The sequence below is a fragment of the Humulus lupulus genome, chromosome 2 (genome assembly GCF_963169125.1).
Source record: "Humulus lupulus chromosome 2, drHumLupu1.1, whole genome shotgun sequence".
NCBI classification, from domain to species: domain Eukaryota; kingdom Viridiplantae; phylum Streptophyta; class Magnoliopsida; order Rosales; family Cannabaceae; genus Humulus; species Humulus lupulus.
Window position 1 is genome coordinate 279998594 of NC_084794.1, and position 72089 is coordinate 280070682.

Here is a 72089-nt window from a genome sequence, read left to right on the forward strand (position 1 = left end):
CTGATTATCCCTTGCCGCGGCCAGGGGTGCTGACATCCAATTTTTTTTCTTCAGTTTTTTCCAATTTGAACGGTTCTAACATCCCAAGTAACTCCCAAATCTTCATTTTAATTCCATAAACATCTAATTAAATATTGGAATAGCCATGCGGGTTGGTGGAATTTGAAACTTAAATGTGTCTCAAACTCTATAAATAAGAGCTTAATGCTCACTTGTAAGATACATTATTTCTATCTACTAGAATACTTGGCTAAAAATACACAAAAATGCTTGATTATTCCATAGAGCTATTTCCAATATTGTGAGAATCCCTCAATGCTTAAGATATGGGAAATAATCTTTTAGACAAATGTTGTAAAACTTCTTCAAGTTAGTGATTCTCAATGCTCTTGACTTTGGTTGTGTGAGTGATAAAATGATTTCCTTTTTGTTCTTTTTCTTACATTGTTTCTTCTACTTCTTTGGTTTCTTTTCTTTATTTTCTCTTTACATATTTTCTTGTATCTTTTGTTTTAAAATTATAATATTTCTACATTTTTTTACTACTTGTAGTTTATTTGTATCTATTATTTAGAGTTGTATTTTCAATTATCCTCTTCATCTACATATTTTTATATTTATTTACATTTTTTGTTATTGAGTTGTAATCTTAATAATGGTAGATTTTCAATTTAAAAAAAATTATCACTTTACCATTACGTACACTCGATAAAATTAAGGGTTTATACCTTTTTGGACCCTGTGTTTTTTCCCATTACCTGTTTGGACCCTGTATTTTGAAAATTGACTTTTTGGACCCTATGTTTTGTAAAATAGTTAAAATAGAACCTTAAACTCAATTTTGATGAAGAAAAAATTGAATATAACAATACAGTTTTGAAGCATAATAAATTTATTTTTGTTCTGAATTGTTACTTTGGTAAATTATTTGAGATTTTAGTTGAGAAAACATTGACCAAAATCGGGTTTAGGGTTCTAGTTTAACCATTTTATAAAACATAGAGTTCAAAAAATAATTTATCAAAATACAGGGTCTAAACAGATAATAAAAAAAAATACATAGTCCAAACAAGTATGCATCCTAAAATTAAAAAAAAAAATCTTATTTAAGTCCATGTAATTATTGAAGATGGCATTATACGAAAGTTATCCTTTTACAAAGTTTGGATATAAAATGTGGGGCCCTTTTCGATATTTAATATTTTTTTGTTGGCCGATTTTTCTCGTAATATAAGTGTTACGTATAAAATTCCAATATCTGTTTCAGTGTCGTGTTCTGTTTATTTCTTCTAGTTGTAAAAATTTGTCCGCACTATATATAGTTTGAGCAAAATAACTCGAGCAAAGGAAAAAATGGCGAGCCGAACATCGGATCTAGTTGGGCGAGTCCATCCAAGTCTCGATTTCGATCATGACAAGTTGCTCCAATACGCCTCCGCCAACGTCCATGGCTTCCCTCATTCTCCCACTACTTTCACAGTCTCTCAGGTCCTTTGCAAAACCTTATCTATGACGATTTTCATTGACTTTCGTTTAGGATTTTGTTTTAATTGGGTTTGTTTTTTTGATTTTATAGTTTGGTCATGGTCAATCGAATCCTACTTATCTTATTAAAGTGGGTTCTGGGTCTTCGTTGAACCGATACGTTCTGAGGAAGAAGCCTCCTGGGAAGTTGCTGGAGTCTGCTCATGCCGTCGAGAGAGAGTTTCAGGTTAGTCTCTTTCCTCTCTGTAGCAACAGCTATTGAATTTTTCATGAAACAAAACAACTCGTTTGAAGTTTTATTTTGTAGCTTCAAAATGCTTAAATTTGATTGCTTTCCCCAATTTTATTGCTGTATTTAACAGGTTCTTCAGGCATTAGGAGCTCATACTCAAGTTCCGGTCCCTAAAGTTTTTTGTTTGTGTACTGATCCAAGTGTCATTGGAACTGCTTTTTACATCATGGAATATTTGGAGGGACGCATTTTTATTGACCCCAGGCTACCGGTAATGCTTTATCGTTTCTGCTATCTAGCTTAATAATTTGTGGTTTCTTGAGTTGAAATAGGCTATGCTTGGCCTGAGAAGATTGAATCAAGTTATTGAATTTTTCATCAGGGTGTAGCTCCTGAAAGTAGAAGGGAGTTATACAAAGCAACTGTGAAAGCTTTAGCTTCCCTGCATACTGCAGATGTTGATGCTATTGGTCTAGGAAAGTATGGGCGTCGAGACAATTATTGTAAACGACAGGTGAATGAATTTGTTTCCGTGTTTAGCTTATGCAATTCGTTATGTTTTTGTTCTAAGTTTAGAAAGAGAGAAAAATAAATAGTTTCAGCAGACATGCTTAACTATTCATATGTTTGTCAAGGTTGATAGGTGGGCTAGACAATATATTGCTTCAACTGGAAAGGGTAAGCCTGCAGGAAATCCTAAGATGTTCGAGCTGATAGATTGGTTACGGCAGCATATTCCTCTTGAAGATTCTTCAGGGGCCGCAGGAGGCTTAGTTCATGGAGATTTTCGCCTTGATAATCTTGTTTTCCATCCAATAGAGGTTTAACTTTTTCCAAACCTTCAATCAATGCAAATGCCAAAAGCCTTCTATTTGATAGGATTAGATCAATATCACTCCTAAAAAATAGTGTTTATCATCCTATTTTTTTTTATTTCTCCAAGCATTAAATTGATTTAAAGGCAAAACAATAAAATCATGTAAATACATATAAAAGTTGTGCGTGTGTATTTGAACTATTTTTGGATTTTTGGCCAAAGTCCAAGGCGTTCCAAAAATTGTGACTTTTTCAATTTCCTGAATCTGGTTTTCCAATCTCTGTCCGTATATTGGAATGAAGTTAGGATTCTCATTCTCATTTTCATATATATATATATATATATATATATATATATATTTGTCTTCTTTATTTGCATTAGCTGCACATCTGATGTGGTGCCTTTCTAGTGCAGAATCGAGTGATTGGCATTCTTGACTGGGAATTGTCTACTCTTGGAAACCAAATGTGTGACGTTGCATACAGCTCTATGGTACTTAAATTTCAACCTCCAGTTTTTGGAAACTAAAGATCTATAGTATTCTGTTATGTGTGAAGTGCACCTAATATTTTGTACTTTTTTAGCCTCTTATTATGTGCCCTTCAGTTTCTGAATTATTTGACTGCAAAAGAACCCCCTCCCTGCGTCTTTTTTTTTCCTTCAAAATTTCAAAAACCTGTTCTTGTACTGAAATTTGTATTCACATTGAGAGGAATTTCCTTATTGGTTGCTCATATCCTTCTTTTGCAGCATTATGTTATGGACCTTGCAGTTGACAAATCTCAAATTTCTGAAGGTATGGAACTTACTGGGATTCCAGAAGGAATTCCATCGCTGGCAGAATATTTGGCAGAGTACTGCTCTTTAACTGTAAGTCCCATGATAGTTATAATTAACTTTGTTATCTACCTGTTGCTCCCAACAGTTTCGGAGGAATCTTAGGTAATTAACCGACAATTAGTCTGTAATTTGCCACATAATGGAATGAAATGGTGATTGTCAAAGGCATAGAGGGACTAAGTTGTCAATGTGTTTAATTTGACTCTATATGATAAAGGTTTTGAGGTTTTCATTCTATGTCAATTAATTTGATTTGGTAGCAGTTTCATGTGAATTACAATTGTTTCCTATTATTTTTGTTGGGTGATGGACTTATGCTGGGACTGTTGTAATTGCAGCATAAACCATGGCCTGCAGCTGTGTGGAAGTTTTATATTGCCTTTTCTTTGTTTCGAGGAGCATCAATCTATGCAGGAATATATAGTAGATGGCTTCTGGTATTTTCTGAAGAGATTATTTCATATCACATTGTCATCGTGCATAAAATGTTTTGTTAAAACTATTTATGGTTTACTATTTGAATGTAGGGTAATGCTTCGGCAGGTGAGCGTGCCCAGCATTCTGGAGACAAAGCTAACGCTCTTATAGACTCGGCATGGGCATTTATTAACCGGGATTATGTGCTTCCGAATAGTCCTCCTTCAAGTAGCTATATCCTATTGCACTTTAGTTGGCTTTTGTTATATTTTCTGCATGTGATTAGTTAACTTTCGTTGTTTCAGTAATGCTGACTTCAGAGAGTATTCCTCTTGCCAGGTGCTTCTGTTCAAAAAAATATTTTGGACCCATCTGGAAATGCAAGTAGAGATCAGGCATATTCAGGAACGGGACGATTTGTTCCCAGCAAGAAGGTAACGGAATTGAGAAATAAACTGATTAAGTTTATGGAAGATCACATATACCCCATGGAAAATGAATTCTACAGACTAGCTCAGTCTGGTTCACGTTGGACAGTTCATCCAGAGGAAGAGAAGCTAAAGGAACTAGCAAAGAAAGCAGGACTTTGGAACTTATGGATACCTGTATGTGCTTCAATCCTGCTATTAAATCAAACAATTTCTTGTTTTCTTCTTCTTCTTCTATCTGATTAATACATTTATTTTCAGTTTGCTATCGTATCTTCTCGTGTGTATTGGAATGGCTGAATGATCTTTATACTCAAGGGTATATGTTGTCTGAGTCATTTTTTGTTGTGCAGTTTGACAGTGCAGAAAGAGCAAAAAAACTGATTTTTGATGGAAGCAATTATCATTCCTCTATTGATACATTCAATCAATTACTGGGGGAAGGCCTTTCAAACCTTGAATATGGATACCTTTGTGAGATCATGGGCCGTTCTGTTTGGGCACCTCAAATTTTCAATTGTGGAGCACCTGACACAGGAAATATGGAGGTTAGGTGAAAATTTAAGTTATTAACTAAATTGCTAGTTAACTAATCTGACAAGGCCATTTTCATGATCACAAAGAGCAATACTTTCATCTTCATATTCTGCTGTATATAACTAGTAATGTCTGATCATTTCAAGGAATGGGCTCTGAGTGGTTCAAGTTTTTGGATAGTTTTAATTGTAGTCAGTTTAATGTTTGGTGGAGAAATTTGTGTAATGTAGAATGTGATGATACATAATTAAGGTTTGAGATTCTCTTATCAAATAGATCGACTGTAAGTTATTATTATGTAATATAGACTAGAGATTAGGATTTTGAATTGTTAAACTATTTCCTAGTAGAGTTTGAATTGCCTCAATGAACTTGATTGTATGAGTTAAGACAATCTTTGATTGCCTCGTGTCTCCATTTTCTTTTCTTCCCCCCCATTCTCTACATTTCTATCTCTTTCGTCTTTCTTTTCTCTTCCTTTTAAGACAATCTTTGTGTTTTGGATGTTCATGAAGATAAGTTAAACTTTTATTTTATTATAAGAAAAACTTTATGGAAGTTCATTGACTTGATAACTTTAAGCTAACCTTCCATCTTAGGTATTATTGAGATACGCAAATAAAGAACAACAACTTGAATGGCTTATTCCTTTGCTTGAGGGGAAAATTCGATCAGGATTTGCAATGACAGAACCAAAAGTTGCGTCGTCTGATGCAACTAACATTGAGTGTTCTATAAAAAGGTGAGTTTACTCAGACCTTTGTAAAGGGAATTTCCACTTCTCATGCTGCTAACATGAGTTCTCTCATCATTAATGAGATCATTGGGTTCAGTAATAAAGACTTCCTTTTGTGAGATCGAGTTACTTTTCTAACTCTGAAACGCTTTTGCTTGCTTTCATTTCTATTACATAGTTTTCCTCATGGGTGTGACTATTGGCACACACTTTTTTTCTCCTTTCACACCTTTTCTAATTAAACCCCTCTTGAAATTTAAAAATAAAATAATTTCTTTTCACACCCCTCTTAAATTTTTAATAAGTACAATTTTATCCATAAAACTTTCTTCCCACACCCCTTTATATTATTATTACTAAATAATACAAATATTATTAAAACCACTATCTCCTAAAAAAAAACTAAAACTTAAATCATTGTCACTAACGTAAAATGCCCATGATGATCAATGACTTCATATCATGATCAATGTTATGTCTTTTACATCTCATTTTCGTGGCTTATTTACTTTTCTTTCCCCTTTATGTTTTTATTTAGTCTTTTTAATGATGTCAATCTTGAATGTCTATTTTTATTTGTTACCATGGTTTTCCTCCGCCAAAAGTGAGGGTTATCTATATATGTGAGAGGAGGTTGGTCTAAGACAAAGGCCTCTGTCTCTTTTTTTCAAAAAAAAAAAAAAAAAACTCATTAGAATTAAAATCTTTAGCATCTCCACATCCATATCCATATTCATATCTATATTTTGTTTGCCCGTTACCTTTATTTTAGAGTTTTGATTTTTTAAATTGATAATCTAACAATTTTTTTGAATGTTTATACCTAACATGCTGAGAGGGTGTGTGTTAAGAATTTTGGTTTATAATTATATAGTTTTTTGAGGATATTTTTGTCAATTTACACATGATTATGTTTCTAAATGACCATTTAATTACCCATTAATTATAAAAGGGTGAGGGGAGAAAAAAAGTGTGTGCCAATAGTCACACTGTTTCCTCTTTTTTCTGTAGAGGTAGGTCACTAAAAGATAGCTGTATGTTTCATAAAATAGAACAGCATTATTATGTATCTCTATTTTTACATGGAATTCAGTGGATATCCACGATCATTGTATGTAGCATATGTTGTTTCCTTGGAGTTTATGCTAGTCGTTTTATTGCTGCTGTGAGCATGTGCAGACAAGGAGATTCATATGTCATCAATGGGACTAAATGGTGGACAAGTGGTGCCATGGATCCAAGGTGCAGACTTCTTATAGTTATGGTTAGTTCTTCTGGTGTAGCATGGGACTATATTTCTATTTTGCATAATGTATTCTTAGTATGTTGTATGTGATGGGATGAGAGCAATATTTCTATTTGGCATGGTATTATCCAACTACTTTGCAGGGAAAGACGGACTTCAATGCAGCCAAACATAAGCAACAATCTATGATCTTGGTTGATATTCAGACTCCCGGTGTGCATGTAAAGAGACCACTGATGGTTTTTGGCTTTGATGATGCACCGCATGGACATGCAGAAGTATCATTTGAGAATGTACTTGTCCCAGCAAAAAATATTTTACTGGGAGAAGGGCGTGGATTTGAAATTGCCCAGGTATAATTCATTGTCTTTCTATGAAAATCCTAGATCTTCATTCAGTATTTGGCTGATTTTAAATCACATCAAAGTTTTGTGTTGTAATTATCAATCTTGCAGGGTAGGCTGGGCCCTGGAAGGTTGCATCATTGCATGAGGCTGATAGGTTCTGCTGAGCGTGGCATGCAACTGATGGCTCAAAGAGCTCTTAGTAGAACTGTCTTTGGGAAGTTGATTGCCGAGCAAGGTTCTTTTCTTTCAGATTTGGCGAAGGTATGTTGCTTTAGTACCCTGTGTAGTAGGTAGTAGCCGAAATGGGATTTTTTGTTCTTACATTGACTAAATCAGTGAAGTGCAACAACCCTGATACCCTCATTTATATTGTGTTCTTTCCTTGTACACTTACAATAGAGACCAACCGTGCAATCTTCAAATATAATAAACAATCATTATAATGAGCTGTACCTAAGGCTATTTGATTTAAATCTTCTGTCACGTTCATCATCAGCTTAAGTTTAGATTGCAGATTGCCTATTTGTTAAATAGTGATGATATTCTTTTTACTTATTCTGTCATCCAGTGTCGTATAGAGCTGGAGAAAGCTAGACTATTGGTTTTCGAAGCAGCTGACCAGCTTGATATACTTGGAAATAAGAGAGCACGAGGGACCATAGCAATGGCCAAGGTAAATTATTTTTTCTGGATGCTCCATGATTTCGGTTGCATAGATTATGTACCGGGATTGGATTTTTGTTTATTTGGGGTTACATGGTTTGTTTTGCAGGTAGCAGCCCCAAACATGGCACTCAAGGTGCTTGACATGGCAATGCAAGTACATGGTGCTGCCGGGTTATCTTCAGACACTGTTCTGTCTCATCTTTGGGCCACGGCCAGAACGCTGCGTATTGCAGATGGTCCGGATGAAGTTCATTTGGGTACAATTGCCAAGTTAGAGCTGAGGAAGGCTAAGCTTTGAGATCTTTGTATTGACCATTTCAATAAAAAGGCCTTTCCTTTTTGTTATGAACAGAAGAGGAATAATCTTAGTATAATATTTATGTAACATGTAAGGGGGAAAATAACTAAAAGAATAGAAGATACGAGGGAGAAGAAAATAAAGTGTACTTTGAACTTTTGCTGGTATACTATGGCATACTTACTGAGAATAGATATAGTGCTTAAATATTTTTAATAAGATTAAATATAGTGCGGAATATTTTTTTTCCTTCTTTTAAACAAACAAATTTTGAAAAAATTGATTAAGACAATAAATATAATAAAGAAAATAATTTCAATATATAATATGATATGGATAATGTTTATATGTATTTATATATATGGATAAGAGTTAAATAAAATAAAAATAATATTTACAATAAATAAGAAAGTTTTCTGTTTAGAATACAATAAATGCAAAAATTGTTGATAATTTAATAAAAATTATTAATACAACAAGTGTAATAAATTAAAAAAATATTTTTCATTTACTTATAAATAAATGATTTAGAAATAATAATAAAAATTAAATAAATTAAAATATCTAGAAAAAAAGTAGCATAAGCATTACCACTTTACTTTATATAAATTTTTATGTATAAATAATGTGTATTGTTTTACTGAGTTTTTTTTTTTCAATGAATTCTAAATATATAAAATTTCGACAACAGAGTTTATTTCAGTATCTTTTTACTATTTCATTTATGCATCAAATTGTGACTGCTTTTGTTTATATACTTATATACATTATGTATATATATATATTAATATATTATACATATATATACATATTTTAATCCTGCTCTGCCCATAAAAAATTTGCTTGAAAAAGTGATATGTGTAAAGAAAATGGAACCAGAGGAATGAAGGGCACCTGTGTAATTTGTTTTGTGGTCCACACTATTTGGACAGGTTGTAAATTGTACAATCATGAGAGAATCATTTTTCTTTTAGGAATTGGTTATTCTTTTTGTACCATTGTATACACGTATGTACTATCCAGAATATTCTGTACACAGACTATATAATACAACTTTCTCTCCTCAGCTTCCTTGAGCTGAGCATTTTCACACTTTGTGCATTTCTATCTTTTTCTATATTCTGTCTTGGTATCAGAGCGGGTTTTGCAGACATTGTTTCATGGCTGCCTCTGGAGAAAGAACACCGCAGGCCTCTTTTGAAGGTGATGATGGAGGCCAGAAGGAAGCGACATCTACTGTACAACAAATGGTGTCAAATACAGTGACTGCCAACAGTCAAGCTCAGACTCAAAACACAATCGTGCCTCATTTTGGGAGCACACTAAACCAGCCCTTTGCCCTGAAATTGGATCGCAACAACTTTACGTTATGGAGAACCATGGTGTCGGCAATAGTCCGTGGGCATCGACTTGATGGATATCTCAAAGGTACCGTTCCTAGACCACAAGAGTTCATTTACACTAACGTTGATGGAAATGAAATGTCCACAGGTGAAGTTAACCCTAGTTTTGAGCAATGGATCGTCAACGACCAATTACTCCTCGAATGGCTCTATGGCTCCATGACAGAAGGAATTGCCTCAGAAGTCATGGGGTGTGACTCTGCTGCGGCCTTGTGGACTGCATTGGAAGCGTTGTACGGAGCTCACTCTAAATCTAAGATGGACGAATATCGAACCAAAATACAGACAGCAAGGAAGGGATCTCTCAGTATGCCTGAATACCTTCGACAAAAAAGACAGTGGGCCGATGCTCTCGCACTCGCAGGAGACCCATACCCGGAAAAGCATCTTGTTGGAAACATTTTGTCTGGCCTAGACATCGATTACCTTCCCATGGTAATCCTCATTGAATCGAGACCTTCCACAACCTGGCAAGAGCTCCAAGACATGTTGCTTAGTTTTGACAATAAGATGGAAAGGCTCACTGCCTTCTCTAATACCAGCAAGCTCGGAAGTAACTCAAGAGGAAACCCATCGGCAAATATGGCAAACAGAGGCAACCATAATGGTGGAGGAGGAGGCAGAAGCACATCTCACTTCAATCGTGGAAATAGTGGGTCATTTTCGTTCAATCGTGGAGGTAGCAGTGGTCGATTCAGAGGCAGAGGAGGAAGAAACAACAGTGGATCTAAGCCCACTTGCCAAGTTTGCGGCAAGTATGGTCATTCGGCTGCCTATTGCTATAATAGGTATGACGAAACTTACATGGGAAATGCACCTGGTAGCAGTTCGAATATGAACAAAGGTTTACAGGGAGCCCAGGCGTTTGTTGCTGCTCCGGACACTCTTGATCATGAAGCGTGGTTTGCTGACAGTGGAGCAACCAGTCACATAACAGCTGACTCTTCAAAAATGCAGCAGAAAGAGGAATATAATGGTAAGGAGACTCTTATGATTGGTGATGGTAGCCAACTAGCAATCAAACATGTTGGGATCGCTACACTACCCACTTATATTGATTCAAACTTGTCTCTGCATGAGCTTTTACATGTGCCGAATATAACAAAAAATTTGATTAGCATTTCAAAATTGACTACTGACAATAATGTGTTTGTGGAATTCTTTTCTGATCTGTGTTATGTTAAGGACAAGGTGACAAGGCAGGTGTTGCTCCAAGGGAGACTTAAAGATGGCCTGTATCAATTTGAAGTACCCACCAAAACTCAGCTCAGTCGAAGTCACTCCTCACACGTCAAGTCTAGCCTTTTTTCTGGTCTATCTGTAGGTTCTAAACAAAGTGTACACCAGCCAAAAACTGGTTCTAGTTTTAATTCAATCAAAGATGTGTGGCATAATCGTTTGGGCCACCCATCATCTCGAATTTTAAATTCTGTTTTAGAACAATTAAATGTAAACCATGCCAAGATGAATAAAAGTTTTTGTGATGCTTGTCAATTCGGAAAGTCTCATTATCTTCCTTTTAAAACAAATCATTTTCATGCCAAAAAACCTCTTGAAATGGTGCATTATGATATTTGGGGTCCTGCTCCAATCATGTCTAATACTAATTTTAGATTTTATATTCACTTTATAGATGACTACAGTCGCTATACTTGGATATACCCACTTAGAACCAAATCCGAAGCCCTTCAAGCATTTATTCAGTTCAAAACTCTAGCAGAAAACTTGTTTGAGAAAAATATCAAAACTCTTCACACGGATGGAGGTGGAGAATACCAAGCCTTTACTAGGTTCGTCACAGATAATGGTATTGCATTTGACCATTCATGTCCACATACCTCAGCCCAAAATGGTCGGGCAGAGCGTAAGCATAGACACATTGTGGAAATGGGTCTTACGTTGCTTGCACAAGCTGGCGTTCCTCAAAAATATTGGTGGGATGCTTTTCAAACTGCTGTCTACCTCATCAATAGGCTGCCTACACCAGTCTTAGCAAATCAGACCCCCTTTGAACGTGTTTACTCCAAGAAACCAGATTACAAGTTCTTAAAAGTCTTTGGTTCAGCTTGTTTTCCGTGTCTTAGACCATACCAAACTCATAAGTTTCAGTATCATTCCACCAAATGCGTCAATCTTGGCTATAGTGACAGCCACAAAGGATACAAGTGTCTTAGTAGCACAGGCCGATTGTATATCTCTAGACACGTTATCTTTAATGAGCATGAGTTTCCATTCAAACATGGCTTCTTAAACACCCATCAACCTGAGTCTACTGTGTCCGTATTTGTTCCTATGTGGTTCACTCCATTTCATCAGTCAGTGTCTTCATCCACACCTTCTGAAAACGCCTCTGCTGAAAGTCACCAGAAAAGAACATCATCTTCGCCCTCTTCCAATGCCATTTGCTCTGAAGATCCTGCTTGTGACCCTGTCTTGTCATTTGCGTCTTCCTCCAGTCGTAACACAGATCAGGTAAGTGACCATGAACATGTTATTGACTTGTTTGAAATGCCTAGTCTGCCTGCTGAATCTTCAATTAGCCTAGATCAAGAGTCTGAAGTTGGGTTCACTCAATCAGCATTCGATCCATCTATCTCAGAGACTATTACTACAACTGATGAGAAACACATTCAACCTTCACATCCCATGATAACTCGGGCTAAAGCATGTATTTTCAAGCCTAAAACATACATGAGCAAAGCAGAATGGAAACCGATTAGTGAGGAACCACAGACATTAGAAGAAGCTCTTATTCATGAAGGATGGAGAACAGCGATGAATGATGAACTTACTGCACTAATACAGAACGTCACATACAAATTGGTTCCTCGCACACCAGCCATGAACGTGATTGATAATAGATGGGTCTATAAAGTAAAGAGGAATGCAGATGGTTCGTTTCAGAGATTCAAGGCTCGTTTGGTGGCAAAGGGATTCACTCAAAGGCCGGGTGTTGATTTTGGAGAGACGTTTAGTCCCGTCATAAAAGCTTCCACAGTTTGTATTATTCTAACTATAGCAGTGGCAAAATCATGGGAGGTAAGACAACTAGACATCAATAATGCGTTCTTGAACGGTCATCTCGAGGAAGAATTATTTATGGCTCAACCGAAAGGTTTTGAAGACAAGAAGCACCCTGAGTATGTTTGCAAATTGAGTAAATCTCTATATGGCCTGCGACAGGCACCAAGAGCCTGGTTTGATAGGCTGAAGTCCACTCTTCTTAGCTGGAATTTCAAGAACTCAAGAGCAGATTCCTCACTGTTCTTCTATCGGTCAGCATCCCTTGTCATATTAGTCCTAATCTATGTGGATGATATGATTATTACAGGAAACAATACATAAAAACTTAAGCAGTTCATCACCAAATTGCACCAGATTTTCTCTCTCAAGGATCTTGGCTCTCTACACTACTTCTTAGGAATTGAAGTACATAGAGATGAAACTGGGATGTTTTTAAGTCAGCCCAAATATATTGAAGGATTACTCAAAAAGGCCAAGATGTTACACTTAAAACCGTGCCCAACGCCAATGGCTACTGGTAAGATGCTGTCTATTAATGACGGAACACTTTTGCCGAACCCAACAGAGTACAGAAGTCTTATAGGAGGATTACAATATTTGACGTATACCAGGCCAGACATTAGTTATGCTACAAACAAGTTGAGCCAGTTTCTTAAAGCCCCAACAGATGTCCATCTTAGTGCGACTAAACGGGTGTTGAGGTATATTATGGGAACACCATATCATGGGCTACATATTCCTCATAGTGACAGGCTTGTTCTAACTGGTTTCTCCGACGCCAATTGGGCTTGCTGCCCGGATGACCGTAAGTCAGTAGCTGGGTATTGTGTGTATCTTGGAGATGCTTTGGTTTCATGGTCGTCAAAGAAAAAATCAGTGGTGTCACGGTCAAGCACGGAGTCGGAGTATCGAGCCCTTGCGAGTGTTGCAGCTGAAATCTCATGGATTCAAGCCTTGTTACACGAACTACAATTCTCTCTAAGTGCTACTCCAGTTACATGGTGTGACAACATGGGTGCTAGTGCATTAGCAGCCAATCCTGTTTACCACGCGAGATCGAAACACATCGAACTGGATATACATTTTGTTAGAGATAAGGTTCTAGCTAAGGCGTTGGAGGTCAGATATATCCCATCAATGGAGCAGGTTGCTGATTGTCTTACAAAGATTCTGTCACACAGCTAGTTTCGTTCTTTGATTGCCAAACTTGGTGTGGTTCACACCCCACAAAGTTTGAGAGGGGATGTAAAGAAAATGGAACCAGAGGAATGAAGGGCACCTGTGTAATTTGTTTTGTGGTCCACACTATTTGGACAGGTTGTAAATTGTACAATCATGAGAGAATCATTTTTCTGTTAGGAATTGGTTATTCTTTTTGTACCATTGTATACACGTATGTACTATCCAGAATATTCTGTACACAGACTATATAATACAACTTTCTCTCCTCAGCTTCCTTGAGCTGAGCATTTTCACACTTTGTGCATTTCTATCTTTTTCTATATTCTGTCTATATGATTATGAAATATATAATGTAAGTAATTAATTCAAGTATTCTTTTCACTTAATTCAAGTATTTTTTGAGAGAGTCATACATTCTTTAATATAAAATGCATATTACATTATTTTCGATATATAATATCAATTAAGCGTGAATTGTTTGAAATTTTCTACTTTTTATTATATTTTCTGGATTAAAAAATTGATAAAGAATATAGAAAGATAAACAAATAAATAAATTAAAATTTCACCATTTTTTTTTATAAAAAAGTTAAATTATTGTAAATTTTATTTTACACTACCATATTTAAAAATGACTACACCATTATTCATTTAAAAATTATTGAAAAATAAACAAATAAGAGGTTTGATATATCAATTGATAACATTTTCATTAAAAAAATGATACCATTTTTTAAATTTAACCCGATAATTCAATATGGCTTTATTTTTATTAAAATTATATATTATATAATTTTCGTTCAGTTTTATTTTTCCATAAAAGAGGTTTTCTGTATATATATATATATATATATAATTAATAGATTAATTTTTTTTTTTGCTTCAGTTTTTTTTGCCCATTAATGATTGTTTTTATTTTAAAAAAGTATTCACAATAATTATATTAGTATAGATAAAAGGATACGCGTAGATTAATTTTCTTGTACAGGTTTTGTTTTTTCCGTAGAAGATGCTAAATTTTTCACAGAAACAAAATTTTCTCCAAACAAACAGTCTTAAAGCAATTTAAAGCTAATGACAAGAGTCATGTAATTATATACTAGACATGGAACAAGACAGGGATTTAGACGCAGAGGATCTCGTTCCAATAGCATATATTTATATATGATATGGCAAAAACCCATTTTTTTTATTGTGTCACGAAGGAAGGCATTAATTGCAGTTGAAATCTAACAATTGTGTCCTTTAAGTAAATACCTAATCTGAAACTAAATCCAATAAACAAATGCTTATTATAATTAAGAAAAATAATAAAAAAAAACCCAAAAAATTTAAGGCACTACTTCTAAATATAAACATCATAGTTATATATGAAGGGGTATATATTAGAGGAGACCAATGGTGTAGAATGAGAGACCTATTTGCTAGCATAACACAACTAGTTTAGCTTAAAAGCTTTTCAAACTTGGAAAAGTCTAACAACCTTTTGTTTTGCTGTGATTCTACAACCCCACATTTTTTTAACAGAAAACAAACTGTTTTCTAAAACACATTCTGTTTTTGGAACATGGGTTTATATATCATTCCTCTATTAAATCAAATCATTCATTAAGAGCCCAAGGGGCATCAAAAGCCAAAGAGTAAGAAAGCCCCCAAGCTCTATAATTATTTCACCAAAAAAACAGATATATTAGTTTTCATTATATCTCTATGTAAAACAAAACATAAAAAAAAAAGTTAAACAAATTCTTTTTGGTTCATCATAGTGTGTAGTTATTATAAAATCAAGAATATTATCAAGATGTCATTTGGGTCAAGTAGTAACAATGGGAATGATAGGAAGAAGAAGATTGCCATCATTGGTACATCTGCTTTGATCTTGGTGGCCATGGTGGTGGCGGTGGCTGTCGGATTCAACCGCGGCGAAACCGACTACCAAACGGCCGCCAGCCCTCCGCCGGCCGGTAGCGTGTCGACCACGTCAAAAGCCATTCAGGCTATTTGTCAGCCCACGGATTACAGACAAACTTGTGAGAATACCCTCACCACCGCCGCGGGCAACACCACCGATCCTAAAGAGCTCGTCAAGGTCGCATTCAACGTCGCCATTAGCTACATAACCCAGGCCATAAAGAACTCCTCCACGTTGAAGGAGCTCGCCAAAGACTCCAGGACCAACCAGGCTTTGGCTAATTGTGACGAGTTGCTCAAGTACGCCATTGACGATCTTCAGGACTCGTTCCATAGGATTGGACCTTTTGACATGACGAAGCTAGATGAATACATTGATGATTTGAAGATATGGCTCAGCGCCGCGGTCACATACGAGCAGACATGCCTCGACGGTTTCGAAAACACGACAGGGGACGCCGGGGAGCGAATGAAATCGCTGCTCAAGACATCTCAGGAGCTTACTAGCAATGGTCTTGCAATGGTGACCGAAATCTCCACCATTTTGTCAAGTTACAACATTCCCATGAACATAAGTCGCCGCCTTTTATCAACCGATTATTATAAGCACGAGAGTAGCTCTGAGACCCCTAAGTGGGTGAACGAGGGGCAAAGGAGGCTTCTGGCGGTGAAGGGATCGAAAATCAAGGCGGACGTGGTGGTGGCCAAGGACGGGAGTGGAAAGTACAAGACGATCAATGAGGCTTTGAAGGATATACCAAAGAAGAACACTAAGACATTTGTGATTTATATTAAACAAGGAGTGTATGCCGAGAAAGTTATGCTTGATAAGCATATGACTCATGTTATGATGATTGGTGATGGCCCTACCAAGACCAGAATCACTGGAAGTGATAACTTCATTGATGGAACCCAAACTTTCAAGACCGCCACAGTCTGTAAGTTTATATATATATGAATACCCTTTGATTCAAATTACGATATATGTATATGCATGGGCTAATGTATACATATTAATATTTGCAGCCATTGTTGGAAACAACTTCATCGCAAAAGACATTGGATTCGAGAACACAGCCGGACCAACCAAGCACCAAGCCGTAGCACTCCGGGCCAATTCCGACATGTCAATCTTTTACAACTGCCACATGGACGGTTACCAAGACACCCTCTACACCCACGCCCACCGTCAATTCTACCGTGACTGCACCATCTCCGGCACCATCGACTTTATCTTCGGTGATGCCGCTGCCGTATTCCAAAACTGCAAAATGGTGGTCCGAAAGCCCCTAGAAAACCAGTTCTGCATCGTCACTGCTCAAGGCCGAACCGACAAACGCGAGGCCACGGGACTGGTCCTCCAGAACTGCACCATCACCGGTGACCCGCTTTATCTCCCAAACAAGGCCAAGAACAAGGCCTACTTGGGAAGGCCATGGAAGGAGTTTTCAAGGACCATTATCATGAATTCACACATCGATGATATGATCGCCCCCGAGGGTTGGTTACCTTGGGCCGGGACCTTTGCTATCAACACTTGCTTCTATACCGAGATATCGAACCGGGGCCCCGGCGCCAACAAGGCCAGAAGGGTCAAGTGGCGCGGAGTCAAGAATGTTCCTCCGTCTAGAGCCACCCAATATACTGCCTCGAGGTTTATTCGGGGTGATGCTTGGATTAAGGCCACCGGAGTTCCGTACACTTCTGGCCTCATAAATGTATAGAGAGATACTTAATTATATATACATATACGTACTTGTATATGCATGCATGCACTCACCATATTAATTATAAGTAGTTATGTATGGTTTTTATTAGCCGAGAAAAAAGAAAAGAAAAAGAAAGAATGCATGCGCGTAAAGAATAATTAGTGGAGCTTCAATGTGAAGAGATCAATTTATGTATATTTGAAGAGTTATGAACTGATTTTAATATGATGTTGTTATGTAACGAGACATATATGTTATGAATTCCGTCTATATATATGGTTTTTAATGTGTATGTAATTAAAAAAAACTATATATATATTAATATTTGAGTGACGAAAAAAAATTGTAATAAGCTTGTTATGTACCCTGGCTAACCAATCAAATTCAGCCATATCTTGTTGTCTTCCCTCTTTTCCCATCTGTTATCATTAGTATTGTAATAGATCACTATTTGTATTATTTTTTATTTTGTTTTGGCTAAAATGGTTTCAGTCATAATGATTTTGTCTCTATTTTCAGCCATCTTTTCGTGTTTTGGAATGATCTCTTACTAAAAAATATATTCTACATGTACCTCTGCAATTGTGTTTTATGTTTTTTTAAAAAAAATTCTTTAATCCACAAAATTAAGCTTAAAGAAAACAACTATTTACTACAACAAATTACTGAATCGTACATACATTAATTTTAAAAAATAAATTAAAATTGGAAGAGTTGAAAATCGAAGCATATCAAACAAAGCATAAATAATTTTCTTTTTTTTTTTAAAAAAAAAAAAGTATAAATTCACGTTTCAATCAATTAAAAAAAACATAAATAACAAAAAAACAGATACGATTAATTATATATCCGAAACACTACAAAACACTTCATACAATAAATATCTATAAAATAGAACCAACATTCTATCATATATATACAATATATAACCAATTAATAGTTGAAAAGTACCTTTGCCCGGAAAGAAATCACACCAACCCATCAAGCTAATAAAATTAAGAATCAACTACGCCAAAAACCACCTACAGCGTCGCTTGTTAGCGTCGGTGAACCGACACAATTGATAATCCATGATCAACAACGTCAATTTATAACCGACTCAATCATTAACTAACAACGTTAGTATATGAGGTCAATACAGTCAGTTCACCACAGCGTTGGGTTCCATTTTAAGTCAGGTTAGCATCAATTTAAAACCAACAGTCCATTAGTCAGTTGCATAGGTTTAGAACCAATGCCCAGCTTTATATAGGTCAAAATTTCAACCATTGTTTGTCATTTCCCTCTTGATTCTCTTAGACGAAAGTTGCAGAGACGACTGAAACCACCCAGCCGATGGAAACCCCAAACCTAGGCCCTCTCAAGCCTTCTTGACCTCGAACCTCCGTCGTTCCACCCCTCCCTTACTCCGAGAGCCCCTCCCCCACAGGTTTCCGCCCCTCCCATTCCCGATTACTCCCCCATGGGTCTCCCCCGTTCTCAGCATGGCTCCGCCCCTCCCATTCAGAGGTTGGTAAGGTTTTTTTAAATTTTTTTTTTTTCATATATGTATGTGTATATACATAAATTTATAGATATATAATTATATGTTGATTTTTGTGTTAGAAACAGATTGTAGAATTAAGATTAGGATTGTAGAATTAGGTTTGTAAATTTTATTGTATAGGGAATAGACATAAGATAAAATGTAGTTTAGTTTAAGTTTAAATTAAAAATATTTTTAATTAGGTTAAATGAATTTAAGATTAATTGAAAGTTTTTGTTATGATTTATTTCAATAATTTTAATTAGTTTTGTAATATAATTATATAATTAGTTTTAATTGTTAACTATAAATGCTTAATTGTGGTTAGGTTTGACACTTTTTGTTGTGGTTGGTTGGATTTGGTGGTGGTCTCATTTGTGGATAGCTTCGAGTCTCTGTCCCTCGCCACCTCCACAGAGGTGAGGTTAATTGTTTTTATTTTTTAATATAGTTAAGTTAATTTTAATAATTTGATTTAAATTTGATAATATTGCAATTGTGGTTATGTTTAGCTTTTTTTTTGTGGTTGATTGGATTTGGTAGTGATCCCATTTTACGGCTAAGCATTTATCTTGGACGAGGTAATTTACTGAAACTTTAATAGTGTATACATATATATATATTGAAAGATATAGTTATATTAAATTTAGTGGAATTTAAGATTAAAAGTTAGTGAAGATAGGTTCTGGGACTGTATACTGTGGTGATATAAGGTTGGAATTATGTATGTTGATTTATTATTTACTATTTGTGTATTATATGTTGTGTATCGGTACTTTTGAAATTTAGAAATATTGTAGAAATAGGGGAAATACTGTCCAATTATTTTCACGATAATAACATTGATAGTTATGCATGTTTGATATTGATTGATACTTATGCATTTTGATCGGTTGTTTGATTTTTGTATATTATGTGATGTTTATATGTACTATATGAATTTTAGATATGCTATAAAAATAGAGGAGATGCTGCCCAATTATTTTTTAATATAGTAAATCTAGTGTAATGTCCCGAAATGACCTAATAAGGCTTATGGCCTTGATTAGGGGGCCGAGATGGCAATATGTGAAAATATGTGTTTAATTGCTATGTTAATTGTAATTATGTGAATTGTGTGATAATATGACTAGAAGTGCATATTCAGGGGTATTAGATATGCATGCGGGCACGCTTCTTATTAGAAGGGTGATTTGGTAATTTGGCCCGTCGCAGGCATAAATGTGTATTTATATGCATATATGTGATATATGTGAGAGACCACATTATCATGTGGGTTTATTTGGGTAACTCGGGACGAGGCGATCTTAGGGAGCAAGTTAGCAGGAAAGTCACAACAGGACCCAATACCTGACTCGGGTGAGTCAAGGGGTATTTTGGGTATTGGATAATTAATCGGGTTATCGTGTTATGAAAATAAATAATTGCAGATATATCTGGAGTTAGAGAGTCTAGGAGGGAATGTTGGGAAAAATGACAATTTTGCTATCGGGGACGTTTTTGGTACCCCGAGCCTTGGGATTAACTTAAGTGACTTAAGTTAGAAACAAAAGACAAAAACAGAGAACTCTGCCTAAACCGACCCTTTCTTCTCTCTCTCACTCTTGTTTCCTCTAGACACTTCTCCAAGGGAAAAGCTTTGAAGCTAAGTGGGATTGTTGGGCTAGAAGTGTCACAACCTGAGCCTTAGGCTATGGCAGAATTGTAATATCCATAACTTGGGTGGTCAAATGTCAAACTTTGACCCTCGGTGGAAAATAGTCTTTATAAATGATCATTTAATTTATATTAAATATTACTATAATTATAAGTCAAAACAATGGAATAACTCCTATAGTTATATATGAAAATATTAAGGATAAAAGTAGGATCATTTATCTTAATACATAGAACAGTAATATCCCCATAGTTATGTAGTCACCAAACAGTTAAATTTAATAAGTTATAAAACACCAAAATAATACTTAGCATCCACCATTCCTCATTTCTAACTATTACATAGCTACCTTAGATATACAGACCGATAGGTTCCAAATTAAATACATAATGTTCAAAAGATAGGACTATGGCGCTAAACACATTAGCTTCAGCGATAATTCACCTTATCCACAATTTGCGTCACTAGGATCCTGGAATGGGAGAGATATAGGGGGTGAGCTTATAAAGGCCAGTAGGAAAGCAACTAATAACATAGGACTCAAAAGTTCAATAAAAACCCCTGCATGGTTAGCTTTTTAAAACAAAACATACATCATCATGTATAAACCAAAATAGAGAGAAACCACAATTAATCATAAGAGCATAGCTACAAGGGCACATCACACCATCCACTAGATCCCTAGTTTTCATTACCCACCATAGAAAAACCGACATTCTAAATCAGGTAGCTGGACCTGATAACCACCACAAGGGGGAGGCTCAGAACACTTCCTGTATACAGATGCTAGGTCTTTACACCTACAGGTGAGTGGACACTTGATCTACCTATGATGATACAGAGACTAGGTCGTGAAACAACAACATGCACAAATCATGATTACTATGGCTCTCATCGGTATAACCAAATGCAGGTAAATATGAAAAGAAAGAAACATATTCCCTTTTTATTTTAGAAAATTGGGCAGCATAACAGCTGTATTTGGATAAAACCCAAAAATCATAACCTACATAATTAAGTGAGCAAAAGAATATATTTGGTACTCAGTGCCCTCAGAACAGACCAGAAAACATACAGATTAAGTTTTTCATTTTTCAAACATGTTATAAATATCAAAATTGGAATATGTTTAATGCAATTCAATACGAGTAAAACAAGTCCAATAGTCAAGTTGAGTCCCTACCTCTTAAGAATTTTCAATTCGAGCCCAAAGCGACACTCCCAAGCTTAACGATTATCCTAGAGTGATTTAAATTGGATCTATATATCACGATTTTCCTACGAGCATCAAATGAGCAAACAATTATCATTATTAAATTCCTTATTCAAAATCATGTCCAACGACATATAATATGGCCATATTTAAAATTTCAAGTTCCGAAACCTCACCCAAGCGGTGCACACTAGTAGTTGATAGCGGTACCAGAAACGTCGACAAATATATGCATGGCATATATCAAAACGATCCTCTCGAGTAGTGCATCACAGAAGTATAGCCCCTTTGCCCAACTGACCTCCGGTGTCGCCGGAAAATGCTTCCAAAGGGGCGGAGATACCCAAAATTTCACCGGAGAAAAATGGTGAGTTAACTGAAATGACTTAGTGGGCGATGATCCTCCCTTCACGCCGGTTCCGACGGTGCCACCCACTCACCGAATGGAGGTCTGGGTTCGCTGGAAAGTGCGGTCAAAGTTTTGACGACGAAACTTTGACTGCTCCGTTCGTGTGCGTCTTAAGTCCGATGGCCCTGAGATTTTGGGGATGGGGTTGTCGCCGGCCACTGGTGATCCAGCTTCAGTGCATGGCAGCAAAAGGGAACTCCAGCAACGACTTTGTGGTACCCCGACGTGGGTTGTTGCAGAGAGAAAAAAAAATAGAAGAAGAAGAAGAAGAAGTGCTTGGGCAGAAAAAGGAAAAGGAAAGAAAAAGAAAAGAAAAGAAATCTGACTTATTTAAAAACAAGTGGGTCCCAACACTTAAAATAAAACTTAAATAATATATATATAATTTTGATTCTTTTCTGAGTCTTCACAAGAAGTCACAAATTGGAGCTCTAGACTTGAAGATTAGCTCAATATTAGCTTGTGAATTCAAACAGAAATTGAGGTAAGCTTTGAATTATGATTTTAGGCATTATATTATGTATTCTTGCTTGAGTTTTAGTGTTCTTGAGTCTTTGAAGTTAAAGATTGAATTGGAGTTTTTATGAGGTTTTAAGCCAGCTTTTTGTTGGGTTTTGTTGTTGGGAACATATTGGAACTATTGTGATAGTTAAATTGTGTTGTTGGATTGATTTTGGGTTAAGTTGGTTGAGATTTGGCTGCTGAAATGGAGGATTTTTCTAGGTTCGAAGGGGTCGGGCCGCATCTCTATTCTTGGTGTGCCGCGGCCATCTAGATCAGATGGGAGCCAAGGAGGAGGGCGGGCCACAACGCCACTACGGCTGGGCCGCGGCACGTGTTTGTTGGTTGAGGAGGCGGACCGCGGCATAGGGGCAGGTTTTTGGACCCCTAGAAGGTTTTGAGTGTGGGAACTTAACCTTAGGGGCTCGAGATTGTTTCCACTACCCGGTTTGGTGGAACCTGAGGTTCCAGAGGCTAGGACATGGTCCAAAAGCCTTTGATCGCTCGATATTAATAGAATCCTATTTTATGGTTGTGACTTAGGGTATCGCTAAGGGCTTGGCACCAGGATCATGCTCGAGGGTCGTTCTTGTTTACGCTTGCTTGGACCTAAGGTAAGAAAACTGCGCCCAGAACGTGTTGTATGTGATTAGGGCTTGGGCCCCGGGATTGGTTATGTTAGGCTATTGTTCTAAATGCTTGTTGATAAATGCTTAAGTGCTTATACTCATTACATGAATTCTATGATTAGGTGTAGAGTCCCAGAATGTTTACTTAGTTAGCTAGTTAGTAGTAGTTGTAGTATTTTAGATTTCGTGGATTTTGGATCAAACCGGGACTTAGCTGGAAACTCCTAGCAATAGTTATGGATTTTATAAGTTTAACCTATAGTTTAAGAATATTAAATATAACATAAGGTTTGATAAATAATGCTGGTCCTAAATATATTTCTTATTATAACCTAAGGTTTTGATGGAGCCAATAAGAATACGACACTTGCATGAGCATGATTACTAAGAATTAGTATTTTAATGATAAAATAAGGAAAATAAAAGCTTTAATCTTCACCAGAAACTGTTAGGGTCGTAGTTTGACTTAGTCAAAGCAGTTATCCAACCTTAATTATGCTGAAAAAGTGCAATTACGTGTTTAAAATATTATCACGTATACCGATATATCGCAGCTGGGTGCCGATATATCGCCTGACGAAGAATACAGAAAACACGTTGACGTTGTACGATCGTACGAATGGAGGCTCGGGATTAGGGCAGAGCCGATATATTGCCACATAGGGGCGATATATCGCCATTAGCATATTTTTTTTTTATTTTTTATTTTAATTTTTTAAAATAAGCTTTGACTCTTTAGACCTACCTCTGAATAGTTTTGACCAAGTCTTCAACCTCTGATTGACGAATATTCAAATATTTTCAACTATCATTCATTATTTTATTCAAGCCAAAAAGAAGATATTTTGTTCGTAGAACTCTATAAATAGGACTTAGTACCCAGCCCTTCCACACACTCTTCAAGCTGTGATCAGAGACTCCAAGGTGCTAGTGATTCCATAGAGTGATAAACACTTGGGTTGGGAAAAAGCTTTGCCATTCTTAAGCTTTATAAAATACTTGAGAAGTGATGATTAGTTTATTTTGGTATTGAAGTTAGACCAATCCATAAGGTCAACTAAGGTACTCTTATTCTTTGAATTCAATCCTTTAAAACACTTTAGTTTTTCTTTAGTTCCTTTTATTCAGATCCTAACTTTTGATATTGGTTTTTGATTAGGTTCTTGAAACTTAAAGATCTTCCTTGGTAAGTTTTGTTTTGAAGGTTTAGTTTCCACAATTATTCTTTACCCTTTAGAAATACTCACCATTTTTATTGCTGGTTTTAGGAGTGTTCCAAGTCCCGCAATTTTTCTCAATTATCCCGGTGTTGGTAAGGAAAATAGGATATTATTATATGCTTATATGTTATGTTATGATATTTTATTATGTGTTATGATATATATGTTTTGGGTCTTATAGTTGCTTAAATAGCAAACCCCAACACTTTTATGTTCTTGGGGCTTATAGTTGTTTAGTTAGAAAACCTCATTGTATTTTGAGGCTTATATTTGCTTAGCTATCAAACCCCAGTATTTACCATGTACATGGGTTATAGTTGAGATATATGTTTTATAGTGTGTGTTTTGTTAAGATCTTATGTTTACGTTTGATGTTATATACATGTTGGTAGATTTTCCTTACTGGGCATTAGGCTCATTCCTTTTTCTTTTTAGTCTGATGCAGGAAAATAGATACCAAGGCGGAAGGATTCTTGGAAGCTTGGTGTATGTGTTGAAGTGAATGGAGTGGATGGGCTGCGTGTCGATTTGAGGACGACGTTATTTTCTTTAGTCTCTTTAAATTACATTTTTATGTATTTTCCGCATTTAGCTTTGTAAACAATTTCATTTAAAGTTAGGTTTTATTTTAAAACAATGAGCTCATTTATGTATTACAAATATTACTTTAAAGTTTTCAATAAAGTTATGAATTTTTCTCATGTATGTTCTCTTCAAAGTAGTAGTTATGTCTAGTAGGGTTAATGATCTAAGTCTTAGAATTAGTTGGGTCATTACAGTTGGTATCAGAGCAACGATTCATTTACATGAAATTCTCCTTGATACACACGCTCAAGCTCCGAATCTAACCGCCAATGTAAGTATTTATGTTTTAGTTATTATGTTTCTGTGTTTTAGCTAATGTTTTAGTCTTATGTTTTCAGTTAAGAATGGATGGAGCTTTATCGTATAACGATATCCGAGCCATTAAGGCCTTAAAAAGGATTAGAGAAACAAGAAATACAGTAGGAATATTGGAAAGAATCATTCGAAGATTTCTTTTATTTCATAATCAAATAGTTCATCTCCAAACGACTAAGCAAATAATGATGAGAGCTATGGAGCAATATATTTTAGTAATTAGGCTTTTTAAAGATTTTCCTTTTGTAATTGCTGCTTTGGAAGAAATATGGGAGACAATAGATGTTGAAGATGAAATACCAGAGGCAATGGGATACTATTTTCTTATAATTAGGTTTACCACTAAGATGGAATTCCAATTCGCACAAGAACAAAAGAATAAAATTTTTACGAATCTTCCCCGAGGAATTTTTGAGGCTCATGAAAGTGATGATTATGAAGAGATAAATGATGACATGTTAGACGAAGGATCTGATGTAGAAGATCCCAATTTTTAGAATATATTAGTTTCTTTATTTATTTTTATTTATTATTTTTCCTTTATGATTGTACTTAGTGAAAACTGTTTTTCCAAATTAATATCATTGTTATTTTGATGACATGTATGAGTTTGATTTTATTTCACAATCATAATAAATAATAAATTTAATAAATAATTACTAAGTTCAGTGAGGGTGGATACAAATCAATGAACTAGGGTTCTATATTGAGAGTTAGGGGGCCATAGTAGTGGGAACGATTTTACTGATCCCAGCCCTCCCTGAATATGGTTAACTTTGGAACAACGATGAGTTTCGAGCCTGAGAATTAAGTCATATAGGATAATTAGAAACACATTTAGAAAATAATAAAGATGGCTTATTTTTCTAAGTTTAGAAACACACCCTAATTATAAAGAAGGCTTATCTAATTATTTTCATAAGAAATCATAATTAATAGGTCCGAGTTATGTTTGCTTAGATTAAGTTTTTGCTTTAGAGCCTATTAAGATAAATTCTGACATGTTTCTCTTAAATATTAGAACTCTGCTGAAGATATCGCTTAGAAGATCTGCTCGCAAAAATGGCATTGCCTCCAACGTCGTTCCTGAGACGAATGAAGCCCCTCCAGTTTGAAGAAGGGGAAGGCGTGCAACCAATGCTGCTGTTAATGAAGGTGCGCTGCTGCCGCTGGTTGACAACACTGTAGAAATTTCCAGGCTTCGGCAGCAAGTTGAGGAATTACTGCAGCAGCAGTGACAACATGCTCAACCTCAGACTCAGCCTCAGCTGCAATCACAACCTCAACATATGGCTCAAGCACCCCATCAAGTAGGTCCTTATGGGGGATGGCCAATGGAAAACTATACGCCATACCCAGCTCAACATGTGGAGCCTATCTATGAGCAGTTTCAAAAGCAACACGCTCCAAACTTTAAAGGGACAACCGACCCCTTCGAGGCGGAAGAATGGCTTAGAAATGTAGAGCCGATCCTTGTACACATGAATCTCGACAACGCGGACCGCATATCCTACGTTTCATCTCTGCTTAAGAAGGATGCTAGAATATGGTGGGACTTAGTTCAACAGACTCATGATGTCTCCACCATGACATGGACTAGATTTGTGGAGCTGTTCCATAAAAAGTACTACAACTCAGCTGTCATCGCTTCAAGGGTCGAGGAGTTCGCTAGTCTAAAGCAGGGCAACTTAACGGTAGCAGAGTATGCTCGGCAGTTCGACCGATTTGCTAAGTTTGCATCAGAAATGGTTCCAACTGATTTTCTGAGGGTGACCAAGTTCGTTAGAGGGCTTCGACCAAAGATTGAGCTAGGGGTTAAGCTAGCAAACCTTGGAAATACTACTTATGCCGATGTTATAGAAACGACAATATAAGTGGAAAGGCTTCAAGCGAATGTTAGTAAAGAGGAGGCCAGTAAGCCTGAGCCTAAACAGTCAAATCAATCTCAGAATGGTCGGAACAACCACAACAACAAAAAACAGTCCAACAATAGTAACAGTCAGAAAAGAAGGCACCCTAACAACAAGCAGTCTGACAACGATAAAAGGGCACAGACACACAATGGAGGCAACATGCCAGGTTATGTAGAATACATGCAATGTGCTAACTGCCGAAAGAAACATCCGGGTGAGTGCCATGAAAACACTAAGGGATGCTACAACTGTGGTCAGGAAGGTCACTGGAAGAAAGAGTGTCCCCAGCTCAAGACAGAGGGGAAAAGAGACGACAACATGGTTCCTGCCAGGGTTTTTTCTTTAACCCAAGGAAAAGCTGGTGCTAGCAATAAAGTGGTTACATGTCAGGTGTCTATCCTCAATAATGTATGTTCTGTATTATTTGATTCGGGAGCCACTCATTCGTATATCTCGTTAGGAATGATAGGAAAATTAGACAAACCTTGTGAAAGATTTAGAACTAGGTTTGAAACAGAATTACCTTCGAGTGAAATAGTCCTATCATCACAGGTAGTACAAGGCGTACCAATCAAGATTGAGGACATAGAATTAGAAGGAGACCTGATAGAACTGGAGATCAAAGACTTCGACGTGATACTGGGAATGGACTGGCTAGCAAATCATGGCGCAACCATCGACTGCAAACGCAAGAAAGTAATGTTCGAAACTTCTGACGGCCAGAGACTATGTTCTATGGGAAAGGTTTTAGGTCTATGCACACCACTTATTTCGTCACTTAAAGCTTAGAGGATGATAGAAAAATGATGTCAAGAATTTCTAGCTAACGTCATGGATGTGGTAAAAGAAACACTGCTAAAAGTTGGAGACGTTCATATCGTAAAGGAATTTCTAGAAGTATTTCCTGACGAATTACCAGGGTTGCCGCCGACTCGGGAAATTGACTTCACAATCAAACTAGTACCGGGCACTGAGCCTATCTCCAAGGCACCATATCGGATGGCACCTACCGAACTCAAGGAGTTAAAGACGCAACTACAAGAACTCTTAGACTTGGGTTTCATTAGACCGAGCCATTCGCCATGGGGAGCACCGGTTCTATTTGTGAAGAAGAAGGATGGGCGTATGCAGATGTGCATAGATTACCACGAGCTGAATAAGGTGACGATTAAGAACAAGTACCCTCTACCTCGGATTGACGACTTGTTTGATCAATTCCAAGGAGCGACTGTGTTCTCAAAGACTGATTTACGGTCTAGGTATCAGCTCAAGGTACAGGAAGAAGATATTCCTAAGACAGCTTTTAGGACTCGTTATGGGCATTACGAGTTTCTAGTCATGTCTTTCGGCCTTACCAATGCTCCAGCCGCGTTTATAGATTTATTGAATAGGGTCTTTCAGGACTACTTGGATAAATTCGTTGTAGTGTTCATTGACGATATCTTGGTGTACTCAAAGGACGAAGTCGAGCATGAGAAACAATTAAGGTTGATCTTGTTACGACTAACGGAGCATCAACTTTACGCCAAGTTCAAGAAATGTGAGTTTTGGCTTTCATAGGTAGAATTTCTCGGCCACATAGTATCCAAGGACAGAATTGCTATAGGCTCATCTAAAGTAGACGTTGTGAAGGATTGGCCAAGACCAAAGAATGCATCTGAAGTAAGAAGTTTTCAGGGATTAGCAGGTTATTATCAGAGGTTTGTAGAAGGTTTTTCTAAGATAGCCACTCCACTCACCAACCTGACTCGGAAGCAGCAGAGGTTCAACTGGAATGATAAGTTTGAAGAGAGTTTCCAGTTGCTTAAGGATAGGTTATGCTCATCACCAGTACTTTGTGTACTGACACCCAATGACAAGTTTGTAGTCTATTACGATGTGTCGAAGCAAGGATTGGGTTGTGTGCTGATGCAGAATGACAAGGTGATAGCCTATGCCTCAAGGCAGTTGAAGGATTACGAGCAACGCTATCCAACACACGATATGGAGTTGCCAACGGTGGTCTTTGCATTAAAAATCTGGCGCCATTATCTTTATGGAGAATGGTGTGAGATTTATACGGACCATAAAAGCCTAAAGTATTTCTTCATGCAAAGGGAGCTTAACATGAGGCAGCGCAGGTGGTTAGAACTAGTAAAAGATTATGGCTATGAAATTTTATACCACCCAGGAAAGGAAAACGTAGTTGTTGATGCACTAAGTAGGAAGAATTATGGTAATCTAGCAACATTAGCCGGACTAGAAAAGCCGCTACAGTAGGAGCTGATCTATGCTGGAATAGAAGTAGTCATTGATAAACTGGCTAACTTGTCCATCAAGTCAAGTCTGTTAGAAGGAATACGGGTTAGGCAAGGGCATGATGACATGTTAGTAGCACATATGGATGCAATTAGAGAAGGGAAGGCCACATATTTCTCAATATCAAGTCAGAGGTTATTAAGATTTAAGGATCAGGTATGCATGCCAAACGATCAAGGGATTAAGGTGAAGATTTTAGAAGAAGCGCACAATACCCCATACTCAGTTCACCCAGGGTCGACCAAGATGACTCACGACATCAAGGCAATGTATTGGTGGCCAGGAATGAAGAAAGATATAGCGGAGTACGTGTCTAAATGTCTAGTATTCCAACAAGTGAAAGCAGAACATTAACGACCTGCAGGTTTATTGCAGCCACTTAGCATTCTAGAATGGAAATAGGACGAAATAGCCATGGATTTTGTGACGAGTTTGCCTTGAATGAATAAGCAACACGACTCGGCTTGGGTAGTAATAGATAGATTAACCAAGTCAACTCATTTTCTGCCTGTCAAGACTTCATATACAGCAGAACAATACGCATCTATTTATGTTCAAGAGATAGTAAGGCTGCATGGAACCCCTAAGACAATAGTGTCTGATAGAGGATCGGTGTTTACATCAAGATTTTGGAGAAGCTTGCAGCAAGCTATGGGCACCAAGTTAAGTCTTTGTACATCATTTCATCCACAGACCGATGGTCAGTCCGAGCATACCATACAAATTTTAGAAGATATGTTGCGCGCTTGTGTACTTGATTTCGGAGGATCATGGAGTAAGTACTTGCCACTGATAGAATTATCCTACAACAATAGCTACCAGTCAATGATCAGAATGGAACCCTATGAATTTCTTTATGGAAGGAGGTGTCGATCACCGTTACATTGGGATGAGGTAGGAGAAAGGCAACTACTTGGACCCGAAGCTATTAGAAAGGCTTAGGAAGCAGTAGCGCTGATTAGAAAGCATATGTTCGCTGCTCAGAGACGTCAGAAAAGTTATGTGGATGCCAAGCGACATGATGTGGAATTCAAAGTCGGAGATCAAGTCTTCTTAAGAATATCTCCTATGAAAGGTGTGAAGCAGTTCGGGAAGAAAGGCAAGCTTAGTCCCAGGTTTATAGGTCCTTTTGAGATATTGGACAAAGTGGGAGCAGTTGCATATATATTAGCCCTACCGCCAGCTCTAGCAGATAGTCACAATGTGTTCCACATCTCGATGCTGCGTATAAATGTGTCAGACCCATCTCACGTCCTCAAGTACGATACGATAGCACTCTAAAAAGACTTTAGTTACGAGGAACAACCGGTTACAGTCTAAGAGTATTCCGATAGTCAAAGTCCTATGGAGAAATAGTTCTGAACGGGAGACAACGTGGGAGTTGGAGGAGGACATGCAAGCTCAGTATTCGAAATTGTTTGGTAAGTAAATTTCGGGGATGAAATTCTTTGTAGTAGGGGAGAATTGTAGAGTCCCAGAATGTTTACTTAGTTAGCTAGTTAGTAGTAGTTGTACTATTTTAGATTTCGTGGATTTTGGTTCAAACTGAGACTTAGTTGGAAACTCCTAGCAATAGTTATGGATTTTATAAGTTTAACCTATAGTTTAAGAATATTAATTATAACATAAGGTTTGATTAATATTGCTGGTCCTAAATATATTTCTTATTATAACCTAAGGTTTAGATGGAGCCAATAAGAATATGACACTTGTCATAAGCATGATTATTAAGGAATTAGTATTTTAATGATAAAATAAGAAGAATATAAGCTTTAATCTTCACCAGAAACTATTAGGGTCGTAGTTTGACTTAGTCAAAGCAGTTATCAAACCTTAATTATGCTGAAAAAGTGCAATTACGTGTTTAAAATATTCACGTATGCCGATATATCGTAGCTGAGAGCCGATATATCGCCTGACGAAGAATACGGAAAACACGTTGACGTTGCACGATCGTACGAACGGAGGCTCAGGAATAGGACAGAGCCGATATATCACCACATAGGGGCGATATATCGCCATTAGTAAATATTTTTTTTATTTTTGTTTTTAATTTTTTAAAATAAGTTTTCACTCTTTAGACCTACCTCTGAATAGTTTTGACCGAGTCTTCAACCTCTGATTGATGAATATTCAAATATTTTCAATTATTATTCAATTAAAAAAGAAGATATTTTGTTTGTAGAACTCTATAAATAGGACTTAGTACCCAACCCTTCCACTCACTCTTCAAGCTGTGATCAGAGACTCCAAGGTGCTAGTGATTCCATAGAGTGATAAACACTTGGGTTGGGAAAAAGCTTTGCCATTCTTAAGCTTTATAAAATACTTGGGAAGTGAGGATTAGTGTATTTTGGTATTGAAGTTAGACCAATCCATAAGGTCAACTAAGGCACTCTTATTCTTTGAATTCAATCCTTTAAAACACTTTAGTTTTTCTTTAGTTCCTTTTATTCAGATCCTAACTTTTGATATTGGTTTTTGATTAGGTTCTTGAAACTTAAAGATGTTCCTTGGTAAGTTTTTTTTTGAATGTTTAGTTTCCACAATTATTCTTTACCCTTTAGAAATACTCACCATTTTTATTGCTGGTTTTAGGAGTGTTCCAAGTTCTGCATTTGTTCTCAATTATCCCGGTGTTGGTAAGGAAAATAGGATAATTATTATATGCTTATATGTTATGATTATGCTATAATATGTTATGTTATTATGTGTTATGATATATATGTTTTGGGGCTTATAGTTGCTTGAATAGCAAACCCCAACACTTTTATGTTCTTGGGGCTTATAGTTGTTTAGTTAGCAAACCTCATTGTATTTTGAGGCTTATAGTTGCTTAGCTAGCAAATCCCAATATTTACCATGTACATGGGTTTTAGTTGAGATATATGTTTTATAGTGTATGTTTTGTTATGATCTTATGTTTACATTTGATGCTATATACATGTTGGTAGATTTTCCTTGTTGGGCATTAGGCTCATTCCTTTTTCTTTTTAATGTGATGCAGGAAAATAGATACAAAGGTGGAAGGATTCTTGGAAGCTTGGTGTGTCTGTTGAGGTGAATGGAGTGGATGGGCTGCATGTCGATTCGAGGACGACGTTGTTTTCTTTAGTCTCTTTAAACTAAGTTTTTATGTATTTTCCGCATTTGGCTTTGTAAACAATTTCATTTAAAGTTATGTTTTATTTTAAAACTATGAGCTCGTTTATGTATTACAAATATTACTTTAAAGTTTTCAATAAAGTTATGAATTTTTCTCATGTATGTTCTCTTCAAAGTAGTAGTTATGTCTAGTAGGGTTTATGATCTAAGTCTTCGAATTAGTTGGGTCATTACATTAAGGCATGCAACCCCTTTATGTGAATATGGTTAGTATCGTGGGTATGGTTATTCAATGGGATTATATGATTAGCTTGAATATGTGCTTAATTGTCGGGATGTGCCTATCCACATCTGTTTCCTATAAGTAAGGTATATAATCCTGGATTAGGTCTTAACTTATAAGTCAAGGACAGCAATAGCGTGTTGTGCGCTGGTCGAGAGGCATTGGCCTAAACTAGTAACGTACTATTACGTTGATCGAATCTAAGGTCTAAGATGAACCACAGGGGTTGGGCTAGCTCTATGGCTAGTGAGACAGAGCTAACGGCGGGGCCCCAGGTGACTCTATGGTCACGTAGCTAGGGCATAGGCCCGAGAGTTGGCATGAAAGCCAACTGAATAGGGCAATGGCCCAGGTCGATCCAATGATCATGTGTTTGAACTAAATGACATTGGTTATGAGTTAATGTGGTTGATTATTGTTGAATGGTTATTTAAAGTTATATTCTCTGTTGTTGTACGTTCTATTTTCTTGCTGAGCCTCGACTCATGGGTGTTTTGTGGTGCAGGTAAGGGAAAGGGAAAGCTTGACTAGCCATGAGTTGGAGAGCTTCGGTGGCGGCGTTTACATATGCGGCTGCTCGGCCATTGCGATTGGGGTTATCTAAGAGGAACTAGGGTTATAGCCCTGTTTTGCCGCTTAGACCGGCCACTACACCAAATACCCCTTACCATTACATAAAAATATAATACTATTTAAAAAGTATTATGATATACATATATGTGGTAAAAGAAAAAAAAAGGCGGTAACTTATTTTGGGAACTTGCCTGTAACTTGTAAAAGTTATATTTTTTCCCAAGCTCCCTCGTTTTCTTTCTTTACTGAAAATTCCAAAAAACGCCATTCACTGTAAATAAACTCGATTAAGCTCTTTCTTGTTCTTAATTTTTTTATATATAATATTAAGTATTAATTAATATTAATTAGCTTTGATGCTTCGTTGTCATTTCTCAAATTTTATTTTAGTTATTTTTTTTTTTGTTGTTTGGATTTTCATTTTCGTTTTCTCCGTAGTGACATCGAGGCAATTTGTTTTGTTTGGTTTTTATAGGGTTTTTTTTTTTCAAGGTCTTCATTTGTTTGATCAGCGACTGGAATAAATTTTGAAAAAAAAGGAGGAAGGAGGAGGAGGAGTTAAAATCCATGGCCGTGGTTGAGAAAGCTGGAGTGGAATTGGGGAGGAACGTGTGTTCGGCTTCGTCAAATAGGAGCGTGGAGGAGGAGGCGACGACGCGTGGTGGTGGAGGAGGAGGTAACGATCAGGATCAGCCCTGAGGCCTCACGATCAGGGCCTTTTCATGAAGGTTGTGCCGGCGGCGTAGGTGGTTCAGTTGGGGTTTGACCATGGCGTGAAGATCGGAGGCCCTCAGTTGATGCAGACAGTGGGAGTGGGATCGGTTCATCATCAGCGATTGAACGGTGGGGATTTGCAGATGAATGAGGATCATGATGGGGAGAGCTTTAACTAGGATATGAGGGAATTAAGGGAGCTTTTCTCCAAGCTTAATCCTATGGTGGAGGATTTTGTGCCTCCTTCCCTTGTTAACAACCCTGGATTAAACGGTGGGTTTAACAATGGCTTTGGTCTTTTGCTTAACAACAACAACAGCAACAGAAATGGAAACGTTAATGGCTTCAATGCTCGACAGGTATTACTACTATTAAGTCTTCTGTTTTGAAATTAATATGTGAAAGTATGTTTGGTTCCTGGGAATAGAAAATAAGAACATGTATGTTGCAAACTCCACGATTTTCCTGCTATTTGGGTATTGTAGCTTGTGATTGGCGACCAAAATGATGTGTTGAGTAGAAGTTATACTCATATGTAAACTTGTTCAACTATGAAGTGTGTTGGGTAAAGAAGAAAACCATGATTTATGATTTAAAACTAATGTGAATTGAACTCTAACCTTGAGAACCAAGTTGAAAAGTTTGTTGATGGGTGCTGTTTTTCAAAGGAACAGCCAAGGAAAAAGGAGAATGAACAACAGGAATAGTATGGCACAACAGGAAGATAGAATTCAAAATACTGTTTATGTTTCTGACATTGATCAACAGGTAAGCCATTTGCAACTTATTTTTGGTGTTTCCATTAGGCCCATTATTTACCTCTTCCTTGGTGCATGCATGACTAATTCATTGGTAACTGGGACATAGGTCACTGAAGAATAGCTTGTAGCTCTTTTTGTCACTTGTGGACAGGTAATTGCTCTAATCTTATTTTTTTTTTGAAAAAGAGACAAAGGTCAAAAGGCTGACCTTTACTCAAAATTTGAAAACCTCACTTGTGGCGGAGGAATACCGTGGTTAGAAAGAGAACAAACTAAACAAACAAAAAAAACCACAACAAAACCCACCCCCAAAAATTAAATCCAGAAGTTGCCCCAATCTCTAATAAGGTCATAGAAGGCAACCCCCTCAAAACCTTTATTTCTATACATCCAAGTCGCCACCCAAAATTTTATCTTATCCCATATAGACTCTACAGGATTGAAAATATCTTCGAAAAGTCTGTTATTTATCTCAAGCCATAAGGCCCAAAAAGTTGCCAACACAGTAGTTTGCCAAAGACGAGAAACTCGCCTGCCGCCCCCTAACTTAGTGAGAAACAATTGAGAACAGTTAGATGGTATACACCAAAGAATACCTAACTCAGCTAAGACTTTACCCCACACTTCTCTTGAAAAATGACACTCCAAGAATAAATGACTAGTGGATTCCCCTGCCTGCTTACAACAAACGCATCAAGCAGGAGACAAACTATGGTAGGGTCTTCTTCTTTGCAAGTTGTCATGAACATTAATTTTATTGTTGAAAACTAACCAGCCAAACACTTTAACTCTGGAAGGAGAGACACTTTTCCACAAAGACTTTCCCCACTCCTGAACAGAACCCAACTGAGCATAACTTAACCTCGTAAAGGCCGATTTGCAAGAGAATACTTCATTAACGTCAGGTATCCAAGCCCTCCTATCTTCTAAAACTCCTGGTAGAGACACCCTCTCTAACAAAAGTAATAACTGAGAGAGACTGGTGATCTCCCTATCGAACAAATTCCTTCTAAAGCGCAAATCCCATCCCTGAGATTGGAGGCCCGCATCCCCTCTTAAGACCACCAAGTCCCTTATCAAACAATTTCTGGAAATTGTAATAAAAAATAAATCTGGGAAATGATTCTTTAAAGGAGCATAGTTAATCCAAATATCTTCCCAAAAGCGAATTCGAATCCCCCTTCCCCACCCTGAACCTTACCAACTGAAGATAATCCTCATAAAGAGCGGAAATATCTTTCCACAGGCCACGAACAAAAAGCCTCCCCCCTCTACCAGTGTCCCAAAAACCTCCATCCCCTCCATACCTACTCATCACCACTTTATGCCACAAGCTGTTTTTTTCCATCGGAAAGCGCCTCAACCACTTCATGAGGAAAGCCTTATTTCTTGCATCCAAATTGCCAATACCGAGGCCCCCGTGATCCCGAGATTTACAAACTTCTTTCCAAGAGACCAGATGATCCGACTTAGAGTGATTCGTACCTTCCCAAAGAAAGTCCCGCATCAGCTTTTCCAACACATCTACCACCCCATTAGGGATACGAAAAAGCAACAAATAATACACCGGGATAGATGAAAGGATCGATTGGATAAGTGTCAATCTGCCTCCCCTAGAGAGGAAAGCACACTTCCAACTATCCAACCGCTTTGCACAACTCGAAACCACAGGCTCCCAAAAACCTTTGTTACGGGGAAAGTCCCCCAAAGGAAGACCCAAATACTTCATAGGCCATTGACCCACCTTACACCCAATCTCTCTAGCACGAAGCGTCACTAATTCCTCCTCCAAGTTAATCCCTAATAACTGGCACTTCTGCAGATTAATAGACAGTCCAAAAACAACACTAAAATTTTTCAGAATATCCAACAGAGCTGACAAAGACTCGTTATCGTCCACAAAAAATATTGTGTCGTCTGCGAACTGAAGATGGCTGACTTCCACCAATTCTTTCCCTACTTTGAAACCTCTTAACGCCGAGACGCTCTTGGCCTTATCCACCATCCTACCCAATACATCAACCACCAAGGTAAACAGGAAAGGTGAGAGGGAGTCACCTTGGCGAAGACCTCTAGAACCCTCAAATTTCCCCCTCGGTCTCCCATTTAAAAACACGGAGAAGGAAGTAGAAGACAAACACCCCCGAATCCACTTTCTCCAAACTGCACCAAACCCTTTCTTTTCCAGAACGAATCCAAGGAAATCCCAATCTACACAATCGTAGGCCTTAGCAAAATCAATTTTGAAAACCCAACCCTTCTTGCCTTTACAGCGATACTCCTCCACTGCCTCATTAGCCACCAACACTGTATCCAAGATCTGCCTACCTTCTACAAAAGCTCCTTGAGTCTCTGCTATTGTATCTGAGAGAACTCCTCTAAGACGTCCATCCAGGACCTTTGAAATAATTTTGTAAAGACTAGTAACCAAACTAATTGGCCTGAAGTCTCGCACCTGACAACTGTCCAACTTCTTCGGAATTAGGCAAATGTATGTTTCATTGGTTCTCTGATGAATAACCCCATCCTTAAAGAAACCATCGAGCACTGCTTGGAGATCACTCTTGACTGTATCCCAATTATCCTGGTAGAAAGCCAAGGAGAAACCGTCCGGTCCCGGAGCCTTAGACCCATCACTATCGAAAACTGAACGACGAATTTCCTCTTCCGTGAACGGCCTCTCAAGGAGAGAGGACAAGAAAGAGGGAATAGGCTCCCAAGAAATACCCTCAACACCACTCCACCTCCTAGGGACTGAAGTATACAACGAGGAATAAAAATCAACAATTGCCCTTTCAATATCCTCGTCTTTGTCAAGGATTGTTCCGTCCTCTTGCTCAATTCTAGAGATGAAATTCCTAGCCTTCCGAGCGCTAAGGATACTATGAAAAAGCTTGGAATTAGAATCTCCTTGTTTGGCCCATTGAAATTTCGACTTAAACCAAACTCCTCTCTTCTCTTCAAATACAACTTGCTGCCAATCCTCCTTAATCTTCCTTCGCTCCGAAAGAAGTTGATCGTTCCACTAACCACCTTCCTCTAACCTATCCAACTCGAACATCCTTCTTTCCAGGGATTGCTTAAGCAAAGTTCTTGAACTGAAAACCTCCTTACTCCATCCTTTAGCTTTGTCTTTAACCAAAGATAGTTTTTCCATGAAACCATAGCCCGACCACCCCATCAGCTTAGACGAGTTCCACCATTTATGACAAAGCGTCTTGAAATCCTTATGCTCAAGCCATGAATTGTCAAATCTGAAAGGACTAGGGCCCCACAAAGGAGGATTGGAATCCAACACAATAGGACAATGATTTGAGACAATACGAACCAACACTTCCTGACGAATGAAAGGATAGAGCTCAGTCCATAAGGGCGAAAATAAGAATCTATCTAGCCTACTACAAATAGGCCTCTGTCTGAAATTAGACCAAGTGAAGCGGCCATTGTGGAGCTTAGGATCCACCAAATTCATCTCTCTAATCAACGCATCAAAATTCTTCATACTTCTAGTATTGGGCACTCTGTTCAGTTTCTCATCTCCTCTCCTAACCACATTAAAATCTCCCCCCAAACACCAGTGGCTGCCACAAATGACTTGCAAACCTGCCAACTCATCCCAAAAACTGTCCCATTTACCATAAACCACCGACCCATAAACCCAAGTAAACCACCAAGGGTTCTTACCCTCTGATTCAATACGAATAGAAATGGTAAACTCCCCAACCAGGGAATCCAAAACAGAAACACTACGAGTATCCCATACAACTAACGTTCCGCCTGATCTACCAATAGCCTGCTGGAAAATCCAAACTTTAAATCTAGACCTCCAAATACTCCCTATAAAAATCCTGTCTATCTTAACCTTTTTCACCTCTTGAAGCACAATAAGGTCCGGATTGACCTTGCAAATGGTTTCTTTTATCGCCCTCCGCTTCTCTTTATTACCACTTCCTCTGACATTCCATGATAACTTTCGACACCCAATCATTCTCCTATTCTTATAATTCACATTAAACTCAAGTTTCTTAAGTTCACGGGCACTCCTTTTAGGCAAAAATGAAGGGGTTCCTTTCTCTTCCTCCCCTAGATTACTTGGTAGTAATGAAATTCCAAACGACTCCATCACCGGAGTCAACCTTGAAAGATCATTAGGGCTGTCCGCCTCTTCCGCAGTAATTTCCTCTAAACCCCCGCCCTCTTTATCAAAACCAGGTGCATGATCAACCTCAGAAACTACCACTTCATCTTCTTCACACCACAGCCTTCTAGTTTGGACTACAATATCTTCAATATCCTCCCTGTCAACATCAGAGTCCAAATCTAAATCCTCCTCCTCTGAGCTGCAAATCTCCAAAGGGCCATCTTCCCCAGGAATGAAGAACTCGTCCTCTGCCAAATCATGTCTGGTGTCCATCGTTGTCTCTAACTGATCTTCTAAAAAAGAATTACCCACTGGAAATGAAACTTTAGGCTTACGTTGATACACTTTAAGACTCTTTGATGAAAACTCAAGGCTAGTCTCTTCCTTAACTGACTTTTGAAGAGAAACCACCCCTTTGCTAAGAGCCTTATCTGACTGATCTGTCCAAAGAAATACTCTGCCTTTGCTGAAAGCCTCACAAATTTTGGGGCTCCTTATTTTTCCAGTAGGACGAATCCATTTGGTCCTTAAATCCTTCAAGGGCCGACAGCCCACTCCTAAGTCCATCAAAGTTGGATTGAAGAGAGCCCTAACAAGGGTTTGATTTATTTTTAAAGAAAAAGCCTTGTTTTCCAAAGTCAAGGCCCAGCCTGAATATCCAACATAAAAATCAATTTTGAACTTCCCTTTGGCCCACGTGGCTTTATTAAAAAGAAAGCTAAGACACGTGCCCTCCTCTTCCTTATTTAAGTAAGATAGATTTGTAGATAATCTTTTGAAAATAGACTTTAAAGAGAAGCAATAATATTGTGTAACCTTCCCTAATTTTCCGCGATCTGCCCTCTGAGATTCCGGATCCGAAATTAAATCCCCTTGCGACTGGGAAGCGCTTTGGTTGACCTACGGCAACACTTCAAACGCTGGACCCCCGTCATCGGCACAACCGCACCCGGTGGACCCTCCTTCTGAAACTCCCTTGGCGGCTCCGGTATCTCTTGCACAGTCTTTGGACCCTGGTTTTTTTTTCTAACCCAGATTTTTTTGCCAACCCTTCTTGAGGAAACTGACGAAACTCCCAACTTTGCAAGCTTGAACAATCTTAAAGTGATGAAGTTTCCGTCATAAGGCAAGGAGAGGAATTCTGGAATGAAACCAGTCGGCTTACCCACTACTTTCAGCCGTGCAATTGACACATCTTCCATCTCTACAGTGCTTTTATCCACCTCCATAAATCCCCCGCATAAATTTCCTATCACCTTAAAAACATGCATATTTCATAAATTCAACGGCAAACCATCCACTCCTATCCAATCTTGAGAGCAGGAGAACTTCTTCTCTAGCAACTGAGCTTTCCAATTCCAAAGAGAAACAGAAATCAAGCAGTTGTTCGGGAATTGGAACTCCCCTGTCGAGACTAAATCTTTTTGCAAAACGGCAGTGGGACACCAAAGAATGGCCCTGTCATTAGACAAGAAAGATAAATCAACCAGAATCCCAAACTACTTTTGGAAATTCCTTAGAACAACCTCCCATGCAGTAGCACGTCCAGATTGAATCACCATCACAACAAAGCCTTTCCTCAATGACAAGGCCTGAGAAGAGTGAAGCTTAAGAGATTCCTTGCAAACAGCCGCACCATTCGCTGACACCACTTCTACCCAGGATTGCTTAGAGACCCTGGGATCTGGACATATTTTGCAACTTGTAACCACCCCAATAAGGCACTTGTTCATCTCTATCCAGCTTGACTCCCATCCTTCATCTGGAATAATAACACTTCTGATCATTCTGTTCCTTAAAGTGGAAACCTTGAGGAAAACGCCTCGAATATTCTTGAAACATTCAACAAAAACGACTATTGAGGAATTTCTAAAAGTACGCTTGAAACCCACCCTATCCTCAACCTTCAGAGATGCTAACCTCCAGATCTCACCAATCAGCCACCTTGCTCCATCTAAAGGCACCAAAATCTCATAACCTGACATTCTCGTTCTTTCACACAAGCGAACAGCCTCGCCATCATCTGTGAATGAAATCATGAAAACTTTGTGTGCTGTCCTGAAACTCCAATAGCGATTATTGGAACTCTCATGAACAGAAACACCCTTACTCCCTGATTTCTCAACCCCATAACCAGAAGGGTCATGGGGATCTCTCCTAACTCTCCTAACACTCATACTCTAGTTCAATCATGTAAAGTATATATCTTATTGATATCAATCCCCTCCAAAGCATTGTTATAGTCCTTTTAATATTATTTATATAAAAAAAAACAATTTCTTAATTATCAAAGAGTGATCAAAGATTAAAGATGAGGCAAATAAAGTTGGTATGTTTCGACGGTTTAAGCTTCAATATTGAAGAGGCTGTGGCAAAGATGCTTGGGAGAATCAAGAAGAAGATGGAGGACAGTGGCAACTCCGAGCAGGACTTGGTCATCCCACTAACCAACATCCACAGTGAAATTTTGGGTATGGTGCTTCGATGGTGCGAGAACCACAAAGACGATAGTGCAGATGGCCAGAGCGACTACAATGACGATCACGATGAATTCAAGCACAATATTGACAGACTCACCATCCATAACCTACTCTTAGCCGCTCATTATCTCCAGAACGTAAGATTAATAGATGTATAATTTCTCTAATCTTATGGTATCTGAACTGTTTACAATTCTGTGTTTTCACTGTTTCTCTTACTCTCTGATTGTTCTTTCCCCTTTAATTGTTGAAAAAAATGATGAATGTCGTAGTAGAAGCTCTGTGACAGTGCGATTTTAATTTGGATTTGGAACATTTTTTCTTATCTGCTTTTATTTCCATTGTGAAGGTTGTTGATTGCCGAATTTGTGGTGATCCAAACTCAGTACTTTGTTTTGCCTTCATTGATTTCACTGATGAAGGTAATATTGACATTATAACATCATTATTGGTCTGTTATTGTGAAAGGGTCTTTAGATCGATTATGAATGTTAGGACATTTTGATCAATTTCAGTTTTATATCTGATTAACAGAAGGCGCAAGGGCTGCTTTGAGTCTCATAGGAACAATGCTTGGATTTTACCCTAACAGAGTACTGCCCTCCAAGACAGTCATTGCACCAGTTAACCCAACATTTTTGCCAAGGGTATAGAGCCTTGCTGTTATGACTATTGCCTTTATTTTTAACTCTGGAATGCATCAGTCATTTCCATTTTATAATCAATCAATTGAGTACTGTTTTTCATTGCAGACTGACGATGAACGCGAGATGTGTGCAAGAACCATTTATTGTACAAATATTGACAAAAAGGTGATTTTCTTGTAGTCTGTAGTTGAAAATGACCCAGAGCAATTATCTGTGGAACTTCTTACACGTTTATTTGGTTTGTTTTGTGTAGGTTGCCCAAGCTGATGTTAAACTCTTTTTTGAATCAGTCTGTGGAGAGGTTAGTGCTTTTGCGCCAACACTTTCTCTTTCTTTTATAATTCTAAAATCCTTGATACCATTTGTGAGGAGCTGCATTTATAAACATATATTCTAATGCAGGTTTATCGCCTAAGGCTGCTTGGGGACTATCATCATTCTACTCGTATTGCCTTTGTTTAGTTTGTAATGGTATCTATCTGTTTCAATATTCCTACATTCAATATTCTGTGTTTGTGTATTATATGCTTTCTTTTCCACCATTTTTAACTGTTATATTTAATGTAGAAATTAGGAAAGGTCTATAAGTCCACTTTTAGAACAGAAATCAGTGCATTTTCAACTTGTGGCACAATGATCTTGCTTTCCTTTAGTTGCGATACAATGTTTTATTTGAATTGATGTCTAGTGAGACTAAAAGCTCAAGTTTTTCTTTTTTCCAATTCATGAGGAGGGGGCAAACACATTGGTGGCTGTTCAGGTACAACTTCTTCCTATACTAGTTTTTTTTCCTTTTAATTTGCAAACACTAATATACTAGCCAAAACCCTCACTATATTAGTTTTTTAGGAAAACTTTATTTTCTTTAGAAAACCTTTGGCCTTGTATGATAACAATTTTTTACTTTTATGTTTTTGAGCTATTTTTTCTTGTTGGTTTCAGTTCTTTCAATAAAATTTTCCAACTTTTGACTTGTGGGTTTGACACTGCTGTTGAGGAAGCACAACGAGGTACAAATTTTCATTATATTTTGTGATTTGTTCGATTTCATTTTGATTGCTTAAGTTTCATGCATTGTATTTTATCTATATAGTCAGGATATTTAATTTCATCTATACAGTCAGGATAGTCATGCCAGGTTGTACTGTTATGGTTCATCTCCATGGCTGCCAGATTATTGTTTAGCCGTATCCATACATAGATATATATATACATAATTTTAGACCTTATGTTATAAGCTACTGCATTCATACATATATATTTGGATATAATTGTAGATTTTCTATTTGTTATAAGCTACTGAATCCATGTAGTGAGTATGTACAAATGCTTTTCTAATTAAGTGTTGTACATCATTTGTTCCTGGGAATTGCTTTTCTAACTAAGTGTTGTACATCATTTGTTCCCGGGAATTGCTTATTCAAGGCAATTAGTGCATCCAGCACTGATAATTATCCTCTAGAAAGCATTGATAATACTCTAGAACCTAGAGAAATAGTTTCTACAAGAATGTCATATTGGTCAAGTACAGGACAAAGTAATTGTGAGGTTCCTGAGACACTTATATACAAGTTGGCCTCCGATTTTTGTTTAGTTTCTAAAATCAGCATTAAGCCATTTGAAGGTAGGCCTTTTTATTATTCTTCTTCATATTTTTTGAAATTTGTATTGTTTAAAATTGATTTTCAGATTTAAGTTGTTTTTGGTTGACAAAATTAAATGCTTTCTTCTATCAATAGCTTTCTTCCAGGAGGGTCTACTGATATATTCGGCTAGAGGTATGAGATTTCGATTAGGCCATCCAAAGTCCCCCATAGACTTGGAAATGTTTCCTGTGAATGAACCCTGTGATGATAAATTTATATGGACCTAGTCAGAAGTGTTTCAGATAGCTCAAGTATATACTTGTGCCTAAGCTACTAACCATACCTATATTTTCTATCTTGAATTTTATTTTATTGGCTGCTTGTCTGAAATTATTGCTCATATCTAGGCATGCTTTCCTGGAGATTATGATAACCGGTTTCATCTATGTCATTGTAAGTTGCAACCATTGATGACTAGTAAAGTGGTACTTTTTTTCCCTGACCGCTCATAATGTGTTCTCTCACTCATATCGCGTCCTCTCAGTCTTGGTTAGAGTTTCAAGATGCCATTCTATATTTTTAAATCACTGCTTTCTCCCTTCCAATGACTACCCACATTAAAGAACTAGACTTTTTATTCACACTTATGTTTTTTTTCCTCTTTCAAGAACACGTGTTTGTGATTTATAATGGGCTATGTCACACACACATTATGGCAGATCCGTACAAAGTAATGCAATCAATGAAGTAACTAAGTTATTTCAATATACTGAAGCATTTAAGGAAAAATCTTGGGAGGATCATAGAAAACAACTTGAATTGGTGAAGGCTCGTAAATCTGGGCTTGCACCAACAGAGGTTGATGAAGATGGCAAAGAGATTAACTTTCATATTCCTCTATATGTCATTTTTGAGAATCGGTAAGCTTTAAATTTTTGAGATTGCTAAATTATTTTTGTGAGAGTCTAATGTCTAAACTGTATATTTATGCAGCATTGTTCCTTTCTAACTTATTGTTAGAGTTTGAAACTTGAGAGGAAATTGAAATTGGATCCAAATTATACTAAGTCTTGGTATGACAGAGGTGTCCAAATATTTAAATTAGAAAAATATGCTAGAGCGGTTTCTGGTTCAGATTGGTATAATTTAATTAAGTTGTTTATTGACTTTTAATATTAATATCAGTGCCTATTAGTTATTAAGCATCTAGGCTACGAATTGATGCTAGTAGTAGTGACTAGTAATTATTTATTTTTAATACCAATATTAGTGCCTAGTTTTGTAGATTAAATATCTAATAATTAAACACACTTTTATTCTTATTTTGCTAACTACTTTAAACTACATTGGTTATGAGCTATTGGGTTTAATTAATAAATCAATTAGCATAATTGTTGATGATTATGATCTTTAGAAAGTGGAATCTTATGATTGACAGTTTTGATGAATCGTCTCTTAAGTTAAATAGCTTGTGATATTTTCCCACCAGCTTAACATTGTTTCTAGCTTATTTTGCTTAAGTCTCCCATTCTCTCTTTATTTTCATAAATGTGTTTATTTATTTATTTTGTGTAAAATGTGATATCATTGGGGGAAGTTTTGGTTTTTTTAGTTGATATGTTACTTTAGAAGAGTGACCTCCCCTGTGTTGCCCACACCCCAAATTTTGATTTTGTTTATGATTTCTTTTAAAATGTATGTCATCTATGTTCGTGCTAGTAGGTATGTCTCTGTGGTTTGCTTTAGAGGACTTGTAAAATGTTTTTTGATTTCTTATGGAGGACATGTCGATTTTTTTTAAAGTGCTTTCTTTCTGTATAAATTGGCTGCGTTTTATTTTCCTGTTACTAGCACAAGTTCTCTGTTTTGTATGCTTGATTCTATTCTATGAGCACATTCTAGAATTTCCTATATAAAATATCAAGTAATAACCCATAGATCAGTTTTTTTGAACATTTTAATTGAATTTGACATTGGAATTAAACCTCCTTATTGATGCAGAACCAAGAAAGAAAAAAGAATGAGAGACATAGACATTGACAAAAATGACAAAGAACTAGAGAGAAAGATAACAGTTTTATTGAGAGACAATCTGATTTTTTTTTATTATATCGTTTTACAAATAATTCACACCCCTTTTAATCATTTTCTTTATTCTTTCCTAGATTTTCTTTTTTTCTTAATTTTTTTGGCTGTTTAAATTTCTTTCCTTAATTGCAAGAAATAAACTAAAGCTTCGAATGTGTTTTTGGTCCCCTTTCTAAAATTGTTTGGATGTTCTCATATGCAAACGTGCTTCACTTATTATGATGCTCTTCTATTAAAAGTATTCTAGAATGTTCTAGGAGAAACCTAGAATTAATTAGACTATGATATAGATTACTATAGAATTATTTAGAGAATAGTAGAAACTAGTTAATGACTTGGAAAATTCTAGAAAGTTTTAGATTTCTTCATTGTATCCTAATAGAAGAGTGGTGTGTATAGATGTGATCTCAATCATTAGGCCAGAAGTAAATGAGGGTTTGAATAAGTATCCATATGTTAAAAATCTATGTTCAAGAACAGTTGCTAACACTTGGTATATGTTTGTCTCAGTATCTTATGCTCTGTTAAGAGTTTTTTGGTTTTGTTGATATGATTCTTTCTGTGGTTTTTGTTGTAGGTTTTAAGTGATCCTCAGAAGAGAGCCATATACGATCAATATGCTGAAGAAGGTCTCAAAGGACAAGTGCCACCCCCTGATGCAGCAGGGGGATTCCCTGGTGGTGGTGCTACTTTCTTTCAAACTGGGGATGGTCCAAGTTAGTTATTTACTGATTAGTGGTGCCTTCCTAAATATACAATCGAAGATATATTTAATAGAGATTGACCTTGCTGTATTCACCTTTATATTATGCATTTTCTATTCCCCGATTGTTGTGATTAATCTAAATCTGAGTTTGAATGTTTGCTATTTGTGTACTGTTTAAGTTTATTCATTTTTTTTTCTTTCACTTTTGTCTGCTACCTTGTTTATAATATATGGTCAAATTTGTTAAAATTCCATTTAGATAGATAGCCACCTCTTTCAGCACCCTATGATTTTCCATTATGTCATATTTTATATATTTCTTTGAAGTAGAACCTGTTTTATGGTCTCTACAGAGATTTCTTTGTATTAACTAGAGTTTTCCAATTTTCTCAGGAAATCAAATCCTTGTTTCCTGCCGATTGCAGTCCATTCTAAGTTGGTTTTGGAAATAGAGATACAGATGAAGTTAGCTACCTTAAGGTTGGAATTCAACTAGGAAAAAATTACTATGCCTGAAAATGAGCAAAGTCAGAACTGAAAGAGCTTCTTCAGAGCTTTGGAAGGTACTTTTTTCCAATTCATTCTTAATATGATATTACCTTCTTTCTTAGTTTCTTTGAGTTTTGCCATCTCTGATGCTAAACATGCTTTACTTTTCAACTTTATCCAGATATAAGATTGCTTAAAAGGTTTGTTTTTTGGCATATAAATTGAAAACCTATTTATGAGCACTTTCCATGTTTTTTTTTCATGAAAGCTGTTAAGTTGTGCTGAATGAATGTAACTTTGGGTTTGCAGGTTGCGGGTTTAGTTGTTGTTTGTGTTATATGTTTCACCTCTAATGCTTTTGCAGGTAGCAAGAGCAGCTGATTATAGTATTGGGAGTAAGTTGCTGATACCTAAACCCCTCATCTCACTTTTTGGAAACTTGACAGAATGAACAGGGTAGAGTGATTTCTTTGGAGCAATTCTTGACAACATTTGTAGTTGAGGCCTTTAGAATGGAAGAATGTATTTCACTAATTTTTGTATACATTTCTTGTTTTGTATTTAGTGATAAAGGAATCTGAATTGGGCATAAATTATGTTGTAATATGATTTCTTAAGCCTAGACTAGTAGACTAAATATTGTAATTACATTTGAGTAATTAATAAAAATCTATTTATGTTACCTTATTTGGCTTCAACTTTCATATTTGTTTTCCTAGTTTTGTGTAAGTAAAAAAAGATTATGTTTCTCTAAGCTAATATAACACATTTGTTATACTAAAGTGTAGTATAACACAAAAAATGTGTTATACTAAAGTATAGTATAACACAAAAAAAGTGTTATATAATCGACTATAAATAACATAATTAAACAATTATCTATATATTAAAATAACACAGAAATTGTGTTATCGTTGACAGCACAATAACACATATGTATAACACTGATAAAGTGTTATGTAAAGTACCCTGACCTACGATAACATAGTCGGTCTTAACACATCAGAAAGTGTTATCGTATGTTTTGATAACACATTTTCGGTGTTATTTAAAACATTTTTTCTTGTAGTGGCTGATGTAACTTTTGTTATATATTTACCCTTTTTAAATAGTTGTGTTGTAATATTTTGGGATCCCATGTTGTATAACACTTTTGGAGTAAAAGTCAATGATTCTTTGACCAAAATTTTTAACCCTAACCCTTGTCACTAACCTTAATTACACGATTTAAGCCAAATGACTTGATTAGCAGGTCTGACAAAATGCTAAGTACACAGTGTAACGGTCCTTGATTAGGAGGACGTTACATCTAGTCTTTGCCAAAATTTGAATTTTTTAGCTTGTTTGTTTTGTTTCTAAGGAAATTGACAATGGATAGAGATTGGTTATCTTCGGATAGGCTATCAGTGAAATATAGGGAATATGCTGAGTATTTCTTGCAATTTTGTGCAAGAAATTTAGAAAATATGGATTTTGTTCCTTGTTTGTGTCTTAAGTGTGCACTACTACTGAAAAGGCTGTTTTATACTCGCATTGCGAGCCCTAAAAAAGTTTTTAGGACTCGCAGGGAGCGAATCCTCTATTTGAGAGCCTTAAAAATTGAGATTTTTTAGGACTCACGTTGCGAGTCCTAAAAACATAAAAAATCCTGTTGAGTGCCTTTAAGTAAGTTTTTAGGACTCTATTCGCGAGTCCTAAAAGATCCCGTTGAGTGCCTTTAAATTAAGAATTTAGGACTCGCTTTGCATGCCCTTAAAAAATATTTTTTTTATAAAAAAAATGCAGCTACAATTTTCATTTTGATAAAAAAAAATATATCTCTTTGAGTGTCCAAAATGTATTAAAAGAAATTTGAAAAGAAAATACTAAAAAAATGCCAATTTTTTTAAAATGAAATTTAAATTTCTCAACATGTATTGTAAGCTAGCTATTATAACATTATTCATTTTGCTCTAACCAATTGTAAAAATGACATCTCCCATTCTTCTCGAACTTTGTCAATTTCTTGAGTAGTTTATGGTTTGTCAGACTTGAACTGAAAAAACAAAGAAACAAAACTTTAATTACAATTATATTAGTGGTAATAAATTCAAAGCATATACAAAAATTATACTATATTAATATTATGTAGTTGTATATTCTTTGTTACCAGTTTCGACAAGAAATGTTTGATATGAGGGGCATTGATAAGTACATTCTTCATCATCCTCATAATATAATATCTGCAATCGATATTGTTTGGTTGTTTACGACACTATATAAAGATTGGTAATACATGTACAAATCTTAGTATTAAAGATTGTAAACATCTTTATATATACATAAATTCATATATAAATAGAAACATACCGTAGGTTGGAAATACATTACTCTCACAAGGCGTTTGTTGATCTTTTTATGTGCTTTCATTCTTTCTGTGAAATACATCTCAAATGCATCATGGATGGTCTCCTTAATGGCTGTCCTGTTATCTAATGGTGCATTGAGAGGATCGAGAAAACAATAATAATTCCAATTGGGATATAATAAAAATAACATTCAATGCCCCCTGTTAAAAGAACAAGTATTACAGAGTTTTAACTTTAGATTCAATTTTTTTTTGTATTAATGAAAAACATATTAATTAAACTTACCCATGGTTATAAGGCATAACTATTCAATCTTGCTTTTTAGACGTGCAGTATAACATCCTATCACATAAAGCTTGAGCATGACTATCTGCACGACTCACGGAAGTAGAAACCTTATTCGGATTCATAAACAACAACGATCCTCTCTTTTCCTCGTCTAATAATAGTGTCTGATACAAAATCCTACCAAAAAATATTATTAATTAAAAAGAAAAGTTAAAAGAAAACTAAATATTTGATGAAAGAAAATCCTTACAATAAAAAGATAAAGTTATACCTGATTTGAGCCAGGAGTGGGGATAAACATGGGTGCCTCTTCTGGTTTTGGGGGCGGTGGAGCTAGAGGTTGATGCTGCATTTTCAGTGATGCCTGATGAGATGGTGTCGCCTGATCTATGGGTGATCCATAGTTTGGCACTGGCGCATGAGAAGATCCTCCAAAGCCACTATGTTGTCCTTTCATTTGTTCCATAAATTGTCGCATAATTTCCTCTTGTCTTTTGATCATTTCCTGCTGTTGTTTCATTATTTCTTCTTGTTGACGGTATTTTTCTTCCATCATTGCAAATCGAGCATCAACTGGGGAAGTCTCAAATTCTTTTACCTTTTTCTTACTGGATAGTGGGGTTTTCCAGAATTGGCTAGGCGTTACACCAAGCCCATTACCCCTCACTCGCCCTCTACTCTTAGGGGTGCCTAATGCCATAGTAAGCACATCCTTAGACCCATCACGTTCAAATTTTCCATCACTCATGAGCTTACTATAGTGCTCCTGCAAACAAAATATAAAAATATAGTTATTCTTATTAAAAATAAGTAATCCAATCATATAAAAGTAGCACACTTACTATGTTGCAAGCTACGCTTGTTGCCTCGGTACCAATTGTCTCACCCTTTTTGTTAGAATGTCCCACCAACCACAACTGTGACCAGTTGATTTTAGACACCTTGAGTCCAAATTTTTTTTGTTGCAGCCTTTCCATTGCCAAAAAATACCCACCTCGTGACATATGATGGTCGTGTTTATTTTTTTTTCGACGATCTTGATGTATTTTTCTTTTTTTCTTCCAATAATCAGTCATATGGGAAACACAGAACTCATCCCATTATATTTTAGTGATCAACTGTGAGTAACCTCTTGGCATTTTGAATGTCTTGATGGTCGGATTTGCATCAAGCATATCGTGGATGCATACCTTAGTCAGATAGGATTTGAATGATCTCCATCGTTTTGCCGCCCTTGACATAATTTTTCTTTTTGATTTATAGTCTATGTCAAATGCAGCCTACAATTGAAAACAATACATATCATTAGTCTATATTAAAAATACAAACAACATATATTATAGTGATAAAGAAAATACCTTAATGATATCCCAAAATTTTTCTTTGTCTGATTCTGGGACTTTATCCCAACTCGCGTGTGTGATTGAAGCACACCTCTTTATAGTTGATCCGATCATTGATCCTAATTTTGATCTTGTTGTATCGATCACTTGTCCATATTCGTTGAACTTGATCGATCCGTTAACACCTTTACTTCGCATCTTGGCTATGTTGAGCATGGTACATAGTCCTCTACCAGATCTCACATCCTCTATAGGATTATCATCATTCTCCTCTTGACCAACATCATCAAGTCCAGGAAGTAGACAATCATCATCAAGTCTAGGAAGTGGACAATCATCATCAATACCTCTTGGATCAGCCATGGAAATATCTGAAAATGAAACGATTATTAATAATTTAATAGACAATCATCAACATAATAGAAAATTAAATATAAAATGAACACATCCAACCTTTAGAAGAAAAAAAACAAGTCAACATTTATCAACTTATATAATCAACCCATACACCGTCACCATCAAAATGCAAACAAATATCATTGCCATCTACACCAACATCAATAAGGTATTCGGTAAGTTGTGGTTCAGGAATTGTGATAGGTTGCTGAAGGAGTGGTAAGTCATGTGCATCATTCTCTTTGTCTCTCCAATCTATCGATTGAGTAGGAACCACGACTAACCATTGCTTGTCTGATTGATCATTCACATAAAAAACTAGTTTGGCTTGTGTTGCCATTATGAAATGATCATTTTTGTGCCCAATTCGATTTAAATCAACTGATATAAAACCTAAATCATCAACCTTTACTCTCTTGCCACTTTTCACCCAATCACATAAGAAGACTGGCACTCTAGTTGTAATATAATCTAATTCCCAAATTTCTTAGATTACTCCATAAAATGTCATATCACACTCTACAAGATTTTTGTCCTTTGAACTAAAGATTTGCACAGTTTTTGCTACAATACAAACTCCACTATTCTATGTGGTTCTTAAATTATCTTGTACCATTGACGATGTATGATGGGTACTTAAAAACATTCAAAGAAGGACCACGGGAAATCCACTTAACTATGTCTGACACATGACTTGATGTTTGGGTCACTTCAATTGCAACCTTTGTTAAAAACCAACAATGAAATAAAAAATAATAACATGTCATGCAATCAAAATAAAAGATATAAAATTATTTACTCAAATCAATACCTTGTTCTCTAACCAAGTACTAAACGTACAAAATGATCCCTTCATAAATGTATAAAAAAATAGTATGAATCAATACAAATATCACAACAATGTTTTATCATATCGTACCGTCAAAGATAACTTATTCGATGTAAGGTTGAATCTCATCAATGTTTTGTAATACATGACAATGTGCTTCATGTCTTTCATCATGACTTATTGAGCATGCAACACCACCTTTTCCACCATAACCACCATTACTTTTATTTAATTTAGATTGATTGCCCACGCTTGTCACACCATGCAATTATTCTCAACAATTCAATGGCTTCTTCTGCAATATAACATTCAACAATACATCCTTCGGGTCTACTTCTATTTCTAACATAACTCTTAAGAATCTTCATGCATTGCTCAAAGGGATACATCCATCTTAATTAAAAAAGTATGCATAGTTTAATCTCTCTAACCAAATGGACTGTAAGATGCACCATTATGTCAAAAAAAGGTGGGAAGAATTGCTCCAAGTAACACAGGATTATAGCAATCTCCACTTGTAAATTGTCCAATGTTGAAACATCAATCATTTTACAACATAAATACTTGAAAAACAAACACATGCACGTGATTATCTCTCGAACCTTTCTAGGTAGCACACCATGAATAGCCACAGGTAGAATGTGTTGGAATATGACATGACAATCATGAGATTTCATGCCGACCACATTCAAATTCTTCATATCCACCAACGTTCTTATGTTTGAAGAATACCCTTATGGAACTTTAATATTTCTGAACGCGAGGCAACGTGGGAGTTGGAAGAGGACATGCAGAGTCGGTATCCGGAGTTATTTGGTAAGTAAGTTTCGAGGACGAAATTCTTTTTAGTAGGGGAGAATTGTAGAGTCCAAGAACTTTACTTAGCTAATTGTTTAGTAGTATTATAGTATGTTTAGTGTTATCATTGTTACTTTGGATTTTTGGTTCAGACCGGGAGTTATTTGGACACTCATAGTAGTACTTATAGATTTTCTAAGTTTAACCTATAGTTTAAGAATATTAAGTATAACCTAAGGTTCGATTAATGTGACTGATATTAAGGATTATATTATTATATTATAAGGTTTAGACATCAACCAATAGGATTTTAAGCACATGTTATGAATGGTAATTAAGGATTAAGTATTTTTGAGGATTAAATTAAATAAGGGTAAAATTTGAATGTTATAGGGTCAGTCAGCAGCCTTGAGTACGTTGAGGGCTTAGTCAAGGCTGTTTAATCCATTCAAACTTAGCTAAAAATGTGTAAATTCGTGTTTAAATATTCAGCGTATGCCGATATATCGCAACTATAAGGGGCGATATGTCGCAGCACGTAGATACGGAAAACACGAATCGATGCACGGTCGCCTCGGGAACAAAGGTCCAGGCGATATATCGCCTATAGGGGGCGATATATCGCCTCCACCAGCATGAATTCAAATACTTTTGAATTCTTTTCCCTTCAGCCATTCAAACTCCTTCAACAGTCCAGCATCTTTTGAACGAGTCTTCAGCCTCTGCTGAACGATTATTCAAATGATTTTCACTTAAAAAGGCATTATTTTTATTCAAGTAAAATCAAGATATTTTCATTCCCAAACTCTATAAATAGGACCTAGTACCCAGCCATTATTCACCATTTTCTCTAAGTTCAGAGGCTGCTAGTGTTAAGTGAGTGTGAGAGTGTAAACACTTGGTTTGGGGAAAAACTATAAGCTTAAACATCATAAGCTTATCAAACACTTTGGGAAGTGAGTGCTATAGTATTTCGGTGGATGTTAGATTGATCTTGCAATCTTTGAGGTAAACCCAAAACTCTAGTTCTTTTCTGTATTTTTATGATATTTCCTTTCTCAAAACCTTCTACTCAGTCCCCTAACCTTATTCTTATTTTGGTTAGGGAATCCAAGCTTTTAAGCATATAAGTCGGTAAGTATGTTTTCTATGGTTTAGTCTTTCCATCTCTTTCATTTCATCTCCTTTCTTTAGACTTACTCTTTCTTATGGTTTTAGGAGTGTTCCAACAATCCCAACTCAGTCCATAATCTCGGTAACTTTGGTAAGGAAAATAGGCTAGAATTAATATGTGCTTGTGTTATATGTTTTATGTTATTAATGTGTTATGTTTTGTTATGAATATGTTATTGATGTGTATGTTGTAGGCTTGGGCTTATGCCCTATTTGACTAACAAGACCCCAAAAAGATTGTGGACATAAGCCTATTTAGCTGGTAGGACCCCACTAATCTCATGGGCATAAGCTTGTTTAGTCTATGGGACCCCAAGTAATAATGGCCATTATAATAAGTGTATGTTATATGTGTTATGTTAAGTCTTTATGTTTTCTTATGAATTTATATGATTTTGTGTTAGATTTTTCCTTGCTGGGAATTAGGCTCACTCCTTTCTGTTTATGTGCAGGAAAATAAGTTTAGAGGCGGAAAGATTCGTGACGCTTGGAGAATGTGTATCGATGATGAATGGAGTCAAGGGGCCGAGCGTTATTCGATTCGAGGATATAGTCTCCTTTTATGTTTTTATGGTTTTTATGTGTATTTTCCGCATTATTATGTAATGTCTTTTATTTTAAATCATGTTTTGTTTTAAAAACAATGGGATCCCATAATCCTTCTTAGTATTCTGTTTCTTTGTAAATAACTCTTATTTTTCAAGTTACTCAATAAATTATGGTATTTTTGTAAAAATGTAAGTTTTATGTATAGTTTCGATAATGGTCCAATTAGTCTAGATTAGTGGGTCATTACATATAAACAATCACAAAGTTCTATTTTCTCATCCTTAGTGAGTGTGTAACAAGTTGTCAGTAAAAATGTTCTCTTAGGGCCAACTTTTGGATGTAGCGTTTTTCGCAAGCTCAATGCAGCCAAGTCTTTTCGAGCTTTCATACCATCCTTAATTTAACTAGGCATATTTAACAAAGTTCCTATTAGACTATCACACACATTTTGCTCAATGTGCATAACATCTAAATTATGTCACAAAAGTAAGTTTTCCCAATATTCAAGCTCACAGAAAATTGATTTTTTCTTCCAAGGACTTTTAGACTCATCTAGACTAGTCATACTAACTTTAGTTTTATCCTTGCCAACACTCTTTCCACAACCATTCTTCTTCTTAATTGGAAAAACAATAGTTTTTCCTACCTTAAACTGAATTGCAGATACTTTATTAAGTACTTGATTCCCAGTCAAAGGAGCTGGTGCCAAACCAAACTCTTTTTCACCATTGAATGCATTTTTCCAAGTTCTAAAATAATGTCTCCAGGGCAAGATTTTTCTATGTCTCATATAGCACACCTTGCGGGAATGTTTCAAATATTGAGAGAAAGTCTTCTCCTCACAAATAGGACAAGCTTTGTATCCTTTTACACTATAACCAGATAAATTTCTATAAGTGGAGAAGTCGTTGAGTGTCAATAACAACACCGCTCGAAGGGTAAACTCTTCTTTTAGGTATGCGTCATAAGCCCTAACCCCTTCATTCCATAAATTTTTCAAGTCATCAATTAGGGGAGCTAAGTAGACGTCAATATCATTACTAGGTTGTTTAGGTCCTGATATCAGCAAGGCCAATAAGGTAAAATTCCTCTTCATACAAAGCCATGGCGGTAAATTATATATGACTAGCATAACAGGCCAACAACTATACTTATTACTGAGAGAAGTATGAGGATTAATTCCGTCCGTAGAAAGAGCTAGAGGAATATTTCTAGGTTCATTGGCAAATGAAGGCCATTCAAAATCCACTGTCTTCCACGTTGGTGAGTCAGCAGGATGTCTAAGTCTACCATCCTTTATTCTCTCATTTGCATGCCACGTTAAATTCTTAGCATGATCAACATTTTGATAAAACTGAATCAAACAAGGAATTGGAGGAATATACCACAAAACTTTTGCTGGTACTCTTTCCTAAACTTCCTCTGAATTCCTTTTCTTTTGCCATCTGGACACACCGCAAGTAGGACACGAATTCACATCTACAAGGCTATTATGATATAATACGCAATCATTAGGAAAATCATGTATTTGTTCATATGGAAAGCCTAGTGAGCACATAGTTTTCTTAGCCTCTTAAAATGATACAGGCATCTCATTTTCTTCAGGCAGTAAATCTTTCAAAAAAACTAACAATTCCATGAAACTCTTATCACTCCATCCATTTTTGGCTTTCATATTTTACAATGAAAGAAGGGCACAACTTTGTAAATTTAGAGCAACCAGGGTAAATTGGCTTTTCAGCGCCAATAAGAAGATTTTCAAACTTAATGGGATCTACTTTTGATTCATAATATGCATCATCAATCATTTCATCTAAATTACCCTCATGATCAAATTGCCTATAATTTCGAACTTCATTCATCCTAGGAGGGTCCGGAGTAACATGAAGATCTTCACCATGCCAATACCATATTTTATAACTTTTGTCTATCCCGTGGAAATATAAGTGCTCTTTTATCATTGTGGTGGTCATCTTTTTCATATTTCCACACTTACTGCAAGGACAACAAATATAGTTTGGATCTTTGGCATGATTCAAACTAAATTTAAGAAACTCATCAACCATTTTTATATATTCTACTGACAACCTATCATCTGACATCCATTTTTTTTCCATATTGCGCCTATTTGTTTTAATAAAAAGTAAAAATTAAGAAAATAAAATAAACATACAAAACAAAAACTAAGTATAAAAAATCTATACAAAATCAGACAATATATCCCTTGATTTATTAGCCTAACCATTTGTCACAATCAACACCAACATGTCAAATAAATCAAACAACACATAGGTTTTCATTCATATATCACTGTAGCACACAAAATTCTTAGAACCTACTTCACTAAGACATGCAAGTTCTCAATCTTCCGTTATCACCACAACATACATAATTCCCAAAACCTACTTCACTACGGATGAATATCTAAGATATTCAAACTCCACTAAAATAATATAGTTATCATTCAAAATTTTAAAATATTGAAAATAAAAAAAAAAATCAAATAGAACATACCTCTTGCAATTAGCTACCAATCCAATGCTTCAAGAGCAATCAAAATATTAACCTAAACATTATAAAAAATAAAAAAGTTAGATATTGACATTAATTTTAAAAAAGTGCACATAAATACAATTCAAATAGCAAATCATGTTAATTCCTAGAGATCTTATACAAAGTGTTTCAAATCACTAATTCTTTTATTTTTAAAAGGAATAACTAAAATATTTTATAAATCATACACACATTATTTTATAATTGTTAAATAATTAGAATAATATTCATGGATGTTTCTATAACTTTCTACGACAACTACTCTTCACACTTGTTTTTATCTCTAATCATTTCAATAAAAATGCTATTCCATTGATCCTAATTACTTTTTATTTACTATTTATTCTAGAATTAAACCAACCCAAAAAAGATATATAAGTCATAATACAAAAATAATTTTTTTTTAATTAGTTTAAAACAAAACAAAGAAATATCTTCAATCACCAATTACTATCTATTACATAAAAATTCAAAAACAAAGAAATATCTTCAATCAACATATAACTATATATTATATATAATTTTTGTAATTTTTGGATTTTTAATAATTGAAACTCAAAAATTTAGCAAATAATTAATTCAACATACACAAGCTCAAAGATAATACTTACCCACTCAATAAAACCCACTCAATAAAATGAATGTAAAACATTATTATTAAAAGAAATGAAATTAAATATACCTGCTGCTGCCTCTACCATCCGCTGACATGCTGTGTCCAAGGAAAGGCCCAGCTGTGGACGAGAGTTGTGGCTGAGAACCCCCTGCCGTGGAGCCAACGTCCAAGGAAACCCCCAGTTGCGGTGCCTGCGTTCAAGGAAACCTCTTGCAGTGGTACGTGCGCCTGTCGTGGAAACTGTCGCCGTCGTTGCTGCCCAGCCGCTGTTAACGTTGTGAAGATTAAGCTTAGGCTATTTATGATTTTTGTCCCCTGAACTATTCACAGTGTTGTAAAGTGGGACTTCCGTCTAATTTTGTCTAGTGTGGCTAATGACATGCTGACGTGACTATTTGCTTGTTGATGTGTCTTGACCATGTCAGCATCACATGGGTATTTTAAAAATATTAAAGAACTTTTTTTTATTATAAATTACAAAATTTAAACTAAATCATAGTTTTATTTTAAATTTATTAATTTTTAATAAAAAAATTATTTTTAAATTAATTTTTTAAATACACATGTGGCACTGATGTGACCAAGACACATCAGCAAGCAAAGAGCCACGTCACGATGCCGTTAGACACATTGGACAAAAATTGGATAGAAGTTCCACTTTACAACACTGTGAATAGTTCGAGGAGAATTTTTAATGGCCCGAAAAAATCAAGGGGCACGATAATGTATAGGTCATAGTTATGGGGACAAAAATCATAAATAACCTTAAGCTTATTACAGTGAATGAACACTTAATTAGGAACGGGATAAACAAGAGTTATAAGGTTCGGTTTTTTCATGGAGAAAAAATTAATCTTAGGAAGGAAAGAACCTCTAAGAAGGATAAGGATGTTGATTTAGATTATAAAGATGATTACATTGTAGAAATGATTGATGATGCACAATATGAATCCCATGCGGATCCATAAAAATTTCAAACATCTTAGAAGATGATGATAGACCTATATACCCTAACTGTACAAGGTTCACTAAATTATTGACCTTCGTTAGGTTGTATAATTTGAATGCCAAACATGGAATTTTTTATAAGGGTTTCTCAGAGTTACTTTTTTTCTTAGGAGAATTATTACCCGAAGATAATGAGAAGCCCTCAAGTTTTTATGAGGCAAATAAGATATTGTGTTCGTTAGGCATGGAATATGAAAAAAAATGCATGCTTGTCCTGATGATTGCATCCTATATAGAAAGAGATTTGCAGATGCAATTGCATGCCCAACATGTGGTGAGTCTAGATGGCAAAAGAAAAAGAATTCAAATGGGGTTAAGGATGGTGTCTCTGCCAAGATGTTATGATACTTACCACCTATATACCTTGTTTGGTTAGGTTCTACTGAAATGTCAAATATGCTAAAAGTTTAACTTGACATGTCAACGAGAGAGTAAAAGATGGAAATATGAGACACCTAGCCGACTCACCGGCTTGGAAAAAATTTGATGAGATATGGCATGACTTTGGCAATGAACCTAGGAATATACGTCTTGCTCTTTCTACAAACGAGATTAATCCACATACTTCCCTTACCAGTAAGTATAGTTGCTGGCCTGATATGTTGTTTATGTGCAATTTACCGCCTGAAGGAAGTTCACAATGTTGACATTGTTGATATCAAGTCCTTCATAGTCTGGTAATGATATTAATGCATACCTAGCTCCTCTTGTTGACGATTTAAGTAGATTGTGGTATGAAGGCGTTACTGGTTGTGATGGCCATAGGAAATAATCGTTTAATCTTAGAGCAACATTGATGTGGACCATTAATGGTTTTCCCACATTTGGAAATCTTTTTGGATTTAGTTTGAAAGGGTATAAGGCATGTCCTATCTGTGAAGATAATATTTGTTCTCAATATTTAAAACACTCGAGAAATGTTTGTTATATGGGACTCCAAAGATTTTTACCTTAGAAACATTTCTTCCAAACATGGAAACATGCATTCAATGATAAACAAGAATTTTAAATGGCTCCCCCACCTTTATTTGGAGAACAGTTGGTACAAAAGTTGAATAAAGTCCTATTCAAGTTAGGAAAACATAAACAGACTAGTAAGAAAAGAAAATGGCATTGGGGAAAAGATGAGGAGGTTCCAAATCTATCTAAGGGTTGTTGGAAAAAAAAATTCGTTCTTCTTTTAGCTTGCGTACTAGGAGCCTTTGGTTCTAAGTCATAATTTATATGTTATGCACATTGAGGAAAATGTGTCAGACAACCTTATTAGTACCTTGTTCAATATTCTTGGATGGGGTAAAGATGGAGTAAAAGCTCGACTAGATTTAAAAGATTTACGGATACGAACCAATCTACAACCAGAGGATGTTGATAAACGAATATTTTTACTAGTTGCATGTTATGCCTTAAAAAAAAAGAGGGAAAATAACTTGTTTATTATTCATTGTCTAATGTGAAAGTACCATAATGTTATTCTTCAAATATTGTAGCATTGGTAGATATGAAGAAATTGAATTTAGTTGGGTTAAAGTCTCACGATCATCATACACTAATTTAACATATTCTATCAGTGAGTATCCATTCAATTTTACTTAGGAAGGTTCGACTTGTAATCACCAAGTTATGCTTCTTCTTCAAAAATCTCTTTGTTGTAAAATTATAGATGTGACCAAATTAGACAACCTTTGATTTGAAATCAGAGAGATCTTATAATAGCTTTTGCCTTTTAACTTGTCCTTATAATAGCTTTCTTTAGAGGCACTTATAGAAGTATTTGCTACATGTTCTCAATCTATCAATTCAATTGTACTCTTCCAAGGACTTAGTTCATGTATTTGGTTTTCAACTAACCCTTAGAAGTAGTCCTTCACTTCTGACCCTTCTGAATTCCTTGCTTTTGATGTGTCCTATCGAACAAGTGGGTCACTTCCTCCTTTACCCCACCATTTAAGATGTTGTGCGAAATTTATCACTTGTTATCTACTACAGTAGCATAATAATCTGGTACAGTCCAAAACTGAATCCATATTGTGTTCTCTTAGAACGCGAGTCTATCCTTCATTTATCTTTTTAGTCGGACAACCAGGTTCTAAGCCGCCCTTTATCTTTAGAGCCATTGACTTCTAAAATTTTCTATGATCCAAGAAGATAGTCTTAAATATGTTGCAGATCATATCCAATTCTGCAGTCCGTAAAGCTTAAATAATCTTCATATGTTTCCAATTATGAGATCAATCCATAACGATCATTTTTTACTAAAATAACTCATATTATTCGATAATCATTCCATTCTTATCGCTATCAAATCTTGTTACCTTGAATCCTTTGGAAAATTCTTACACCTCTTCCATATTGATCTTACTTTCATACTTCCATCAATCATAACATCCCTACATGTTACTGAAATTGAAATTTCCCCCACACTAGGTTTCCTCCATTGTAACGATTAGTCACGTAAGCCTTGAAAATACGAAAATGTCGTCTATCATAGGCATCATTGTCCAAATAGTCCATCTATCTCACGTGCCCTTTTGGCACCCTAATTAAAGCACTTAATTCTATTACAATGTTCGGGACGCTACAAAATTAGTGTTTCAGATCCTTACAAATGACCCCCTCCATGCTCTGGTTATAGGCGGAATGAGGGATTGGGATGAAATAATTAAGCAAAAGATATTAGCACTAATCCTTCTATTAACTGGGGGTCATGCATAGGATGTCCGACAAGTGTCGAAAAAAGGGGGTACAATTTTTAATTTGGTGAGGTTGGTTGGCCGACTTTTGCCTCACGAACGTTCCTTTTCGGAAAAAGGACGTGGTTCTTTTGTGCTTATAAAAAGGCAAGGGGTACCACTACTAGGCTCTCACTGTGCAAAGTGGTGCACTGAAATGTCAGAGGTAGGTGGGTGCGCGCTACTGTTGGGAGTATCTTTTATGGTCCCCAATCTTCCAGAAAATCCGCTGATATGTCTCCTGGGGAGGTTCCTCATGCTCTCTGAGGAGTCAACACACATATTCCCTCCCAAATACATTTTTGGGGAGCCTCCCCAAGAAGATCTCGCTCACAGGCTCTCGAATATTAGTTTGCTCCTCTGATCTCCCCATTCGAGGAGATGAATACTCGGTGACTTCCAACTACACGTCTGAGATTGCTGACGTGGCGTCACCCTCTGAGAAATACTTGAACACTGATGATTTCCGACTAGATGTTTGGGATTGTTGATGTGGCATCAAACTCCAAAAATACCTAAAATACAATTTACTATTCAGATTTTTTTATTACTAATTTTCTTATAAAATATATGTACACGTAAATATGTAAAAAAAAATAAGAGAACATCAAATTAATTAAAGTAAAAAGCCATGAATATACAAATTAATTTAAATGAGATATTTTGTGTAAATATTTTTCTTGCACGTAAACAAGCCATGATTTTTTTAATATAACAAATTGAATAATTGTAAAAATACTAATATATTGTTATAGTTAACGAATCCGGTTAGAGTCGATTGAGAAAAATAAAATACTATTAAATTAGAATCTGTTATAAAAAGTGTGTTGATAATAAAATTTTTGGTTTTAACAATTTCTTTGTTAATTTTAATGGAATATTTTAAATATTTAATGAAATATATTTTTAAAACTAACTTAAAAATAGATATATATCAATTATATTAATATTCAAATATTATAAAATATCATTATTATAATAATATTTAATATAAAATACATATATAATAATTATACTAATAGAAATTCAAATTCAAATGTTATAAAATATCATTTTTATAATAATATATAATATAAAACTAGATATTTAATACTTATATTAATATAAATGTAAATGTTATAAAATATTATTATGATAATTATATATTTTTTTTTTACTAATTATATTAATATGAATTCAAATATTATAAAATATTATTATTATAATAATATTTAATACGATATTTAGTACTTATATCAATATAAATTTAAATTTAATTATTATAAAATATCATTATTATAATAATAATATATAATACATAATCTTAATTTTTATTAAAAAAATTATCATTATTGTTTAAAAAAGTTATCATATCATATATATATTTTTTTTAAAATTAGAAATAGTTTTTTGGTTTAATTTTTCATTTAATATGTTAATGTCATTCTTTTATATATAACACTATTTATTTATTTAAAATTTATATGACAATAATATAAATTCAATAAATATAATTAATAAATTATATAAATAAAGCTATGGAGATGTCATGCTTGTATATAATACTAGGTACAAGCAAAGTGCAATATGCACGTTAGGTTAGTTTTATTTATAGAATTTATTAATTATTTTTATTAAATTTATATTAATGCCGTATAAATTTTGAAATAAATATTATATTTTAATTAAATAATTTATTTATTTTTATTTAAGTTTATGTTTGTTCTAGTTTTTGAATTTGGGAATAACAAGAAGAGATTATATATTATATATTTAATGTAATATTAAATATTATACGTGGATTTTAAATTTAAGTTTCTTGCTAGTTTAAAAAAAAAAATCAATTTATTGCTAATTCACAGTAGATTATATTATATGTTTAATATGATAGTTTGAGTTTAATTAAATTTTATTTAAGTTATAAAACGTATGATTTTATTATTTTTAATAATTATCATTCTAAAATATCTCAAAAATATCATATTTTAATTTATTTAATTATTTATTATTTTTAAATAATTATCATTGTAAAATATATAAAAAATATCATATTTTAATTTGTTTAATTATTTATTATTTTTAAATAATTATTATTGTAAAATATCCTATTTTAATTTTTTTAATTATTTATTTTATTTAAGTTTAACTGTTTACAAACTACCGTTAAATATAATAATATTATGTTAAATATAAGAATATTCCGTTAAAGTTAACATTAAAAAAATGAAAAACCGTTAAAACAAAAAATTTCCGTTATCTACACACTTATTATATAGAAGAGATACTTTAAATATATTTAGATATATAAGGTTACGTATAAATTACTCTTTTTAATAATATGACTACTAAATATGTCTCCTTTCTCATATAGACCTTGTAGAACAATATATATACTATATAATATAGGGTGATGCTATAATGTACCTCATAAAAGGGGTGTACAATGTACTCTATATGTGATTTTGGTGTCTCGATAATTTTTAGTTCAATTTTTTTTATGACTATATACATTGTAAGTATTTAAAGCATCCTACAATTTTTTTGAAAATTTAGAATAATTTACATTATAAAAAATAAGATTAAAATAATTTGTTGCACATGTGACTATTTTTTTATGTGCGTGGAAAGTAACTAGTTTAAACCATATTTTTATCAGCACTGTAAGTTATTTGGAATTCCCAAAAAAATTCTACGATGCTCTAAACAATATATGCGAAGTCATAAAAAAATTACATCGAAAATCATCTAGATACTGAAAACACGAACTGGGTGCACTGCACACCCAAAAATAATAATTGCATCATAGATTTTTCCTATAATATATGTAAATTACTAATAACATAAAATATAATTTTGTGCACAAATGCAAAGTACTCAACAAAGTCGGCACAAAAATTTCTCCTAGTGAAAAAATACATTCAGAATCCACAAGGAATCATTTCTATTAATTAGGTAATTCCATATATTTTTTAACCTAGAAAAATTAAAATAAAAACCTATAAATAAGAGACTAAATGGGCAAATACATAAACACACACACACACATATATATAGGGAGCTTTTTATATAGGAGCATCACTTTTGTCTCTATCGTCGAAGCATTTTCTATTTTCGGTATTTTTAGAAATTATAACTCAATTTTTTATGGTGTACATTATACTTATTGTTATCCAAAAAGCAGGCACGGATGACGTGGCAAGTGATTTCTGGGCACGTAGCTGACACCTGGTGAAATTCTGCTAGGATATCGACCAGTAAAGGCATTACAAGCAAAAGGCAGTTGAAGTTTACCTGCGACCAGTATGGTCACAAGTTCCGCGTGTCTCACGATAATTTTATAAAGATCTTAGTCAATCCCGAGATTGACTCCCATGATTTCCTGAGTATCTGATTATCTAGGAAAGAATATCTGTAACAAATTAATGTAATCCCCCTTGAGCCTATAAATAGAGAAAGGTAGCTCAAGGAATGGACTTTTGGCTTTCTAATTATCTGAGATTAGAGTTTTTCTATTTGATATATTGTTTTGTTCTTTAGAGGTCGGTGAAACTCATTGAACCCTTTTGATCACTCCTTTGAATTCTATATCAATAACAGTTCAAGTGGACGTAGGTTGTTACCAGATTCTGGGGCAGAACCACTATAAACTCTTGTGTGCTTTATTGTTTTTGTCATCACATTCATTTCAACGCATTTGTCCACATCAAGCATATTCGACTCCGTGTTAGTTGGCCAAAATCAGGGTCAACATTCTGGTGCTTTCATTGAGAGCTTGACACAATATCGTTGAAATATCAATGGAGAAAACTACCAAGAAGACTGGACAGGCGGCTGGCGCTGCACCATCTCACACGCCTCCTCCTCCTCCAAACGTGACTGAGGATGAGCCACATTTGGAATTTGAAGAGGAAGAAATGGATTCCGAGATGCTGAGGAATACCCTGGGGGTATTGCAGGATGAACTGGCTAATCTAAGGGCCAGCCAGGAAGGTGCTGCCGAAGTCATGGCGCGACCGCAACAAGAGATTGAACGACAGCGCCTGGAACTGAGTGAAAGGTAGGCGGAGATGGACCGTCACCAGAGGGAGGCCATGGCAGCCCTCGAAGCAGCCCTACAACTGGCTACGAACCAGGCTGCACTTGCCTCGCAGCCTGATCAACCTATGAATGGGCCGCCCCAGAGGGGTCCTAATCCTAGCCCGCCTATCCAGCCCTCGAGCCCACAACGGCCCGAGCAGCCGCCAGTTCCTCAGGACGATGTCTCGCAAAGGGACCCTGTGGCACAACCTCCATCCCAAGCTGGTCACGGCAATCCCCCGCAACAAAGGCAGAATAGGGCCGGGCAGATGGCTCGCAGACCTAGACGCCATAGGGGCGACGAGCCAAACCCTTCGAGCAGGGGACAACGTCCTCCTGGTAACAGAAGGAACTCAGAGTCAGGCTCTATAGTCTGAGGCCCCCCATGGCATGACAATGCCCGGGGACCTACCGACCAACGCAGGACACCCTCTAACGCTCGGGAGGTTCCAGCCCGAGAAGGCAACCGAGGGAACAGTCGATCCCACCATAGCAAACCAAGGTTCAGAGATGGCCATGGTTATAACGAGGCTGACTCAGGCAGAGGAAACGTCGGTTGGAGGAATGAAGAAAGAGGTGGGGGCATGAGCCTACCACCTAGGGATGACCAACCTGAAAGACGGGATGCTGGGGGGCAACCCAGACAAAATAACGTCTTTAACCGACTCGGAGCTAGCGAGCAGCGGAGGAGAGACGTACTTAACGATCGTCGGGAGCGGCACGACGCGTACGTCTCCCCAGCACCAGAGGCCCCGGCGATTCCTGGCGCCGTACAGGCCCAGATAGATGCCCTCAACCAGGCAGTGCAGCAACTGGTCGGGGGAAGAACATCTTATATCGACCACGATAGGAGAAATGGCACTCCTTTCGTCCAGAGGATAGCTATGGCAGAAACTCCTAGCAAGTTTAAGATGCTTACGCTCCCGAACTTCGATGGGTATGGTGACCCAGTATCTCACGTCAACAAGTTTGAGATACAAATGGACATTCAGAAAGTGTCCGAAGACACTCGGTGCAGGATCTTCCCTGCAACACTTTCTGATGCCGCACAGGAGTGGTTTTTCAAATTCCCTCCTGCAAGTATAGTTTCCTGGGAAATTTTCATGAAGGAATTTTATGGACAGTTCTATGCGGGTCGTGTGCTCCTGACTGAGGCAAATCAGCTGGTCGAAATACGCCAGCAAGATGGAGAGCCACTGAAGGACTACGTCCAGCATTTTATGCGAGCAGCTGATGGGGCAAACACAGTGGGAGACGAAGGCAAGATGATGGCCATAACCGTAGGGGTTAAGCGCCGCACGCCTCTCTGGGATAGCCTCAGAAAGCATGGGGTCAGAACTACCCAGGAATTTTTGGATCGAGCTGATCGATATATCAAGCTCGAGGATGCCATCGCCAATGAAGGGAAGCCCCCAGGCAAGGACAAGGGGACAGTCGAGCCCGCCAAAGCTTCCAATGGGTCGAAGCTCAACGGCAACGGCAAAGGCAACGAGAATGGCAAGAATGGGGGGAATCCACCGCACAATGAGCCTTCCACCTCTGATAATAAACGAGCCAAGGGTAATCGTTATGAACCTCGATTCACTAACTACACTGCCCTTATTGAGTCTCGGGGAGAGGTTTATCAGGCCACGAGTTCCAGTGTGCCTTATAAGAAACCTGCTCCCATTCGAAATGATATTTCGAGAAGATATACTACCAAGTTTTGTCGTTATCATAACGACTACGGACATGATACCAATGAATGCAACTAGCTGAAGGATGAGATTGAGTTCCTTATTAGATAAGGACACTTGAGAAGGTATATACGGGCCTCGGGAAATTCCCAACGAGAAGCTCCAGGTGGCAACGAGCAAGCGCCCGCACGCCAACGCTCACCACCTTTGCAGCCTGATCCGGTAACTGGCACATTGTTAACCATCTGTGGAGGCCCGCACCTCGCAGGAAACAGCAGAAAGGCCAGAGAACGATATGCTCGGACTCTGCGCCACGACCAGGACATCGAGATGATGACTGTGGAAGACCGCGCGCCGAAAAAGGCTCGGTCAGAAGAAGGTGAAATAACCTTCTCTGATAGCGACGCCCAGCATGTCCGGTTCCCACATTCCGATCCGCTGGTCGTGGATATCCAAATGGCCAATATGATGGTGAAAAGAGTGCTAGTTGACACAGGAAGTTCAGTGAACATCCTGCATAAATCTTCTCTGGAACACATGAAGTTGTCCGTTAAAGACTTGGAGCCCTGCAACCAAACAATATACGGCTTCTCTGGTGAGGGACTTACCCCAGTTGGGTCAATCAGACTTCCAGTAACTGCAGGTATAGCGCCTGCTACCAGGACATTACTCACTACTTTCATAGTAGTTGATTGTCCTTCGGCATACAATGCGGTCTTTGGAAGGCCTATACTGGTTGATCTTCAAGCTGTCACCTCAGTATGGAATTTAGCCATGAAATTCCTGACAAACGCAGGGGTAGGACGCGTGTTGGGAAATCAGAGGGGGGCCAGGGAGTGCTACAATGCCTCAATCACGAAGGCAAAGAAGGGAACGTCAAAGAGCCCTCCCCCAGAAAGGTTGTAGATGGCTATTGATACACAAGCTTAATCCGGTGATGAAGTCACCAAATAGGGTGTTGCCCAAAGTGAGGATAGAGATTTAGATCCTCGCTTTGGGGATTTTGAAGAGAATGTTAGACCCGTCGAGGACCTGGAAGAGGTCCAACTTGACGAAGAAGACCCGACCAGAGTCGTGAAGGTCGGGAAAAACTTAGAGCCAACCACGAAGCATGCACTGGTGGATTTTTTGCGGACGAACCAGGAAGTCTTCGCCTGGTCGCATAAAGACATGGCTGGGATAGATCCTGCAGTTATCAGCCATGTCCTGAACATAGACAAGAGTTTTCCACCCGTGCAACAGAAAAGAAGGCTGCTCGATAAGGACAGATCAAGAGCCTTAAAAGAAGAAGTCGATAGGCTGAAGGAGAATGGGTTCATCCGGGTGGCGTTCTACCCGTAGTGGGTCTCTAATCCAGAACTGGTTCCCAAGCCTAACGGCAAGTGGCGAACCTGTGTGGATTTCACAGACCTCAATAAAGCCTGCCCAAAGGATTGCTTCCCACTCCCAAGGATCGACCAGCTGGTCGATGCAACTGCAGGACATGAGATCCTCTCCTTCATGGATGCATACTCAGGATACAATTAGATTAGTATGCATCCCCCTGACGAGGATCACATCAGCTTTCGGACCGTTACAGGATTAAGCTATTATAAAGTGATGCCCTTCGGACTGAAAAACGCAGGTGCGTCTTACCAGCGATTGGTTAACCACATGTTTAAAGAGTTTATTGGAGTAAACATGGAGGTGTACGTGGATGACATGCTGGTAAAGTCTAAAAAGGCGAAATGACATGTGAAGGATTTACAAGAGTGTTTTGATGTATTGAACAAGTACCAGATAAAACTAAATCCTCTCAACTGTTCCTTCGGAGTTGGATCAGGAAATTTTTTGGGGTTCATCGTTAATTCAAAAGGAATCGAGGCCAACCCCAACAAGATAAAAGCTCTGATCGACATGAAATCGCCAGAGAAGATCAAGGATGTACAAAGTTTAACTGGAAGAATCGCTGCCCTAAGTAGATTCATTTCCAAGTCGATGGATAAATGCGTCCCTTTTTTCAATCTACTTAGAGGCAACAAGAAGTTCGAATGGACAGAAGACTGCGAGCAGGCTTTTCAGGCCTTAAAGGCCCATATGGCACAACCTCCTATTTTATCAAAGCCTATCGAAGGAGAAACTTTGTTCATCTACCTGGCGATCACCGAAGTTGCTGCTAGTGCGGTACTAGTACGAGAGGAATAAGGCGTACAAAAAGCGGTTTACTACGTAAGCAAGAGGCTAATCGGAGTGGAGCTGAGGTATCCTCCCATCAAGAGGTTAGCCTACTATTTAATCTTGGCCTCGAGGAAGCTACGTCCTTACTTCCAAGACCATCCCATTACAGTCTTAACTGACCAGCCCCTTCGGGAAGTCCTCCAAAAACCAGAAGCAGCTGGGCGATTATTAAATTGGGCAATCGAACTAGGGTAGTTCGATATTACATATTCACCACGAGCAGCAGTAAAGGGACAAGTCTTGGCTGATCTTATTGCGAAATTCACTAAGCTCCCAGACAACGAGCAGTGTGAAAAGCCTAGTGCGCCTAAGCCCCAAGATGAAGCTCCTTCGTGGAAGTTATTCACGGATGGGTCGTCCAACGAATCTCACGCAGGAGCAGGAGTGATTTTGATAACGCCAGAAGGGCATAGGTTTCACTGCGCCATTAGGTTCAACTTCACAACATCGAATAATGAAGCCGAATACGAAGCACTCCTCGCTGGATTAAGAATGGAAAAAGACATGAGTATAAAGGTGCTGGATATTTACAGTGATTCACAGCTGGTAGTGAATCATGTTCTAGGAGAATATCAAGCATGAGGCCTCAAAATGGTGGCCTACTTGAACAAAACTAAAGATCTGTTGGCCAGAACAGCTTCCTGAAGTAATCTGGTCGTATAGAACTTCTCATCGAACAGCGACAGGTCATACCCCATTTTCCTTAGCATATGGGTATGAAGCTATGTTACCGGTCGAATTAGATCCTCCCTCACACTGACGCAATACATACGACCAGAGCCAAAATAGCCAACTGATGATGGAGTCCCTAGACTCAATTGAGGGGATACGAGAAAGAGCCCAACTCCGAGTTGCTGCGTACCAGCAAAAGGTCGCCCTGTATTTTAACTCAAAGGTGAAAGAAAGGAAATTCAACGTCGGTGACCTAGTGCTACGGCGAGTTTTCTTAAATACCCGCAACCCCACTGCTGGAGTACTCGGACCGAACTAGGAAGGACCATATCAGATTGAAGAAGTCCTTCATCCGGGCACCTACAAACTTGCACGCTTGAATGGAGATCTCGTTCCACGCTATTGGAACGGTGAACACCTGCGCAAGTACTACCAATGAACAGCCCTTTTTAAAGAACTGACTTATATTAATTTTTACTTTTTACAAGTTTCGAAAAAGGGTTAGCCACGTTGTATGGCTAATCGCTTATAAGTGTAAGATTTTTTAAGATCACTCATAAAGACATGTTTAGTCCATTTTAATACGATATTATAAGGGACTGTGCGCAGCCAGTCATTCTTGCCAACCTTTGTAAATTTATATTTACAAGTATTTGTTCATTACGTGTGTTGTTTTGCTGTATTACAAGTGTTATGTTTACAATCGAGCAGTAATGTTCGCACAGGTCGTGGTCAAGGCAAGTGACCAAGGACCTAAAGCTCCTCGATCACTTGAAGGGCATACAAGGTACATCGATAGCAAAGCATACCAAGAGGTATGTAAACACATGAACAAAATGAGTGAAAGCATGTTACAGTACTTAGAGTATTTTTCAAAATTTATATTTTGCTAAATCAAGCCAAAGTACTATGCTAAGTTCGGTCATACGAACAAATGTTATAATAGATAAAAATATTATAATATCATAAGGCCTCATTTTACACCGCAAGCATCACTGCTTGGATGTAATTGTTTAAAGTAAAAGGAAAAGTTTGCTGCCCGTGTAGCAAATTTAAAAGTAAAAATTTTTGTCTTTACAACACGACCTGTGAGTCGTGTAATTGAAGAAAAAGAGAATAAGTTTAAGGAGCAGGAGGGTCTTCCTCAGCAGTCTGATTGGCTGCATTCTCAACAACTCCTCCCTCCTCTGTGTCAGCGGCCGACTGGATGCTTGGGGAAGCAGGAACCCTTGCTCTTTCTTCTTCTTCAGCCAATCGAGCAGTGCAGGAGCCAACTCAGCGTTCCTGGCATCTTCTGGAAGGTAGTTAAAGTTGGCACCTCGGTTGTGTCTCCAAAAGTCATAGAAACACCGAAGTGTCGCATTCTTGTACCTCTCTAAATTATTAGCATTGGTAAGCTTCAGCTGCTCCACCTGGCTCTCAAGAACAGATATGGTCTTGTCCTTGGCAAGGAGCTCCTCCTTAAGCCTCTTGACTTCACGATATTGGGTTCGGATGGAATCCTGGTATTCATCCCTCTGCTTCTTCAAAGCTGCCCGAGAAGCTTCAGCCTCCGCCAGCTTTGCCACCACAGCATCCTTTTGTTGAGTAACCACCTCCAACTCCCCAGCGTGCCTGGCTTCTGCAGCCTGAAGCTCCTCGGTGGCTTTCACCTGGAACTCCTCGACGGCCTTTGCCCGAGCCTGGTCGATGCTAGCATTAGCGCAGGTACGAGCAGCAGTT

At 36.7% G+C, this 72089-nt stretch overlaps 2 protein-coding genes and 1 pseudogene across 2 annotated transcripts; all 3 read left to right on the forward strand.

The window, feature by feature from the left end:
• The first annotated feature begins 1285 nt into the window (after nt 1–1285).
• On the forward strand, nt 1286–8216 carry LOC133819507 (probable acyl-CoA dehydrogenase IBR3). The gene is made up of 17 exons (XM_062252766.1): nt 1286–1488; nt 1577–1711; nt 1848–1988; nt 2100–2231; nt 2353–2538; nt 2949–3026; nt 3285–3404; nt 3713–3811; nt 3902–4019; nt 4131–4396; nt 4573–4767; nt 5356–5498; nt 6672–6756; nt 6882–7091; nt 7194–7346; nt 7654–7758; nt 7858–8216. The coding sequence occupies exons 1-17, from the start codon at nt 1354–1356 to the stop codon at nt 8047–8049; spliced, it is 2493 nt and encodes an 830-aa protein (XP_062108750.1). The 5' UTR covers nt 1286–1353; the 3' UTR covers nt 8050–8216.
• A 7243-nt stretch (nt 8217–15459) lies between these two features.
• On the forward strand, nt 15460–17423 carry LOC133816726 (probable pectinesterase/pectinesterase inhibitor 21). The gene is made up of 2 exons (XM_062249064.1): nt 15460–16507; nt 16596–17423. Exons 1-2 carry the CDS (start codon nt 15460–15462, stop codon nt 17291–17293), a joined length of 1746 nt encoding a protein of 581 aa, XP_062105048.1. The 3' UTR covers nt 17294–17423.
• Nucleotides 17424–33696: 16273 nt separating this feature from the next.
• On the forward strand, nt 33697–43176 carry LOC133816727 (polyadenylate-binding protein-interacting protein 11-like; annotated as a pseudogene).
• Nucleotides 43177–72089: the final 28913 nt, after the last annotated feature.

Excerpts from the sequence above, each read along its gene's own strand:
- LOC133816726 (XM_062249064.1), top strand. The coding sequence starts at position 15,460 with ATGTCATTTGGGTCAAGTAGTAACAATGGGAATGATAGGAAGAAGAAG. Across the intron at positions 16,508-16,595 it reads TTTCAAGACCGCCACAGTCT|CCATTGTTGGAAACAACTTC; the intron begins GTAAGTTTATAT and ends TAATATTTGCAG.
- LOC133819507 (XM_062252766.1), top strand. The coding sequence starts at position 1,354 with ATGGCGAGCCGAACATCGGATCTAGTTGGGCGAGTCCATCCAAGTCTC. Across the intron at positions 5,499-6,671 it reads ATTGAGTGTTCTATAAAAAG|ACAAGGAGATTCATATGTCA; the intron begins GTGAGTTTACTC and ends GAGCATGTGCAG. Across the intron at positions 7,092-7,193 it reads GTGGATTTGAAATTGCCCAG|GGTAGGCTGGGCCCTGGAAG; the intron begins GTATAATTCATT and ends TCAATCTTGCAG.